General features: G+C 30.5%; 7 protein-coding genes and 1 pseudogene across 16 annotated transcripts; 2 read left to right on the forward strand and 6 right to left on the reverse strand.

The window, feature by feature from the left end:
• Positions 1 to 11,269: 11,269 nt before the first annotated feature.
• On the reverse strand, positions 11,270 to 16,625 carry LOC111304388 (GTPase LSG1-2-like; annotated as a pseudogene). Its single transcript, XR_016326856.1, has 7 exons — positions 16,311 to 16,625; positions 14,908 to 15,013; positions 14,744 to 14,847; positions 14,136 to 14,229; positions 13,297 to 13,353; positions 12,580 to 12,663; positions 11,270 to 12,491 (listed from the first exon to the last, which is right to left on the reverse strand). The product of XR_016326856.1 is annotated as a GTPase LSG1-2-like (transcript).
• A 4,230-nt stretch (positions 16,626 to 20,855) lies between these two features.
• LOC111302690 (NAC domain-containing protein JA2L-like) lies at positions 20,856 to 21,673 on the forward strand. Its single transcript, XM_022898480.2, has one exon. It carries the CDS (start codon positions 20,870 to 20,872, stop codon positions 21,671 to 21,673), a length of 804 nt encoding a protein of 267 aa, XP_022754215.2. The 5' UTR covers positions 20,856 to 20,869.
• A 769-nt stretch (positions 21,674 to 22,442) lies between these two features.
• LOC149515247 (uncharacterized) lies at positions 22,443 to 23,584 on the reverse strand. The gene is made up of 3 exons (XM_089742399.1): positions 23,578 to 23,584; positions 22,792 to 22,952; positions 22,443 to 22,668 (listed from the first exon to the last, which is right to left on the reverse strand). Exons 1-3 carry the CDS (start codon positions 23,582 to 23,584, stop codon positions 22,561 to 22,563), a joined length of 276 nt encoding a protein of 91 aa, XP_089598525.1. The 3' UTR covers positions 22,443 to 22,560.
• An 834-nt stretch (positions 23,585 to 24,418) lies between these two features.
• On the reverse strand, positions 24,419 to 27,938 carry LOC111304389 (glycosyltransferase BC10-like). 5 transcript variants are annotated; one of them, XR_016327049.1, is made up of 3 exons: positions 26,457 to 27,938; positions 26,078 to 26,217; positions 24,419 to 24,718 (listed from the first exon to the last, which is right to left on the reverse strand). XR_016327049.1 is itself a non-coding variant. In XM_022900941.2 (2 exons), exon 1 carries the CDS (start codon positions 27,551 to 27,553, stop codon positions 26,468 to 26,470), a length of 1,086 nt encoding a protein of 361 aa, XP_022756676.2. In that variant the 5' UTR covers positions 27,554 to 27,892; the 3' UTR covers positions 24,419 to 24,718; positions 26,457 to 26,467. The 5 variants fall into 5 exon arrangements, 2 of the variants coding, with proteins under 2 accessions (XP_022756676.2, XP_089598828.1); XR_016327050.1 differs by having other exon boundaries at positions 24,578 to 24,718; positions 26,078 to 26,156; positions 26,457 to 27,696; XM_022900941.2 differs by lacking the exon at positions 26,078 to 26,217 and having other exon boundaries at positions 26,457 to 27,892.
• A 393-nt stretch (positions 27,939 to 28,331) lies between these two features.
• Positions 28,332 to 36,271, reverse strand: LOC111303840 (protein IQ-DOMAIN 5-like). Of its 5 annotated transcripts, none has more exons than XM_022900309.2 (9): positions 35,869 to 36,271; positions 35,312 to 35,431; positions 34,069 to 34,109; positions 33,821 to 33,939; positions 32,709 to 32,948; positions 31,867 to 32,094; positions 30,515 to 30,628; positions 29,275 to 29,764; positions 28,332 to 28,895 (listed from the first exon to the last, which is right to left on the reverse strand). In XM_022900309.2, exons 4-9 carry the CDS (start codon positions 33,902 to 33,904, stop codon positions 28,798 to 28,800), a joined length of 1,254 nt encoding a protein of 417 aa, XP_022756044.2. In that variant the 5' UTR covers positions 33,905 to 33,939; positions 34,069 to 34,109; positions 35,312 to 35,431; positions 35,869 to 36,271; the 3' UTR covers positions 28,332 to 28,797. The 5 variants fall into 5 exon arrangements, with proteins under 5 accessions (XP_022756044.2, XP_089598827.1, XP_089598826.1 ...); XM_089742701.1 differs by having other exon boundaries at positions 34,069 to 34,152; positions 35,869 to 36,103; XM_089742700.1 differs by lacking the exon at positions 35,869 to 36,271 and adding an exon at positions 35,531 to 35,864.
• A 2,908-nt stretch (positions 36,272 to 39,179) lies between these two features.
• LOC111303841 (dnaJ protein homolog) lies at positions 39,180 to 41,639 on the forward strand. Its single transcript, XM_022900312.2, has 6 exons — positions 39,180 to 39,424; positions 39,559 to 39,724; positions 40,104 to 40,242; positions 40,322 to 40,598; positions 40,696 to 40,894; positions 40,983 to 41,639. The coding sequence occupies exons 1-6, from the start codon at positions 39,275 to 39,277 to the stop codon at positions 41,300 to 41,302; spliced, it is 1,251 nt and encodes a 416-aa protein (XP_022756047.2). The 5' UTR covers positions 39,180 to 39,274; the 3' UTR covers positions 41,303 to 41,639.
• Positions 41,640 to 46,369: 4,730 nt separating this feature from the next.
• LOC149515248 (NAC domain-containing protein JA2L-like) lies at positions 46,370 to 47,173 on the reverse strand. The gene has a single exon (XM_089742400.1). The coding sequence runs from the start codon at positions 47,171 to 47,173 to the stop codon at positions 46,370 to 46,372; it is 804 nt and encodes a 267-aa protein (XP_089598526.1).
• Positions 47,174 to 66,451: 19,278 nt separating this feature from the next.
• On the reverse strand, positions 66,452 to 67,267 carry LOC111302692 (NAC domain-containing protein 58-like). The gene has a single exon (XM_022898482.1). The coding sequence runs from the start codon at positions 67,265 to 67,267 to the stop codon at positions 66,452 to 66,454; it is 816 nt and encodes a 271-aa protein (XP_022754217.1).
• Positions 67,268 to 72,089: the final 4,822 nt, after the last annotated feature.

The following is a 72,089-nucleotide window of genomic DNA, read 5'->3' on the forward strand; positions in this document are numbered from 1 at the left end:
GAATTAATGTCACGAGTTAATTGAATAATAATTCAGTTAGTGAATTTGCAAAAAAAAAATTATTAAGGATATATTAATTATTTACTTTTTTAAAATTATAATTTAAAACCACTTTTTTTTTTCTAACTTACTAGAATTGTGCCAATTATTTCTCTATATTTCAAAATTTTATGCTAAATTATTTGTGCTAGTTTTTTTTTTTTTTTTAATGTATATGCCAAGGACTAATTATAATAAATATATCTACATAAAAAAAAACATGTGTTCATTGATTAAATAAGGAATATAAATAGTTTATGGTTCAATTTATGGTGTCAATTTATGCTATCAACAAGTCTAAATAAAATCTTAAAAAATAAAAAAAAATAATGCGATTTTCTTTTTTATATGATTTGGGCTATATCCCTAGGTTATTTGGCTTTTTTTTTTTTACCATGTATATTCAAAATTTTACCTTTGGAGTGCCTCCACAAGATCGAATCCTCAATGATAAAAAAATGAAGCTCTCCTTTTTACTAATTGGATTAATTTTTGTGGGTAAGAATAATGTTATTTAATTCGGTAAAATATATAAATAGACACTTTATTTTATGGGTCATTTTTAAATAATTATTTAAGTATTAATTCTTTTAATTTATTCACTTAAATTTGATTAAATGATTTTTTTGTCATTAAACTGTTGTTGTTGTTAACATCATCCGTTGTCAATTGTCATGTAACAATGTCACGTCATCTAATAAGTTATATTGCATTGCTGGCATGGCATTATAAATTTTAAATAAAATATAAATTTCAATCACTTAACTTTTTAAGAATTTTTATTCTAATCACTCAACTTTAAAAATTTATAATTTAGTCACTAATAAATAAGTTCTGAAATTTTATAAGAAAATAGAAATAAGCATTTCATATTTTTATTGCACCAAATTAAATTATAAATTTTTTATTTTATAGTAATGATATGTTTTAAATTAGAAAAATAGATTAATATGATCCAATTGTCAAAATTACTAAAATAGCATTATTTAAAATCTTTGCAATTTAGACCATCCAAATAACTTAAAGTAATTATTTTATATTTCATAATATCAATATCCTAATTACAATAAAAAAATCATAAATTTAATTTCATATAATAAAATATTAAAAGAAATATAAATAACATAAATTTATTATAATTAGAATCTTGACATTATGATATATGAAATTTATTAATATTTTAATTGCTAATGTTCGTGAAATTAATTAGTGTTGTGGTTTTTATTGACAATGACTCATTGCCACTTTTAATTTATAATGAGTTGATCGTCAATGTTTAATCTTGACATTATGATATATGAAATTTATTAATATTTTAATTACTAATGTTTGTGAAATTAATTAGTGTTTTGGTTTCCATTGACAATGACTCATTGCCACTTTTAATTTATAATGAGTTGATCATCAATGTTTATGAATTTTAATATGATAAATTATTTTATTATTTATTTTACCTATTGGAATATATTGGGATAATTTTCAAATAAATCCTTAAATTTTATAAAAAATAAAATAAATATTCAATAATTTTATTGTTTAAATTTGATTTATGAACTTTTATTTTATTATAATTATACCATTTAAATTTGAAAAATAGATGAACACTAACAAATTACCAAAACTACTAAAATATTATTACTTTAAATATTTGTTATTTAGTTAATTCAAATAAATTTAAGCAATCATTTTAAATTTTTACATTTTGATTACCAATGTTTGTGAAATTATTAATAATTAGATGTCACTTTCAATGTAACTTTATAACGATTTAATCACCAACGATTTGTAAATTTTAATATAATAAATTATTTTATCTTATTTTGTTATCTATATTTCCTTTAATATTTTATCACATGAAATTAAAAATAAATCTTGACATCATAAAATATGAAGTCCTTACTTGAGTTTATTTAAATAAATTGAATGATAAAGACTTGAAATAATATTATTTTAGTAATTTTTGCAAATGGATAATATTCATTCATTTTTTAAATTTAAGTGGTATAAACAATAAAATTTATAATTTATAATTTAATTATATGCAATAAAAATATCAATTATTTATTTTTATTTATTTTTGTAAAATTTGAAGACTTATTTGTTAGTGATCAAATTATAAATTTTTAAAAGTAAGTGTTCAGAATAAAAATTATTTAAATTAAATGATAAATTTTTAAAAAATTTATAATGTCACGTTAATAATATTACATAATTTGTCAAATGACGTGACAGTGCCACGTGGCAACTAAAAATTGATCTGGCAACAAACTATTAGACATTAACAGCTAAGTAGAAAAAATCACTTATTCAAACTTAAATGATTAAATTAAAAAAATTAATATTTAAATAATTATTTTATAACAACACTTAAAATTGAATGACTATTTGTTTATTTTACCTTATTTAATTTTACATTTTTGTCTCTCTTGATAGGACAAAATTTCATTGGATAATTTAAGGATGAGAGCTATCACTCTATGATGAGTAAACTTACTCATCAATACAATACTTAAAATTAAACCAATAATTATCTTTAGATTAAGAAGGAAAAATAGAGATAAAGGTGTATACTCAATAAATAAAGGAAAATCTTGAATGTTTAACATTGATGTGAGAAAATTTATTTTTAAAATTATTTTGGAATTAAATTTATGTAAAATATCAAGATATTTGTGCTCATAGTACCCAAAAAAAAAAAAAAAACAACGCTTAAAATTAAGTCAATAAATTTTTGTCATGGATAAATAAGAGAGATAAAAGTGTATAATAATAATAATAAAAAAAGAAAGTCGCCAAATATGAAGTAATATTGAAATCTTAAACTACAAAAGAGAAAGTTAGCTTAAAAGTGGAGAGAAATTTAGAAAAAGGCCCATTTCAAGACTGGAGGCATGCCAACGTCCTTTAAAGATGACGCATTTCACTTGTCCAAATTCTCCACCAAATTTGATTGTGATTCTATTTCAATTAAATAAAATATTTTATATAAATATATAAAAGTAAAAAATTTTGATAAAAAAATTCAAGGTGAATGGTCTATTATTTTAACATATGGACAACTTTAAACAATCAACATATGTTTTGCATTTAATTAATTTTATTTAATTTCATATAAATTTTAAAATATTTCAAATCATTGATTATATTTGAATTATTTTTAAAACATTAAATTAATTACATTTTTTTATTATTATTTACCTTAAATCACTTTTAATTAAATTCATATTAAAGGTAGTAAAATCTTAATTGCCATCATTATAGGATAATTTAGTATTCTCTTTTATCAATTATAATATTCAACTCTTAAATTACATTTGTGTAAAAAAAATTCACTTTCTAATTTTGAAATCTATGATCTATTTATTTACTCTACCTTTTAAGCTATGTATACATGTTTAATATGTATATATATATATATATAAATATATATTTAAAATAATTAATAGATGATCAAATCAATTAAAATTAATTTTGGAATACATCAAATAAAATAAATTTCATTACCATTATTACACTTATTTCAAAATCCTTATTTTTTTCATTTTTCTCAAACAAGTTAAAAGCATATTATGTTTGATTATTCTAATTGTCAAGTATGAATTACTCTAAATTTAAAATACTATTGTTGATCTTGATTTGGTTTTTAAATTCATTTTAGTCAATAAAACATTCAAAAGTTACAAATTATTCCATAATTATTTTCAAGACTCATCCTATAAATAAGGGTGTTTTAGGATGCATAAGAAATAAATTGCATCCCTACAATATTTTTTTCCATTATCGTGATTGTTAGTGTGGTGTTATTCATATCTAATAAATATCTAATTTTTTATAGTCTTATATTCATGTTAGGCCTCTCAATTTACTATCAATTAGTTTTAAGTTGAATGCTTAACATGATATCGGAGCTAGGATTTTTTCTATTGTCATTTCCAAATCTGTCTCGTAGTAGATTTTTTCTATCACCGCTTACACATGATGGAGGCCTGTAGTATACTGTTATCTCACATTTAATAAATTTTTAATTTTTTGTAATTTTATATTCAAGTTGAGTATCTCTTTTTACTGTCAATTAATTTTAAATTAAATGATTAATAGTGACATTCTTTTACCATGCAATAAACCTAGCTTAGGTTCTTTTTCTTTTTTATTTATGATATTAGATATAGTTGGATTAGATGCACAGATTATTTTATGTTATTATTTTAGGTACTTGTTTGTCTTTGTTGTGTTAAGGTTTTTTAAATTAATTCTTAATCATATTTGTATAATAATTTTTTTAAAAAATTATTTTGAAAATAAATTTTAAATTAAGTAAAATTTCTTGAAATTTTAAAATTTTGAATTTTTTTTTTAAATTTTGGCTATTGATATTAGTTCTATTATAATTTAAACTATACATATATTGTATATATCTTTATACATTATTTCTTTTTAGTTTTTGTTATGATATCAATTTACATACCAAATTCATATTATACTTTATCATGAAATAAAAGAGCAAGTTCAATTATAAATTAAAGAAAAGTGATTACTTATCACATATATGTAGATATCTAATTTGTCTGAATTAATTCAAGTGTATTCAATTTTATGCTTGATTCAAACATTTCGATTTAGATCGACTAAAGTGTTTTAATTGAATTGAACTTGATTGAAATTTGTTTCGAAATAATTATTTTTGGATTTTTTTTGTATAGACCTAAGTCTAATTCAATTTTGTTATTGGGTCAATTTTAATTAAGATTTGATAACCCAATTAAAAGGCCCAAAGTTTGAATTGTGAAGCCAAATTTAATTTTAAAAACCCAATTTCATTTTATTTGAAATTAATCACTTAAAAAAATTAAATTACAAGAAAAATCATGAAAAGACAAAAAGTTCTTTCCGTTGTAAGCATTTTTCCCAGAGTTTCCTTTCTAAAAATTGCCTCTTTCATTTCTGCTCTTCATTTTTCACTTATTGTTTTACCACCATTTACTTTAAGCATAAATTCTTCAAGAGCTACCAAACCTTAAACAGCTATAATGAAAGGTTAAAATTCTATAGTTTACTTTTGGGGGGAAAATATCACTTCACTTTACAACAAGTTTTTTAAAAGCTTGCTTGTATTCTTAATAAAAAGGGAAAAAGCTAACCAAAAAAAATTCCAAAAATGGCGAGACCAAAAACACCAACCTATAGCCCCCTTCACCATTGACTTCACCACTTGGCACCCATCACCCTAAAAAAAATCCCACCTTCATCACGACCAGAGAAACCATTTGGCTAAAAAAAAAAAACCATTACCTATTTAGCTAAAAACCAAAAAAAAAAAAACACTCGACTAATAATGAAGATACACAGAACAAACATCACCACTTTTGCAACACCTAAAACTTATACCAACCAAAATCTACCAATAGACAAAAAGCCAGTAAATACTCCACTTCCATACCCAACACCAGCCTACTAGCATTGGACCTTGCATGCTCTTAGGCCAATCTCCACCATAATATTTTCACTAACAAATCGAGCCCATGTATCAAGCTTCTGCTCTCAGTAGCCCCTACACGTCATCATTCCTCACTAACGTCCCCCCATCATTGCCAGCAACACCAAAATAAATACCTCAATCGAAAACTCTTTGAAACCCAGCAAATAACCAAAAACCAAAAAATAGCAATAGAGATTCATCCAAATCCCTTGGAATTGGAAATAAGTAGTGTCATGTAAGCATAAAAAAAAAAGAGAAATGAAACAAAAAACAATAAGTGCAAAAAAAAAAAAAAACCACCAGAGACGATAAAATAAGAGATGATAGTGGAAAGGTGTTTCAGGTTTTATGGTTTCTACAAGGTTTTGGGTTTTGAAATTTAAGAGTAGAGAAGGTTGAAGGAAGACAAAGAACATAGTGAAAGTCCAGGCCGTTTAGTGGTAGAGGAAATGTGTTTTTGGATTTTGAAACCGCCCACTTTTAACTAAGATCTAGAATGAATCAAAGGTCTTTAGGATAAACGGATGTTAGATTTGGGAAGAAGAGGAAAAGAGGAGTTGGGGGCTGGATTTTGGCCACAAACTAGCACCAGTGACCTACGGTAAGTGGCAACGTGCAACAGGTTAATGTTGAAAGTTGAGAGATTGTCCGATTCTAAAAAATGAGAGAAATCTAAGTTTTTTTTTTTTTTTTTAAGGGGGTGAATGAGGCTATAAAAGAAGTTTGTTATTTATAGTATAAAAAAATGAGAGGGTCAATAGACCTGAAGTTTGATCTGCGCCTAACTCGGTGGACCCAAACTAGTTGGCTCGACCGTTTTGCTTGCTCCCTTGACCTAGACCCAATTTGTGACTTGCTTTTTGAAGTTGGACTGCCAGGCTTGAGCCTTTTCATTGTTGTTTTGGGATCAATTTTAAAAGCTTCATTTAAGGTATATTTTTTTTCCTTTTTTGTTTATTTATTTTTATAAGCCCTTAGTCATTGTCTATGCTTGTCAACATTATTTTAGCACATGTGAAATAATAATAATAATGATTGTAGTAAATAATAAAAATGCAAATACATTTTTGCAAATTAATTTGCTTATGGATGATTAGTAAAATAAAAATGAATATTGAGTAAAAAGTGAAAGATAGTAATTTTATGAGTTAAAAATAATTTTTTTAGACAAAAATTTTTTATAAAAATAAAGATAAAATGATATCTTAAGGTAAAAAAATGATCTTGAAAACCCTGCCTAAATGTTGGAGGGAATTCAAATCGTGTTTTAAAATTTAATTCCACTTAAATGTTGGAGAATTAAAGAATCAAAAATAAAAAATTTAATTACATTATATTAAATTAAAATTTAAAATATAAAGTAAAAATTTTCACAAGTAAATTACATAACAAATAAAATATATTTTACTTTTAATTTTTATAAAGGAAATGCTAATAAGTAAATAGGAATAAAATGTGTATAAAATTGATTAGATCGATTGTTCTAATTTTTAGCTTTCATTTGCATAATTTATTTGCTTAATGTTGCATCAATATAAAACTGTTAAGGAAGAAAGAGGAATTATAAAATCGAACTCATTTTGAAAGTTCACCTAGACGTTGGAGACAATTGAGGAAGTTCGGGTTATTGACAATTCTCATTTTTTTCATAGGAAAAATTTCGAAACCCTAAAACACTTAAAGCCTTCATACCTCAAAACCTTAAAACTCGAAACTTCAAAACTCAAAACCTTAAAACACTAATCCCTAAAATTCTAAAATACTCGAAACCCTAAAATCTTAAAACTTGAATCTTAAACCTCGAAACCCTAAGATCCAAAAATGGGACCCTAAAAACCATGACCAATGCCAACACCCAGAACCATCCTAAAATTTAAAGGATTTGTACGTAAGTCTCTCATGAAGTAAATTGTTCTCGAATGTTGCTTAGAGGATGGGGTATTTGAAAAATTTTATTTCATTAAGTTCTTTTTGTATAATTCCTTAATCTAAAAATAACGATAAGATTAAATAAAAAATATAACTAAAAAAGGGATCTCAAATATAAATAATCACACATAAATTCTGCCTAGAGGTTATGAAGTTTGGGTGGTCTCATTATATCTAAGCATCCGATTTCAAAATTGTATTTCATCATCAAAGATAGCATCAATTCATATATATTTATTTTTAGATTATGATTTAAATTCATTCCATATGCTTTTTTTTTAATTGTTACTATTGTTTTTTGGTTAATTGTAGCATCATCGATTTTTTTTTTTTTGCATAAAATGTTTTTTTTTTTATAGAAAGTATCATTCAAAAAATAAAATTTTGAACTAAAACTAAAGTAGTATTTCAAAGGAAATAATTTTTGGTACTCTGCCTAGATATTGGAGAGAAACCAATAATTATTATCCGTAAAGAATGTTATTTTCATTTTCAAAGAGTGTCGTGATGAATCTTAAGTAAAAAGAGTTATCTTTAAAATTATGCCTAGATGTTAGAGAATTTTAAGGTAAATCTTTAACTTAATGATTTATGTAATATTTCCAAACAAATACCTTTAATAAAATTGATTTTTTTTTCAAAAAATAATGGGAATTATTATTAAATTTTAAATTTAAACCATTTTATCAAACACAAAAAATAATGCATGATTGATCTGTACCAATTTTTACAAATGCTATTGGAGTGCTAATATTTTTTCATGCATAATTGATGACACTATCCTATCATATATATCAAGTATGCATTTTATTTTTTATTTTTTATATGAAGTGAATTGATTTATTTCATTTGTTAGTGATATAAATTTTTTTGTTTATCATCCTGATATTATGTTTGTTGCTTTGATACTATCACTTTCATGATTTAACTTAAATTGGAGCTAATTACTATCCAAGTAAATGAAAATTGATATAAGTAACTCTTTACTTTCAATTTTTTGATACATATAACAAGTATTATAAGGTTTATGGTAAATAATAGTTATTTTCACAAAATAATTCAAAAAGGTAATTTTTTATTCAACATTTTACTATGCAAATTTTTTTTTTTACAAAATTTTTTAAGGATGAGAAATTTTTTTAAAAACATTTAGAATAAGTAAAATTTCTTATAATTTTAAAAAACACATAGTATTATTTAGATTTAAGAAGAGTTAAATCCAAATGTGAACTTTTATTATTTTTAATATATTGGAATATTCAGTTGGCAAAAAAGAATTGAGTGTGCATCATAAATTATTAGTATTATTATGTATATTGAGGATGATAGCTTTAATTTTTTATGAGAAAACTAACAACATATTTTATCATTAAAAATAAAATTTTATCAAAATTATAGATATAACGTTTCTTAAAATAAAACATACTAATGCGTTTTTAACAAATAATACTAATTTTTAAATAGTAATATCTATAATAAAAATTATCCAATTTTGTGGTTGATTTATCTTTTTTACATGTGATAGTCTAATTTTATATCACATGTCTTTTAATTATCAAATGTCAAAATTGATTTACTTGATAACATTTGACTTTCAATGATAATATAAATTTCAACTTGAATTTGGTAAAAGTTTTTTAATATTCGTAAAATTCAATTACAAATTTAAATAAAAAAAACTTGCTACTCATATATTCAAAATGTTTGTAAGCATAATCATCTCTTAATTAAAATTTTAATTGATTCTATTTTTATTGCCTTTTATTTTAAGATGTTTTTAAATTAAATGAACATTATTACTAATTTAAGTTTTTTTGATGTAATTATTTTTAATCTATTATTAATCAACTATTAATATTTAAATATTTTATTTTATTTAAAAATTATTATAAAATAAAATTATTATCCATGCATTGCACAAGCTTAAATTTAGTTTATAATAAATGTTCAATTTATTCAATATTTATCAATCCTAATAAAGTGGTCAAAACTTACAATTAAAATTCAATCTATTACTAGAGAGACTTTTTTTTCTTGCTCTAAGGCTTCGAGATTCAAATTTTGGAATTTTTTTGTATTTAAAATTATATAAATTTTAATTATTAAAATTAAGAGTTTAATATTTATTATTATTGATAAAATTTTTGGATAACTTATAATTAAACTAAATATAAGAGAAGGGAATGTATAGTTGGCAATAGAGTAATTGTTTGTATAAATAAATTTAATTTTGATTGAATAACTAAAAGATGAGAGTTGTATAGATCAATGGTTGTTGGAATCTCTTAGCTATAGTCATTTATCAAATGCTATTTATGATATTACTTTATAAGATATTAAAAGCCAAATGCCAAATCAAAAGACAGTATATTGTTTCTTCTTTTTTTGGTAGGTACCAAAAAAATTTAACTTATCTCTCCAATCTAACTATAGAGTTTGATTTATTTAATTTATTAATGTAAGCTTAAAGCTATTAAATATGTATAGTTAGACAAAAGAATAAATTAATTATTTTCAGTACATTAAAGAGGCTCAAGTCCTTTTTAAAAATATTAATCCAATCTATATAGTTATTTAAATGGATAGGTTATTAATGGATCTAACCAACTAACTTATTTATATATATTAATGTAATTAGTTTATATATATATATATATCATATGTTGATATATCTAATTAAATCATCACCTAGTTAACATTTCATATCTCCTCTCACATTTATATATTTAGGCTAACTTTACTTATATTTTCCCTTTCTATTTACTTAGTCTCACACAAATTTTTTTTTTCATTGAAAATGAAAGGAGAGGTTGCAAGCATTATGATTCGAATTTTAATCCTGCTAAAAGTTTATCATCTATTTTTAGTGAGTAAACTATTAAAATTAAATCCTAAAATTTTTTCTCGTATAATCTTATGTATAACGAGTATGAAAATCATTAGAGTACATTTCATTGACATTAAATTCAAATGCATGACTTTGTGAGATGCAATATATCTTATTTTAAAATGAGAATTATGAAACATATTTTTTTCTCAATTTTTTTATGAAATTATAAATATAAGAGAATTTACAATGACAATTGAACATTACTTCAATTTATAAGAAATCACTGAATAATTAAACAAATTAAAATATAATTAGATAAATCAAATATAAAGTTAAACTAAACTGATATATAGATTCAAATATAAGATTTTAGAATTCTAAATTCTCCTCATTATCATTAAAATAAAACTTATTTGAGATTTATTCTTTGATTTTAAGCATAAAATAAAAAAAGAACGAGGTAAAGATTCGATATAGATAACATTTTTTTTTCTTTTTCAAAAATAAATATTTCAGTAATATCAAACTACTCATGAGTTATTTCAATTTAGATCGGATGAATTCTGGAATTCTGTTATTTATTTTTGACTTGAACTGCTTGGGTAACAAGACGAATTGAATTCGGATTCATTTATGCTATATCATCAGTCAAAGTGTGCTTCATTTTTCATGTCATTGTATCACATAAATGCCAGCTGTCCCAAATAACTACGGTTAATCTCCAATTAAGCAAATTGAACTTTTTATGTAAAATAAAAAATTATAAGTTTATTTGTATGCAATAAAAATTTAAAGGGTTAATTTCATTTTGTAATAAAAGTTAGGACATATTTGGGTATTAAATCAAAGGAAAAATGAAAGAGAACTACAATAAGAACATAAAGATTTACGACAATGGATCTACTGGTGGTTAAGCCCCCATAAAAGGGACTTTATAAAGCTACAAAACCGCATTTCAACCACATATTCATCTCTCCCCCTTTTTTCATCTTCCCAGAGACGTGGGGTTATCTAAACCAGCAGCCAACAGATAAATTTCCTTCCATGGAGTATAAATGGGAGAAGCATACAATGAAGCAAGAAAATACTTAAGACATCGGTTTATCCTAATACTTCTTCAGTTGATGCTTCATTAACCCGAATTCTCTGGCTTCTGGAAGACTCGGACTACCGGCATTTCATCATCATCATCATCATTCCCAAGTCTCCATGACCGATCGATCCTTCTTTCTCTGGGGCTTTTTGTGGTGCTTTTGTGATGCATTTGACTTCTTTAACTGTTGCCTTCTTGGAAGCAAGTCCATTGGCCAGGTCAGAGGAGCTAAGATCATCCGATACATGCTTTGACACAGGTGTAGTTTCATTTCCATTTTCCAAAGAATCTTAAACATCAGATGCATCTGAATCGTGAACTTCAGAGAAGCTTGGTTTCCCATCATCTTCCACACCACCTTCATCGGACACACGAGGCGGTATTTCAAATTGGCGGGCTGCTCTAGTTTCACTGGGTAGTCCACTGGAGGCAACATACCCACGCAAAGCACAATAAGCTCTCAAAAATTCTGAGGCCTGAGGAGGCCGAGACCATGGTTCATATGGCTTGGGTTTTGGTAAATTAATTTTGTATACATCCTCGACAATGTGCCTTTGGACTCAATTAGCTACAACTTGCACAGCCTCCCTGTGCTCTGTCATCCGGTCAGTTGGCAACACCCTGAAGCAATCATCTCATATCTTGAGCTTGAGAAGGATGGAAGCACCAACCCAGGACAATCACATAAAATCAGCTCATCGGAAATTGTTAATGTCAGGAAATGCTTTGTCTTCCCTGGAGTGGAGGTGACACCTGTACGTTCTGGCCAACCAAAGCATTTATAGTTGAGCTTTTCCCAGCATTAGGATACCCACAAATCCCACCACTAACACTTTTTTGGTTCTGAAGTTCCTTCAGCATTGCCACTAGGAGATTGAATATTGGATGACCTGGAGGGTCCAGAGCCTGATTTCCTCGTTTTGACTATTTCTTCTGCCTCAGATTGCAAACGGGCCAAGAACTCATCCCTCCCATCTATTTTTGTGTCAGGATCATCTCTTTTGCATTTTTTGTGTCTTCCATTGGTCAGTAAGCATTTTTCCTTCTAATGAAGCAGAAGCAGCTTTAGCAGACCAGAATACAGAGAAAATTTTATGATAGTGAAAATATTTTACCCACTTTCCCTACATAGAACAGAAGCAATAAACCTTGTAAGAGGTTAAAAAAAACTGACATCAAACCACAGCAGATGAGAAATGGTACAGTTGAAACTAACCTGATAGAAACTGGCAGAAGATCTGCCTTTTTTACAAGAAGCAATGTTCTCTTATTCTTGTCAATCTCTATTGCATATGCCTACATTTAAAAAAATTTTGTTTGAAACAAATTTGTCAGCAACCCATGTAACTAATCACCATCCAATTAAGTAGTAGGAAAATACATAAATAAATAAAAAAGGAGAAGAAGGAAAACTATGAGAGTAGGAGAATACACAATGTGATCAACATCCTACAACTTTTTTTTGACAAATGATAACTATTCTACATTCATATTTCAAGTAGAATTAAATTGGGTATCATTTCTATTGAGCCTTAATTTCTTTGCTCATCTGACGTAGGAGATGTGCAAAACCTAGAATGCTACCACTGAAGATGGTTTTTCTAGAATTTGCTTGATAATATACAATGGAGATAATGCAAGATACTCTCCAATACTGGAAACCTACTTTTGCACATGCAGATAAACAATAGTCTTCATATTAATAAATTTTTTCATTCAAAATTTGAATTCTAGCATCAAGAAGCAACATACCATAACCTATTAATAAATTCCCTCCCACCTCCTCTTTTTAACAAATAATTACATTTGTCTCAGAATGTTCGTTAATTTATCCCAAGGCATCAAATTTGTCAAAGCTCCACCTATCTCAAGCTACTTTAGCACTATCTGAAGAGCAACATATTCTGGATAAGGAAAATGCTATATTACCTCAAGATCAGGGCAGTGGTAAAACAGAGGGTCCCTTGTATCAACAACCATAGCAAGCTGAAAGAATATAATGTGACCAGTATGTCAGTAAGGTGGATATCATAGCATGAAAAAAGCGCAAGGAAAAATAAGAAAGAAAAGACATCACCAAATTAGGAAGAATGATGAGAGAAAAAACCCTCAGAATCACATGCTTTTTGATTCATATCTTTTCTTCAAACAAGCATAAATCTTTTATCATTCAATAAATAAATCTAAAATAAAGTAGTAAGTCCAGACAGGTATCCCAGCCCCCTCCTTCCTTCCTTCCATGCTTGCCTTGCTCCCTTCCCCCTTTCTTTCTTCCTTTCACCTCTCACTCCATTCCCTTTTTTGAGGGACATACACCTAATTTGGATGCAAATATTTTTTCGAGGGTCCTTGGCTTAAGTTTTAGTTTGTTTCTTAATTTTCACACTTGTCCTTTCACGATAATTAAATAAGAGTAATATTTGTCCAAGTGTGACTTCTTGTTGGATATAAGAACTAGGGTGAGAGTATCTGATAATTGATAATGCTTGATTTTTTTTTTTTAACAAGCATTAATGTGTATTTATTAGTAGTTTTCTCATTACTGCCTTGCTTCACTTGGGTAAGGTTTTTCCCCTTTTTTTTTTTTTTTTGCATCTAGCATGTCTGGCCTGGAATATTGATTCTGCCTCATGCCTTAGACAACACTGCTTTAGAAAGTCTATCTAACACAACTTCATCATACATGAAACAAGTATAATATAGAAAGTTATTTACTTTTCATCTTCAAAAACAAGAAATTTCTACATTATAAGAGACAAATATCTTACCAAATCACTGTGCTCAAGAACCCGCCAAAGCTGCCTCCAGATATCCAAGTTCTTCTCAAATGGAGCGAGAACAAGCTTCTCATTCTCCTCAAGTCTGCGGCAAATGCAAGGGCATGAGACTACAATTAATCCAAGTCACTACATGTTTACATTTCCAAATAAAAAGTATAAAGCATGATGGGTCAATCCAATAATAAAATGTCTGTACATGTGAACAGGCTTATTTAAAGTACGCTCTCTTCAGACATGACTCGAACACTATCATCAGCAGAAAAGGTACAGGGGCAAGGACCTTCAAGCCAGTGCTAAAAAATGCCCATAATTGGACAACTAACTTTCCATAATCAACACTGAATCATTTAGAGATGATGAAAAATTGGTTTCAAGTTGTTGCTGGGTTTGTTATAGCTGGCAGAGTTACTATTTACTTTGTCTGACCTGGGTGAAGGAAGAATTTGGACATACCCAAGGATATATCCTTGACAATATTGATCAATCGTCCTGGTGCAGTTAAATATTTATTTTGACAGTCTTGATCACCTAATTTGTCATTTGACTCTTTTTACGTGTTTCAAAAGATATAATGTTCATATTAGTCAAAGCTTAACCTTGCTAAGCTCCTGTGCCAAACTAAGAAAGCTTGTTTCTCATTGGCATCTAGTACTTCAACAGACATTGCAGCATTCCATGGTGGCCTATATGAAAAGAAAAACTCTTTAGATTCTAATCATATATATAAAACTTGGTTTAAATTTTGGTAAAACGATAAGACAATCGTGCGTGGGACTCGGAGACTACTAGCATGCACTGCCTCCTATTTCTTCTGTTGCTCTCTCCTTTCTTCAGGTGTAATATCACTAGTGCTTGAACTCGTGTCCCTATTCACAAACAACAGGCATCAGATAAACCATTGATATATAAAGTATAGGCTTGAATGTAATAAAAGGTTTGAAGAAAAAAGGATCGATAATCACTCACTATAAACAAAATGCACTAAAAATAAGATCAACCCATTCAAAATTAGCAATAAGCTAGATACTTTTCTGGAACCATCTCCTTACGCTAACACATTAAGTTTAATCCTATTAATGGAAAAAGGGTGGTGTGAGTGGCGTACAAATGGAACTAAATAAAACCCTCAAAAGACAAAGTAACATAAGTTCTAACTCAGAAAGAAAGCACAATGTTCTGTTAATCTTAGTGCAAAAATTATACTAGCCTACAAAGCCATAGCCCTTTGGACAACAAATCAAGTCCTTGCAAAAGACAAACTATTAGCCATGAATCTCATTCAAAATGCTATTACAATCAAAGTGAAAGCTGTAAGACAAATAACCAACAAAAACAAAGAATTTCACAAAAATGACAAAAAGGGTCAAAAAATAAAACGCCAAAACACAATCAACCAATTATTCAAAAGACCAAAATTTTTACACCGTTTGTTTCATGGAAAATCATTCCGCATTTTCTGTTTGATAAAAAATTGTTTAATCGAAAAATGATTTACTGATTAATGAAAAATAAAATTATTTTATGAATTTAAAAAAGAAAAACATTTTTCGAAAAAAAAAGTCTATTATTAAAAATATTTACTTATGAATAATATTATATTAATAAATAATATTATAATATAATACATTAATAAATAATATTATAATATTATAAACAATATTTTAATACATATTATTATAAATAAAAATAAAAATAATATATTAATAAATACTATAAAAATAATAATAATTTTATTTTAAGTATTTTTATATTAACATAATATTTTAATATTAAATATAATTATTCAAATATAATTATTTTTAATATTAATAATTTTAATAATAAATTATTTAAATATATTTTAATAATAAATTATTTTAATATATTTTAATAATAAATAATTTTTAATATTTTAATAATTATATTAATATTATTTTAAAAAACAAAAATTTCAAAAAATAATTAAATAATAAAAATATTTTTTATTAATTTATTTCAATAATAAAAACTTTCTTTCAAATCGAAAAATATAAATATTTTTCAAAAATTATTTTTTGAAAATCATTTTCTACCAAGAGCCTAAAAAACTCAAACTTTTACTAACCCAACAAAACGGGGTCACTTTTTTACAACTACGCAATTAAACCAAAAACCAAAATGGAAAAAGACTCGGGTAAAGCTTACAAATTGATGAGTAGATTAGGGGTGGGTTGCTGGATAGAGAAGAGTTGATCAGTTTCTTCAGACTGCTGGATGACTGCATCAATGTCACTAACTTCGGTTACAGATTCCAGAACCTTCTTATGCTGGCTCTTCTAATGCGTCCCTTCTCTTTAGATTGTTGTATCATTGAATTGTAATGCTTCACCAGGGCTCTCCCTAGCCCTGTCTCCTTATTCTTCCCCATCTTTCTTTAATTCAAATTCAGATAAAAATTTTCCCACAAAAAAAAAAAAACCCCTCTTCTGTTCAGCCTGTAGGCTTCGTTTACTGCATGGCTTGATCTGCTATCATAGTAAAATAGCAGGTGAGAAAACCTTTACATATTCATTATATTGTACAAAAATAAATTTTTTATTAAATAATACGTCACTCACATTGTATACAAAATCGAGGTTTTTGGACAGCACTTGGGCTTAAAAAATGTAACTTTAAGCCCAACCCTGATGTTTTTTATGGAGTGTTAAGCCCAAATCTAATCCAAATGAGCATGTGAAGTGATTTTAATCTCATTGCCTAGAATGAGCTTAGCCTTGTAGATAATAGAGGAGAGAAAATGTGAAGATAAGGGGAAATTAGACAGTTTAAGCTAGGGTAAAAAAGTGCAACCAAAAAGTAAGAAGAATGATTTTTTTTTAATTAATAATTTAATTTAATTAATTCATATAATTATTTTTAAAATATAATATTTAATAATTTTAAATTTTAAATTTTTTACATCTGTCACTATTTTTTTTTTTATTTTTATATGACGATTTCTTTTATAAAAAAATTATTATTATTATTTTTATTGTTACTAAAGTCAATCAGTCATATCAGATATAATAAAAGGAATGAAATTCTTGTTTCCACTTTGTTTTAATTCTTTCTATTAACAAAAATAGGCAAATGCATATTTTCCATAACCATTCGCACTCTATTCTTTTTTGGTAAGGCATAAACCAATTGCAAACTTAGGTCACAAAAATAATTAAGGGTGGGCGAAGGTCTTGCATTAAAATGGGTACATTATATTTCAAGAAATATAAAATATGAAAAAAATTATTATACAACCAAACTAATTATATTACACCACATCAACTTCTTTTCCATTTCAAAATTGGGATTTTAAAAAAAAATGGCAATAACTCTAAAAAAAAAAATAAAAAAAAGGGGGAAAAAGCATAGTAGGAGGGGGAGATCTTTCAGCTAAAGAAGAACTTCTAGTAAACTAAGAGCTAAATTAATTGGTTGCTTCATTGTTAAGTTTGGAATATAATATAGAAAAAAAAATAATTTGGCTTAGGTTCTAACTTTTTCTTCTTTATTCTTTTTTTTTTATCTTCTATAGTAAAAAATTATTTCTCCTCTAATAATAAATATCTCAATTTTCTCCTTACTGGTTTCATTAATATGATGTTATGGCCATAAATTAATATAATTTGTGATTAAAGGTGTTTGAGAGAACATTAAAGATTTGGTTTCAAATTAAATTTTTTTCATTTTCTTTACTTGTATTAGGATTTTATTTTTTTTATGTAACAAAATAAAAGTTAAAATTTTAATTTTAATAATTACAGTTAAAATCTTATAACCTCAAGTATAAAACAAAAAAAAAAGTCCATTTTCTTTGCAGGATGATGATCCATTACATAGGAGATTTAGTGAACAGAAATATAAAATCTGAATCAACTATCAACAACAAAATGTATTTGACTGAAGCCCTGCCGGGCAGATGGCTGAAGTGGTTGTGGTATCATTCTCTATGTCATGTCAAAAAAAGGATGTAATAACTTGAAAAACAGAACTCAAATTTTCTACTGTAATACCAATAAGAGAATATATGATCAAGCTTTTCATTAGAGTTCTTATAGATAGAGCATCATATAAAGTTAAGAATAGACATAGAGGTCCATTGCAGATCGAAACATATACCCCAAACAAAAGAGACAACAAGTCCCAGTTGAGCAACAGAACCAGAAATGCCTTCGGTATTCCATCCCAAATCAGTGCATGGAAAAGAGGATTTGCATCTGAGAGATCATTTGATCAATAAAGGAAGCAGAAATTACGTGTAGAAACTGAGATGGTGATGGTAGCTGGCCTGCCTACCAACATTGGATCAAGGCATACCTCGAAATTTTGGACATTATCAATGTAGTGCCTTGACCCTTGAGTCATCTGCATTATAATGCTGATGAAAACACTATAAAAAACGACTTACCACAGTATGTTACATTTTCAGCCTGATTATAAGCTAAAAGCAAAAAGACAGTGAAAAAAAAGCAAAAGGATGATCTTGAACTGAGCCCATATCGCCTTGGATTGCCTAGCCTAGGTTTCTATTTTAGGCAGAGGAAATGAAAGTAAGATTGTTAAAGAAGATTTGTTTTAAGATGATTGTAAAAGAAGATTTGTTTTAAGATGATTGTAAAAGAAGATTTGTTTTAAGATGAAAAAAAAATCAAGGTTTTCAAGTTTCAAGAAAGTGAAGGTTGTGTCATTGTTTGAGGCACTGGTGTAGCATATGTGTCACCTTACACCAGTTCACTGCATTCAGTTGTTACAATATACATGTTGTCTTTGTGATGAATTCACGAGAAAATTGTCATCATCAGCTTGTTATCACTTGGTCCCACAGCTGAGGATATATTCTAATTTGTATATTCAGATTCTTGCCCATACAAGAAAGTCTATGCTCTCTAACGTACTAACTAGTAAGTACTAACTAGTTACAAAGGCTTTTCTACTTCTATAACCTTTCACTAAGCCTTTTAAATTAGATTTATATTTGATATATTTACGGTGTATACATTCTATATATTATCAATTAACTAAATACTATCACTTCATTAATGGAATAAATTGAGAGGGAAAGAGATGAAGAGATGGCAAGTTTGTGATCAAGATTGAAGAGATTTTTTGTGTTGTTGGCTAGTTTTGAAAATTTGAATTTGGGGATCAAAAAATCTTTGATGCTTTCTATTTGGGTAGGGTACAACAAAGGTTTAGAGCTTTTGCTCCTCCATTAATGATTGTTGAAGGTCGAATGTGGTGGTCCTCCATCAAAGGTTGTTGACGGCTGAATGTGGTGGTCAAAGTCGTAGTTAGTTGTGGTTGATATAGATCACCATGATAGTTAGGGTTTATTTTTGGGTTAAATTGTTTAAATCAAAGTCAAGTTTATAATGATTTTCAAGATAATCTATGGTTGTTTAAACCCTTTCATATATTTTATTAAGTATTAAGGAAATATAATTCTAGCCTCAAAATACATTTCTTTTAATGAATAAGTGAAAATATTATTTTATCGATTTATGACAATATTATTTTTACATATGATCTTAATTAGGAAGCATTTGTATAAATTTATTATCTAAATATTCTTTCTATTTTTTGGGCTATTGATTTGTCTAATATTTTTAATTGTAATTATGACTAAATATTATTTTTATTTAATAGTAATATCTACTTTTACAAAATTTGAACTCTTAAGTTTAAAGAGTTTATCGAAGTTTTGAGTCAAATTAATTTAAAAATTCTAAGTTATGATTAAGTTTTTGTAGAAAGTAGAAAAATAAATTACTTTTTTCAAACTAAACAATTAAAATTTATAGATATTTATCCTTAAGGGCTTCTAAATTTTTAAAATTTTTTATTAATAAAATAATAACATCTAATTGATCGACAGTTTATAAAATATATATATTATTAATACATCAAATATAAATGCTTTTTAATTAATATTATTAGTAAACATATTCAATTATTTTTTTGTTTAGGTTTGTTTATAAATTTGATAAATAATCATGAATAATATTTAATGGATAATTAATTAAACAAATAAATTATAAAAATAATAAATTTCGTTACACCTTTATAAAAACTTTCACCAAATAATTTACTCATTTGTTTTCAAGTCCTATTCGTCTCAAAGTAAATTTATCAACCAGTGATTGAAAATTAGGTTTCCCAAATTTTTCATGTTTGATTAAAAAATAAATTATTTGAATATATGTCAAACCGATTCGTTATTATAACTTTAAAATAAGCATATTTAGAAGGCTTATAGGTTTCATATGAACGAATTAATTTGTTATTTTTTAAATTCACAATAATTTTAATTTTTTATGAGACTGTAAACGAAAATATTATAATAGTTAGATTTTGAAAAGCAAATATTAAAGCAAGTCTCATCTCATGAACAAAAAGCCATGTCTTTGTCTAGTCAGTATAGCATTCGGATATTATAGCTGGGCAAAGAGAAGTCCGCTGAGAAAATAAGTGAACATCTCCTACAACGATTTGTATTTGGCAGCAAAATATGGACTTCGGATAGGAATTAGATTTATACCAGTAAAAGGATTACCAAATTACCAAATTTAGACATCTGTAACACGGATTTGTATATGGGTGGTATGTCATAAATTTTTGTGAAGGGGGCAAAATATAGGAATTTTATTATACAATGAAAAACTATATATATAATGGCGTTTGGAAACGTAATGGGTACCTGAACTAGTTAGACTCAGAGCATCCATAACATGTTGATCGTTTCTCCTCTTCCGTTCCCATTGGCCCCTGGCTTCCGCTTTCGTCCCACCAAAAAAGAGATTTTGTGCTTTTACCTTCCACGAGCCATTAGTGGAGAGCCTTTGATTTTGCCTTCTGATACTTTGATTGAACGTGAGATTTATGGTGATAATAGGGAGCCCTGGAATATTTTTGACAAAGATCACAATGCTTCTTTTTGGGTTTTCACCAAGTTGAAGAAGAAGAGTAAATCAAGAATTGATAGGATTGCTGGTTCTGGAACTTGGCTTGCTCGAAGCACCAAAGAAGTTAAGGATGAACATGGTCAGCTTTTAGGGTTTGAAAAATATTTCACTTTTATTTGCAAGAAAGATCAGTCAAGCCGAGGCATCAATGGCAATTGGATTATGCATGAGTTTTCCTTAAGCGACCAGGGTTTGAGCGATTATGTTATTTGCGAAATCAAAAATAAAGATGCTGTGGCCGTATCTGTTGGTTCAGATCATGGTCAAGATAACTCCGCAGCAGAAGCAGAAGCCGTCAACCAGAAGCGGAAAGCTTTAGAGCTGGTTAATGATGAAGAGATGTCGGTTCCAACTTTGAAGAAAATTTGTGTTGACGATCAGAGTAAGCTAAACCAAGGCAATGCTGAATGGATTGGAAGTACTCTAACACATAATCAATTGATTTTCGGGGAAGTTAATGATCAAGAAGATCAGGATCCAAACGAACTGCCCACGATCAGTTCCAAATCTCCGAAGGCATGTGAATGGAATGATATAGATTTGGCTTTGCTAATGAATCAGCTTAGCTGAATTGGGTTTGACGAGGGACCTGCATGGAATTGAACAGAGATGATTCTATTTATGCTATACTTTAATTTCAATCTTAATGTGTAGTATTTGTATTCTAATACTTAGTAGAAATCTGAAATGTCAGAAATCATTAGGTTTATGATTTATGATTCTATTTGGCTTCGTTAATGAATGAGTTTAACTGAATTGGGTTTGACGATGGACATGACATAAAATTAGAAATTAGAAATTTCCTTGGGAATTCATTGTATAGGTTTATGATTTATGTTAGTTTGATGTATTTGGATATTTTGTGAATGCCTCAGCTACGCTGGGAGGGTTATATTATTGTATTTTAAATGCTGGTCGATTTGTTTTTCTTAATAAAAAGCTTAGTTTTATCTATGGTGTAATTAGAGACTACGTAATTAAATTGTGTTAGGCAGATGGCACAGTCTTGTTCTAACTCTCTTTAATATCACCATTCATGCAACAAGATCAACTGCAGACAGATTGGTCAATGAGTCAGTTGGATCATTGTGATTAATATTTAAGAGTTTGAGACATGCTTCTGAATCAACAGCTGATCTTCAGAATAGTGGATATTTTCAATTCTGAAGGTGCTGTGGTTGCAAACAGGAAGCAAATTATAAATGCAAAACAAACGTAAGGCATGCATGCCATCAGAAATCAAAAACCATTCATGGAGGCATGCAATAGTTACATTCTTATTCTGATAACTCAACTGTTCTAATTAAGCTATCAGGTTGCATACAAAATGCTTACAGAACAGGAAAGCTAATCTCTCTGAAATAAAACAATTCTCCTAAATCCTGTAAGAAGGCAACTGGAACACAGAGACCATGGGTCTGATACAAGTACTCAGTATACTACTCCAAAGTCCAAACTCAACTATCGGACGCCAAAGAAGCAATTCCAATAATGAATTTTATACGGATGCATGTCAATTCCAAATTGTTTTCATCATGTAATGCCATCTGAAGAGTGCAAGAGCCCTGTAAGTATGCAGCGCTGTCAGCTAAACATGCTTTTTTCATCCCTTAAGCAGATACTTATAGTACTAGTAAATCCAGGAATTATCACAGAAAATCGTTAATATTCCGGGAGACAAGACTTACTGGTGGAGTGAAGACAGGTAAAGTTTGGGAGTGTGAAAGCACAAAGTTGCCTGCAGCGACAGGGCAGGATACTTCCTCACAGAGATCTCGAGTTTCTGTATGGACATGCAATCCCAGAAAAGAGACATCGATCACCGCTTTACCATCAGAGATTGGCTGACCTGAATGAAGTTATATGCCAAGTGCCAACTTTATTAATATATGGAATGCTAAGAATAAAAGCAATCATACACAGTTAAATGTAGCTTCTATAGTCAACAGCATGCTCAAGCTACAGAAATTAAGCACCTGAAGGACAAAACAGATAGAGAATGTGAACATAGGTGGTTTAGACAAAAAATAATGTCTAAAGACTAAACCTTTGCTTCCTAAAAATAAACTGACTGTTAGAGAAAGAAAAAGCCTTTTTTTCCAACCTTTTTGTACTTGGGTATAGACATTTTTTTATAATAGTGGCCAATTTTGGGTGATTTTCAATCGAAAAGATCCAATCATTTTTTTTTTTTCAAATGAGATGTGGAAAGAGTGGTCAGTTACAACCATCCCAATTTAATTTATAATCACAGTTAGGATTCATTTGACATTATGACAGGGGGGACTCTTGTTGCATCATAATTATGTTTTATGATTAAATTTTTAAAAATTTAATCATAAAATAACATCAAATAAAAATCTTTTTTACCATGCCATCAAATGAATCTATAGTGAAATATCGGGTAATTAAAAGTAATCATAAGCGATCAAAGCCAAAGATCTGAGACACCTACCAGTGTCAATGATACAAACCTTCCATGTTTTGAGATCTAAAAATCAATCAAATAATTATAGATCCATAGTTCACACGGACAATTAACTATTGCCTACTTATAACCCATGATTACTTAAGCTAAATCTAAGTTTTACATTTAAGAAGTGATGCTCATATAGTTTTGTTTCTAACAAATCGACCCAATCTCAATTGATCATTTAAAACCTTTATAATAATATATGTATGGTGCATCTGTGACATAAATTTAACAATTCAATATATTATGTACATATTACGTTTGCAATTATGTAAGTTTAAATACTTCCATATAGATGGGAAACTACATGCCAATAACAAGGGTAGAAAAGTACTTACAAGAATGCAGTATTGTGAATGAAATATCAAATGTTACAGTATGAGGGTGGCAGGAAAGCAGGTACATTTAATTGAGCATGCAAATCAAAAGCCTGGCTGTTGTCAGGCAGCAGCAACAGGTTTAACTTTTTCATGTGATGCAAGAATCTGATAACGTACTCTATCGATTGTCGGCAAACCAGCTCGTAGTCATGAAATTTCTTCCATAATTCAGCCAAAAAATTAAACGTGAGACAAGCTGACAACTTGGTCCCTTCCGATATTTCTCCACTGTCGGAGTTCAAACTTTTTTAAAAATATTTCAGAAAATTATGTTGTCGTTGATGGTGTTATCTTTTAATAAGAGCATAAGAATAAAGGAGGAAAAAAATTGGCAGTAAAAAAATGACATAAAGATGAGCAAAAAAAGAAAGGGTTGCTTCTTTCATCTCTTCAAACCAATCCCATCACTTTCTTCTTTCCCCTAAATTGCTGTATCTTTTTACCACTTTTTTCATGGCATCGTCAAAAAGGCACACACAGATGGAATTTTGATTGTATTTCATACAAAATATGTACAAATCGCACAACAAAATGACAAGAATTTAGTGCTGCTATTGGCAACTGTTACACCATCAAATTACACCTTTACCAAAAGCACCGGCCTCTTGCTGCTTTTTTTAGTATCATATTTTTTATCCCGCCCTGTTTCTAAAGATTTTAAAGTTGGAAGCTTTTGGGGTTGTGGCAACTTTACGCCTCTTCAAAGCCATATTCCCCTGCAAATTCTGCTCCAAGCCAGTTCCTCAAAAAAACTCTTTTCACCTGTGAAAATAGAGCACCAGTCAGCCCATGCTAGAAAGCACAGAATCTGTATAAGAGTGCTTGTATTTCTAGACAGAAATATTGTACTTTAAAGTTGGTTTTTTTTTTTGGACACAACATGAGAAAGAAACCATAAAACTAGGAATCTAATACCAATAGACCCTGCAAATCCAAAGAAAAAACAAAATCATGCAACAAATAGACCTCTCCCAGCCCTCCTCTCCCCTTTTTCTTTTATTTTGTTTTTTCTTTGCCTTCCTTGGTAACAGATTACAACACGATTTCCTTCCCTAAAGATGTGGCAGAAACTCACTATCAGATTGAAATCCTTGTACAGTGGCAAAAGTTAAATTAAAACATCCACATCCCAAGGACCTGGAGAACCATCAACATGAGTAACCCCGGGACTCACACACAAATAAAAATATCAAGCACTTCTCCCACCAAAGTATAAAACAAGGCAATGTACAAGTTTTGCTTGATAAATATGCCCAAATTCATCTTTGCAAAAAAAGCCCATATTTCAAAGGCTGCATTAGTATTAACTCTGAGATATGAGGGGAAGGAAAGGGCTGGTTTCCTTACTTGTAATGTGTATCCCAAAAGAACTCATCTCACTGAAATGGTGGATATCTAAATCTCAACCTACCATTAAAAAGCTTCTTACAATCTTGAATCTTTCCGGTCATTCTAAGACCTAATATTGTACAGATCCTAATTCACTGCCGTTCTAAAGCTAAAATTCCACTAAAAAATAACTATCAAAATCATGCATGAATTACTCCTTCAGTATGAACTGATAAAAAATTTAACTTAAAATTTGGACAGAACAATTCTTTAATATTATTGTCTTGTTCAAAATACTAATCCGGTTAAAAGTTAGGTTATCAGGTAAAAGTACATCAATGGCAAACATTAAAAAATGTCTTATTACAGAATTTGCATGAAATGGCGAATAGGACTACAATGCCTAGAGAATTAGGTTCATCTTCTTTGACCTTACACCTTACTCTTTACAAAGTTTAAAAGCAGTTCCTCACCATACTCTAAGGTAAGATATTTTTGGATTTGACTGATTTCAAAAGTAGGGAATTTTTCTTCTTTTAGCTTGAACTACGTTTCGAAGGCAAATGATGGTTAAACAAATGCAAGATAAGCTTCTCAGTCCTTAATTGACAACTAATAGGAACCAGAATAGCAATGCTGAACTCATGAAAAATAAATAAAAGAACAAACAACGGGACCATCCTGTCCTCAAAACTTAATGCATACAAGATATAGCCCAAAAACAATGGTTCATTACCTTCCAGTGTGATTTAAATCAAACACTTGCATTTGATCGAATGGACTTTCACTTACGTGTTGAACGTGTTGGACTCTGACAAGGCTCTCCAGACCAAATCCATGAAAGGAACGAACAAAGAAGTACGAACGGGTCCTAAAAGAACGGTCTGGTTGAAAAATCTACCTTAAAAGATTCTAATTTCTAAATTCAAAATCTGCAGAAAAGTAAACCATTCAAATAAGATTTCAAATTGACTAAGACTTCTTCAACTAACTCAGAGTAACTAAAAATTCCAACTTTCCAGATTTAGCTAAAACTAATACCCAACCCAACCCAACCACTCCACCCATCTCCATAACCCAACTCGCTGAGTAAATCACCCACCACCTAGTCAACTCAAAAAAAAAAAAAAAACTAATTAAATCATCAAAAAGGAAGGATTTTTTTTCTTACCAGGAACAATCTCAGTCTGTAAAAATGACCGAATCAGCAATACCCATTAAGGGTCTCAAACAATCGGGCGAGAATTTCCTAGCAAACAAGTAAGAACTCGAGTAATTCGACTTCCTCAACTCATAAATCAACTTAGCCGACACTTCTTTCGGCTTATACATATAGGGGTGACCCGCCACTGTTCCGGTCCAATTAACCCGAGTTAAAGTATAGTGAGTCACCGCATTTGGATCTTGCATTGACAACAAAGTCGGAAAATAATGCTCTTCTGGGTAACACTCGTCGGCTCGATAACACGGTAACTTAAATTTCCTCCAGAGCGTCCGATCTTTTACCACCAACAACGCGTGATTCCGAGTCAACACAAAGAACTGCGAACCAACTCGGAACTTCTCGAACGGCACTTCCGGCATCATCACGAAACGTCCACGCACTACGTACCGTTTCCATAGTCTGGGTTCCTTAGAAATGATCTCGATGAACGATTTGTACTTGACTCGGACACCATACTGAGTCAAGTCGGACGATTCCGCGTCCGATTTGGAGGTGAGATCGAAGTTCTTGGATGTGAGGAGGGAGCGGTAGATGTAATTGAAGGAATGGAGAGGGATGCAGTATTGGGAGAGGACGGCGAAATAAGCATTGGCGGGATCATCTAGGATGGCGGTGGCCAGGAGGCGTCGAGTGGCGGAGATTAGCGTCGCGGAAGCCCGAAAAGTGCGTTTGGCGTTTGCGATAAAACTGTCATGAAAAACGGTGTCGTTAGGGCGAGTTATGTTGACGGTGGGGTCAGCATGGACGTAGATGTTGTATAGGGAAGTTTTTGCGGTTAGGAAGAAACGGTTCCAAAGAGGGAGGAAATGAAGGTCGGTGTTGGTCAAGAAAAGGAAAGCGATTTTGGGTGAGGAGGAAGAGGAGAGGTGGGAGGAAGCGGAGGAAGGGGTGGTGGCGCGGTGGAAGAGACGGAGGTCGTCGAGTTCGTCAGGGAGGGAGATGGAAGGGAGAGGTTGGGGATGGAGAGTTGGGGCTAGGAGAAAGAAAAGGATGGGGAGGGAAAGGAGGAGAGAAAAGGAGAGAATGAAAGGAGTGGAGAACATTGAAGAGGGGAGGAAACGAATGGAATTGGGAGGGAAAGGTGGGTGTCTTATACAACTTTGGAGTGAGAGCGGAATTGTGAAAAGATGGGAAGAAGAAGAAGAAGAAGAAGAAGAAGAAGAAGAAGAAATGTTGAAAAGATGCAGCTTTGAAGAAGCTATGGTGGAATAAATAATGTAAGCAATCTTCAAATTTTTTGAAGAAAAAAAAAAAAGGAATGTTTTGGTTTACTTTTGAGGGAATTTTGGGCTTGGGTCTTTTAGGGTTTGGATTTTGAATTTGTTAAGGTTTAAAACTCCCAAGAAATTTTTTTTTTTTTTTTTTTTGGAGTGAAGCGGGGTAGTGACAGAGAGGGGTGGTGGATGGGATGAGGAGGAGGGAAGACACTGGGAGAGGTGAAGACGGGGGAAATTTTGAGGAAAAAGGGCGGAGGATGAAAGTGTAATTTTGTTGACCTTTATGGGTATTTAAGGGATTTCAAGTGAAGAGGGACCAAACGGCCATTTAAGTAACGGAGGCGAGGGATTTTTTGCTTTGGTCGAATCTACAGCTAAGATTGAAAACATTTCCGGAGAACGTCGCTATTTAATTTTTTTTAGAGGTTACTATTTCAAACATAATAACAATTCATTAATAAAAAAGTAACAATTTTTAAAATAAATGATATTAATTAAAAATTTTATTTATTAATGAAATATTATTATTTAATTTAATTTATTAATAAATTTTTATTTAATTTAATAATAATATATAAAATCTATATATTAATACTATACCAAATATAAAATCTATCTTTTAATACAAATTAAATGGAAGAATGAATATTATTATGCAGAAAACAATTCTTACTCAATAACAGAACAAAGAGGGGGGGGAGATACAATAGACATCTGCTCTGGAAATCATACACTTGGAAATAAATACAATGGTGATCGAGGCAACATTAATCACAGCTGATAACATCAACACATCAAATCTACTAATCTTATTCCCGTAACAAGCCAAGCCAAATCAATCTCAACTCTGCCAGGGATCAACTACTACTCCCACCACGGCAAAACCACTGCTCAGCTCTATGACAGGGAAATAAACAATGTCATTACATCTCCGTAATTCGATATATACATACTAAAACAACAAGGCCTGAGTGGGTGGTAGCCCCATCGGGTTTGTCTTCAATGAAATGCTTCCTTACAGAACAACACCCTATGCCACAGCTTTTGTGGGATTTGAGTCCCCTTGTCCGTTAAACTTGGGACCTATCCTTTATCGGCTTGTGAGAGCCTGGGGTCACTTTGGCAGCAGTTCTGCTAGGCTTGGTTGTTTGAGACCCGGTACCTCCCCCTACTCGAATCAGACCATTGAAACAAAAATTAGCAAAACATACAATACATGCAAGAGGGAACCTATCCTTGTGCATTGTCTAACCTGGTTAACCTAAAATTAGCAGCATACATAGAAGACTAAAGAATAGAGATGATCATTGAGCTTCAGGAAATAATATGTCACAGCAACGTTGCTACATCATGCAATTCTTGTGACAACAACCAGCTTAAACCAGAAAAGTTTACGTACAGGGATCAGAAGCCTGAAAATTAATGAGTATTGCATAGGAGACACACTAGCATGACCCAATTTCCAATCCACTACATTCTCCAGGAGAAGGGTTAACACCAAGGTGAAAATACATGTATAATTTTGGACCAGCAGAGAGAGAACTTACCACTGTTAGGTAGAGACAATCGCTTCTTTGCCTGTTTATCGGATTGTATGGACCTCTCTTTGGGATTGCTGTGAGATCTTGAACTAATAATGGGTCTTGAGCCAGCTGCTTCACCCAAATCTTCAAGATTTGTTTTGGATTTTGGCTTGGAAGACAATACATTGACTGCTTCTGGCACACTTGATGACTTACCAGGTGGAGAATCACTCCCATTGGAATGGGATGGACCTGTTTTTTGACTTGATAGGTTAGCATGAAGACTCAAAGCAGCTGCTTTCTTGATAGCAGGTTTTATCTGAGAATTGGCACCATTCTGTCCCTCTGCAGGACTATCCTCACATATCAGTACTCCATCTCGAAGATTAATGTCAAGAAAACGGTTCTCCCATGGACGTACAGCCATCCATCTCTCCAACCAGTTCCAACCCCAGCTGCCTTTATCTGGTTCAAACCCAGCAGGCACAGACTGCTGTTTTGATCCTGCTTGCCACTGCACAAACAGAAGCTAACTCTTAAACATAAAACCTACCTAGAATGAGACCAGTCATTGAAATGATTCTAAGACACAGTAACTAGACAACCACAGAGTCAGGTAATTAGTATGACTTCAACAGTTTTGTTGCAAGATTTTGGCATCCAACATCAACCATCACACGAGATTGACGCTAATAACAAGGGCTCTGAGAGAGGAGAAATTAACCAGGTAACAAAATTTACCAAGAGCTAACTGAACCATTAACGACAGACAATCAGATTTACCACTAAAATCCACAGAATTGAAGAGAAAAATGACTGCTATCATGGAATAAAGAAACCATAGCTATATATTGGTGATAGGAGATGTTTTGATCATCAAATTTTGAAACAGTCGAAGGAAGCCACTTCAATAGTAGGAAATATAATCCATAGTTGTTAATTAGAAGGTTTCAGGACTTATCCTAAAGCTCTAATCTCCAACTTCCATAAAAGCAAGCTTGAGTAGGTTATAGCTATCCCTTTTACCATTTCTAATTCAACTGATACGGTAAAATTCAAATTAATTGAAATACATTATGGCATTGAAAACTCTCTCTCTCTCTCTCTCACAAACACACACACACAAGCACGTGTGTGGGCATGCGCTCACACTCAATCCAATCACTGATTTGAGGGCAGAACATTCATTCCATAAAATAACATAAACTTCGCTAGACTATAAATTTGCCACTTTATAAATTACAATAGTGTTATCATTTCTTACCTGATGAGCCAGAGCATATGCCATGGCTCTCTCACGTTTAGCTGCAGCCTCCTGCCTCTTTAGTAACTTGGCTTGAATTTCTTCAACAGATCCTATACTATCGCACCACCCTTCCTGAATTTACTCAGAAGTCATATGTAGCACTTAGCAAGCCTACCAAAATCTATGCTTCAATTATATGAGAAAAGGATGGATAAACAGATTCAAATTTATATGAACATCAGTGTTACCAAAAAATTATGCAATTCAGTAAACAAAAAGTTATGGCTAAGGGGCCAGAAATACCCTTGAATTATAATTAAATAATCATTTAAGTCCTTAACATTTTATTGCAATCAATCAAGCCCTTAATCTTCTATTTCGCCTTAATTAAACCCTTAATTGGATGAAATCTAGTCACGTGAAAAAATTGAATCAAGCAATCCTAGAACTACAGTCAATTAAACCCATAGAGGGATCTTAGAGAGAAAGTGGGAGAGAAAATAAAGAAGAAAAAGGAAAAGAAAAAAAGGAAGAAAATTTTATTTTATTTTATTTTCATATATATTAATTGCGCGATGTGACAAACTTTCATCTACTTTATTGATGTTACATGGAATTTTATCTTAGTTGGAAAAAAAATTAATGGCGTTAACTTTTTCATCCAAGTGAGGGCTTAATTGGATGTAAATAAATATCAAAGGGGTTGATTGGTTACAATTAAAAGATAAGGGCTTGGATAATTTTTTAATTATAGTTTAGGGGCTTTTTATACCCTTTAGCCAAAAATAATCAACATACAATTAACACTATCCAGCAAGGATTATCCAATGTTGTGCATACATCTGAATCCATGTACCATACTTAGGGCAGTACAATAGAGAGTTGCATCATCACCAACCACACTATAAAGTCTCGAGTATGTAACCCAATCTAGCATCCCTGCTTTGAAATTTTATCATTACTGTTGAGATATTTTAATAGTTTCAGATCATTGTCTGTAGTCAATTACATTCCAAAGGCGATTTGACTCATGCAAGTAAAGTAATTCATCAGCTTTACACAATGGAAGAATATGATGCCACATAACAATCCTAATATTTCAATCTTAAAATAAAGGGAAAGTTATACCTACCTAACCAGTTAAGTGTATGTATGAGATAAGACATATATAATCCTAATATTTCAATCTTAAAAGAAAGGGAGATTAATACCTACCTAACCAAATGTAAGAGTACAGAATACACAAATAGACACACACAACAAGCATGCCTGATTCATGCATGAACTCAACTCTATTTCACGTGTTGTGTGTGTATGCATGTGCATATTTGTGTCAATTTATATGAATTGAAGAATTTAATGTTTCTCACCTCTATTTCCTTAACATGAGCCTCATTTTCAAGTCGTTGCTGAAGTTTCTGTTGTGCAGTTTGACTTTCTAATGCCAGTCGAACGCGCCTTGCTCTTACACGAGCCTGAACTCTCACCAAAGCTTGCATGCAGCGAAGAGTTATTGCAGCTTGTTTTCTTACAGCATGACCCCGGACAAGGGCTTGTAGTCTTACCAATCCTTTTAATGCACGCAGCGCTCTTCTAGCCTGATGTTTAAATAAAATATTTTTCGTTTCCATGAGTCAAAGAATTACAAAGTTAATTTAGATGGAGGACAAATCATTGCAAGCTGGGCATCTCTTGTTATGAAATAAACTGTATTCTATGCAGCTGGAAGGTAGACTGTATCTTCAGTTTATGATTTGATAAAAAACATGAAGAAATTAGACATAAGGTGTGAAATAAGTTAGACATTGGTGATTACTGCCTTCTACATACATGCATAGACAAAACACACACAGACAAACATAAACATCTACAAAATGCATAAAATAGACATGTAATTTTGTTAACATGCATCCATTTGTAGATCCTCAATAAAGCCACTCTCTCCAACTCATTTTTTCCTCCCTTATTACTTTTTGATGAGTCCAGGGTTATCCATTTTCCAAAACAAAACAATAAATACCTTCAACCTTTCAAAGACATTCTTTTAACTTATTCCTAGAAGGTCTAGTATTTCAAAAAAAGAAGAAGGTTAAATCGAAACTATAACTATTGCCATTTAAAAGAGTCAAACCATCCCAAACAACCTAGGACAGAAAGAGTATTTTAAATTCCCGTTTGACATGGATAAACGATAAAATAGAGGAATTAGTACCAGAAATCCTCGGAAAGCTGTTTGTATCCTTGTGGCAGCCCATTCTTCCCTTGTACGTTCCTTAAGAGCATCAAGCACTTCAAGGGAAGCAGAGGAAGAGCCAGCAGCATCTGCAGTTGCATGAGTATTAGCATCTTCAGTGGGTGAAGCAGCATTCTCATCCAACTCTTCTTGAAGTTTATCTGTGTCAAACTCAACAGAATGCTCTCTTCGGTGATGAAATTTGCTTGCAGCTGCCCTCTGTCACAACCAAAGACCAAGATATTGAACTAAAAACATGCTTAAATGGTATTATTCTTTGGAAGTCAATCTGATTTGAGCTTAATAACTTATTAATGGGCCAAAATAAAAGTAATAAAATAAAACTAAGATCAAACAAAACATAAAGGATATTCTAAAATACACAAGTGTTGAGGACTTCACCACCATGGACATATAAGCAGAATTGCTATTTTCATGAAATTGAAAAAATGAATGTTTTATTATGCAATGGATAGAGTAATTTCTTCTCAAATGTTGCTGAACTTTTTTTGGCAATGGATCTTTGATATTGAAAGTATACAAGCAAAGTAAAAAAGAACCCACATTTTAATCTCTATCAATAGAACTACAGTGCTTTACAGTAAAAAGTCCAGCTGTGAGCCAGCTATCAACTCACATTTGCTTTGTACAAGCATGCAAGCTAACTGGTTAAATAAAAACAAGCATCATCAGTGCAGTTATTCTGATAAGGATATGAAAAATAGCATTATCAACTAGTATGGATGAGGAGAGTAGAAAAGATATCTTGGTTTTGGCTAACAAGCATAGCTACTGAATGTAAGTTATCACATAACAATCTTTCTCCTTCATACCAGGTTAGTCAACGACTTAACTATGCCCTAAGTCCAGTAAAAACGCACTATTCCACCACATGAACACCTTACTTTAAGTACACATGATACGAAGATACTTTGTGACAATGGGTCATCACTTCAGCATTTTGAAGAGGCACATATGACATGACGCATGCACATACCCAAATCTAAACCTCCAGAAGGGCAAAACGTTAAAAAAAAAAAAAAAAAAAAAAAACAACAACAACAACAACAAGAAGCAATATTCATACTGACATTTTCTTCTTTCTCTGAAGATTGTGACTTTTCTGATTTCTTCATACCAACCAGTGCTTTGAACCATTTTCCAGAGACACCCATGACACCAACTACAACTCAACTAGAAATGGGCAGACCTGCAAGAGAAAATGCTTGACAAATCATTCTTAAAGTTGCACTCATTGATATGATGCTTCTCAAACTCTAGAGAAAAATAAGACATAAAATAAAAAAAAAAATACTAAGCAAGAGGACAAACAATTGGCCTGATATTTCTTCCTATCCGATCCAATGTGAAAGTACCTAGCTGAATTGATACACATCCAAGAATCAATGCAACAAGTATCAAGCTATTTATAAAAAAAAGAATACCATTTCATAATATGACCACCAGTACGATCTACAATAGTAGTCAAATACCATTTCATAATATGACCACCAGTACGATCTATAATAGTAGTCAAAATTGATATTACTTTGAAGGAAACTACATTATCACCACCATAGGAAGGATATCATTGAATGAAATTAGAGCATAAGCAGCATTAGAGGAAAATGAATAATCCTTTCATGAGCTATTAAAGGTGAAATTCTTCAAACATTGATGATTGAATACCATATCTATAAAAAATAATGAGTTCTCACTTCTAAAGTAAATGTCAATCGGACAATATGCATTTTCTACATATCAAAAGAAACCATATCATCAATAATAAGCAAATTATTAAATACATAAATCAGAAAAGCAGCAAATAACACATAGCTAGTCCATGTTATAGCTTAGTTGGCTGCATAGTTGATGGCTACCCACAATCTTCAATCAGGTATAACCACTGAGCATAGGATCCTAATATGAATTACTTCCACTAAGTTTGGTACGAAGGAAGAAAAATGGAATGAATGAAAAAATGTGCGGAAAGAAAAAAGGAGAGGAACGAGAGTTATTTTTCCTTCATTGTGTTTGGTATGAATGATGGAAAATAGAGGGAAAGAAAAATATTAGGGGTAAAGCTGTAAATAAAATTATTAATTTAAGTTTGATGAGAATTTCCTCCCAGATTTGGAAGGACTGGATTTGGAGGGAAAGTAAAAGGGTTGCATCAGCTCATTTTCTCTCCCTCCACTTATTTCCCTACTACCAAACCAAAGAAAGGATGGAAAGAAAGTAATTTTTCATTCCTCTTTCCCTCCTACCAAACACAGTGTTAATGAGCATGAAATTTGACCCAGATTAACTCTGAACATCTGAACATCATAAAAACTTATAAGATGACTACACTTCCAAAATGTATTTGCCTCATTCTATACTGCCCACACAAATGGCATGACTAAATTCCATGTCAACAGTAAACTCAAACCCTAATTTCCGTATCCCTCAAATTGAAGGCAAATAGATGTAGCAAAAAATGGGTCTCAGAGAAGTAATTCTTAAACGAAGAACTCAAAATGGGGGGGAAAATACTACCATTTTCAGCTCATTAATAATAACCAAAGACATTAATAACCAACCTCTCAATCTTGGGTTCGAAAATCAAGGACCTTGCCACATTAAAAGAGGTGGTACCACTTTGTAAATGCCAAGTGAAGCAACCATAAATTCCCCATCAACCTTTCGATTTCTCACGCTTTCTGTAGATAACATAAATCATCATCTCATCGATAAGATAGCAACAAAAAAAAAAAAAAAAAACAGAATTCACATTTTCCAAGTAAAAAAATAAAAACAACCTTTAAAGAAAAGAAAAAGCTAGAATTAATTTCCGTTGTTCATTAATTGATTAAGTGATTAACCAATAATTCCTCCCAATTTAATAAACTGTCCACATTAAAGTCCGCTGATTATAAAATTGCCATAATGACTGCCCAGTTAAGCCTCATTCAGTACAGATCTTGCAAATTTCACAGCCGAACTTGAAAGCTACCAAAAATTTTCCATTGTTATTTAAAAATAAAACCGAAAATTTAACATCTAAAAGAAGTGAAGAGAAAGAGAGACCAAGAGCTCAGTTGAATCAACGTTAGATTAGAAAAAGAAAAAGAAAAAGTTGAAAAAGAAGTAGCAATACCTTTTTCAGCCGTTGGATTGATGGTGATTTATCAATCAATCAGTCAACAAAGTCAAACATCAGTCAAACTAAAAAAAAAATCACTTTCAAAAAGGAATCGGAATAAGAAGAAATTTATTCTGAGAGTCTTCTCCACTATATTTAAGACCTCTTCCACTTTCCCTCTCAAGAATTTTTTAATATATAATTTTCTCTCTCTCCAGAATTTGTGAGGACCGGAATCGGCACGCCGGGCAGGGAGGGACTAGTGATTGGGATTGGGTTAAACTGTGAAGGAACGGTGTCGTCTAGTGCTTTAGTCAAGTCGTTTTCAAGCGTGCGAACGAAGAGAGGTAATCACGGGACGTGTCTCCCCTTTCACCGGATCGGTTACTATTTTAGCATCTACTTTCTTTTTTTTTTTCTTCATTTATTTATGTTTTTTTGGGAATTAAATTTATATTTTGTTCTAAAATATAAATAATAATAATAATAAGTTAATAAGTAAACCTATGATTTACAAGTTTTATTTTGGTAAGATGATTTAGTAGTTCTATGTACACTCATTAAGTGAATGGAATAATAAATAAAAATTACTAAAGAAAAAAAATTACAGTTATCTAAATACCAATGACAAAAAAAAAAAAACATATATAATTATTTAAAGATTAAAAAAATAAGAAAATTAATACATTTAAAAACATTTAAATTCAATTCTTCCTTTAAAAAAAAAAAGGTTTTGCAGTAGCTAAAGTACTTTTTAAAGTTAGTTAAGATATTATTTATAATAATATTTTTGTATTAAATATAGTATTAATAATTAATGTTATAATTATTTTATATTTTATTCTTGAATTATAATTATTAAATTAAAAAATCAGTACTCCATTAACAAAACGCATAATTGTTGGCAAATGTGAAAATTTTAATACATCAAAAAAATATATTTACTTAATATTCCAAGTTTAAAAAGTACTCTTAAAGCACCGGTTAGCAAAATCATTTAAAAAAAAGTAAAATAATTAAATACCCTTTAAAAATACATATTTTATATTTTATCTTTTAATTTTTTAGTAAATTTTAATTAAATTGATATTACTTTTCTCATGACTCCAAATTGAATTATAATTTTTGTATTAACATAAATAACTCTTAAAGTATAGAGCTTTTATAAATAGTATAGATATTTTATATTAAATTTATGGGTGTTTTGGTAAAAAAAAAAAAAGGGGGCAATTTCTTTTCTACCTTTATTTATACAAAATTTGGATTTTAATTAGGTAAAAAAAAAAACTTTTAATCCACTTATTTTTCTTAGTTGTAATAGTAGTAAATTATTTACTAACCACCATGAAATAGATATGTACCTATCAAAATTGAATTTTAATTGGCTATATGTATTTTACCTTATATTTATTTCTTACTTCTAATATTATTATCACTTTTAAAATTTAAAATTTTATTTAAAAATTAAAAAGGTTAATATTGCAAAGATTCATGTATGACGCAAATAATCATGAATGTTAGTGTGAGAAAAAATACGAATAATTACATTGAAAGTTATCATGATTCTTAATATTGAAGATCATTATTGTTACATATTTTTTTAAAAAAAATCATTATTTGATACATCAATGATATTTTGTAAATTCTGAAAGTGAAGTGAAAATATGGACATATGTCCATTTAATAGTTATATTATTTTTTAAATATATTAATGATATATGTGATATTTTTTAATTTTCCTTATAAAATTGAAAAAGTTTATTGACAATGTGTAAGATTCCATTGCTTAAAAAGCATTGGAAATGATAAATATTGTAATTTCAGTTAGATTTATGATTGATATTTAATGAATTTAAATTTAAGTTTTTAAATAAAAAATTAATTAAAAATATTAAAATATTAAAACAAATATTGATCATAAAATTTTATTTTATACATTATTCATTTTAAATAAAGTAGGGGAAACTTTCCATAGTAGAAAAGATCCTTTCACCTAAAATATATTTTAAAAAAGTATATTATTTATTGATTTTTTTATGAACATGCAAGTATAAAAATAAATTATAATCATAATGAATTAATATATACATATAAAAAAATTACTTAATTAAACTAGACAAATATATTAATGAACAAAATAATATAATACCTAAATAAATCCAATATAAAATTCGATCAAATCTTACATGATAAATTTTAAACTTAAAATAATTTTAAAACTTTTTTTTTTTTATCATTGAGCTAAAGCTTTATTCACATTTAATAACTAATTTAGTTACAACCTTTCCATATTTTAACATATAGCTTTTAAAGTTAGGGGTTAGTTTACTTTTTATTTTGGAAATGCAACAACTAGATTTGATTTTTTTTTTTTTTGATTTTGAGATAAAATCAATTAGTATAATTGATCAAATTTATCATTTTTTTTAATTTGATGAAATTTTATTATTATATTTTAAAGTTATTTTAAAATTATAAAAAATTAATAAAATTAAAGTATAATAACACTATTCAATATAGACTAGTATAAATCTCAAAATTTTTAATTTACAATAAAATGATAATTATTGGCTAGTGTATCATAAAATGAATTCATTAATATTAATCAATATGAAGTCAATGTATAAGCATGAACAATTTAAAGGAAAGCAAAGTATTGGTGCTTGCACATAAATTCCTTTTATTTTTCTTTGCATTGTACCCAAACTCTATAATGATATTTATTTAATTTTATCTTTATATTTTTTATATTTGAAATTAATAAAAATTAAATTTTAATTATTTAAATTAAAAATTCAACATTATATCAATAATTATACATTTATGTTTATGTATTTAACAACCTTATATGCAATTAATTAAAAAATAATTTTATATATTAATTTTTTGTTTTTAAATTTTACAAACAAATTATAAGACTATATGTTATAATATCAAACTATATTCATTAAAATTAATAAATTAAAGTACATATAATTAAATAATAAATATGTAATAATATTATAATTCAACATATAAAATTAAAAAATTTTAAATTCTAAAAATTAAATACAAAAAATAAAAATAAAAAAACACAAAAATTGAAAAAGGTGAACAATAAAGTGAGCTACGCAGGATATGGGGTGGTTTTACGCGGGAATCGCCCAGCAGTTGAAGCCAAAGAAGCATCTAGAATTCCAAGAACTTCGTATTTTCTCTCTCTTTCATTTCTCCTTCGTCGCGTAAAGGGAAAAAAGAGGGTAGACAAATTGGAATTCCAAATCTCAACCGTCCGTTTAACAATCTCTCCTATAAGTCCTCTCCCCCACGCCATTCTTTTATTCTTCAGCGGTGTCCAAAACAAACAATAGCAAAACCCCATAAAAAAAGAATGAAGAACAAAAAAAAGCAGTGTGATTGATTGAACTGAGAAAGATCAGAGATGTTTGGAAGATCAGCGAAGAAGAGTAATAACACGAGGTACTATGAGATTCTGGGTGTTTCGAAGAACGTATCCCAGGATGATTTGAAGAAAGCTTATAAAAAAGCCGCCATGAAAAACCATCCTGACAAAGGCGGTGATCCTGAAAAGGTATAATATTTACTCTAATTCTTTCTTTTTTCTTGAAGATTTTATATGGGTATCTTTTCATTAATGGTGGGTGTAAAGATTTTATTGCTAATTTTGTCTTATGGTTTTTTTTTTTTGGTCCTGTTGGTTGGCAGTTTAAAGAGTTAGCTCAAGCTTATGAGGTTTTGAGTGAACCTGAGAAACGTGAGATATATGATCAGTATGGTGAAGATGCTCTCAAGGAAGGAATGGCTGGTGGTGCTGGCTCTCATGATCCGTTCGATATCTTTTCATCCTTCTTTGGTGGTAGCCCGTTTGGAGGTAAGTGAATTACTTAAACAGATAGTTATTTTAAGTGTTATTTTCATTCTAATTCTGACATAGTTATCATGATTTTTAAAGACGTAAGCTTGATTTGATCTAGAGGATCCTGATTGAAGAATATGTTAAGGAATTTGAAAGCTTGTTATTTTGTTTAGTGTTGTTGAATTGATTTTTAGGAGCATCATCGCTTTTATTCTAAATTTGACATGTTATTTCAGTTATTTTGATGATTGAGTGAAACCTGAAGACAGTGTTTTACTATAAATGGTCTTGTAGATTGATGAATTTGGGAATTTTTGTTATTTTCTTTGATGTTGTTGGACTAATTTTAGGAAAGTTAGGATGATTGATTTATGGTGTTGTTGCTGATGACAAGGTGGTAGCAGTCGCGGAAGAAGACAGAGACGGGGAGAGGATGCCGTTCATCCTCTGAAGGTGTCTCTAGAGGACCTTTACCTTGGGACCTCAAAGAAGCTTTCTCTTTCCCGCGATGTGATATGCTCGAAGTGCAATGGGTGAGTTAATATTTTCATCGTTTCCCTGTGTTTGAACTTTTGGTGGCATTTGATTAATGTCATGTGTTGTTTATGACAGCAAAGGCTCGAAATCAGGAGCTTCAATGCAGTGCCCTGGTTGCCAGGGTTCTGGTATGAAGGTCTCAATCAGGCAACTTGGTCCTTCCATGATTCAACAAATGCAACATCCTTGCAATGAGTGTAAGGGTACCGGCGAGACAATCAATGACAAGGACCGCTGCCCTGAGTGCAAAGGGGAGAAGGTTGTTCAGGAGAAGAAAGTGCTGGACGTCATTGTAGAGAAGGGTATGCAGAATGGACAGAAGATTACATTTCCAGGCGAAGCCGATGAAGCAGTATGTTTCATAATTTAATAGTAATGCAGTCTAACGTATGCACTCGGTTTTACAATATCATGGAGCCTAATTGGTTAGTTTTTGGTGTCTTTTGCAGCCTGATACCATTACTGGGGACACAGTCTTTGTCCTTCAGCAGAAGGAACATCCAAAATTCAAGCGAAAGGGAGAAGACCTGTTTGTGGAACACACATTGTCTCTGACTGAGGCTTTGTGTGGCTTCCAATTTGGACTTACCCATCTAGATGGCCGACAACTTCTAATCAAGTCAAACCATGGGGAGGTTGTGAAGCCTGGTAAGTACTAGGGAATGTTTGCACTCGTCTCTTAAGGCTCTCTTCTATCGATTGCTTTGCTATTAACTTGTATAACTTCTTATTCCAGATTCCTTCAAGGCAATCAATGATGAGGGGATGCCCCTGTACCAGAGGCCATTCATTAAAGGCAAATTGTACATTCACTTCACTGTTGAATTCCCTGAATCTCTGAGCCCTGATCAGGTTAAGGCACTTGAGGCTATTCTGCCACCAAAACCAACCTCTCAGTTGACTGATATGGAGCTAGATGAGTATGAGGAGACCACGTTATATGATGTGAACATTGAAGAGGAGATGAGGAGGAAGCAGCAGGCAGCACAGGAAGCTTATGATGAAGATGAGGAGACGCATGGTAGTGCCCAGAGGGTGCAATGTGCCCAGCAGTGATGAAGAAAAAAACTTGGAAGCTGATTTGAGTAGTATTCATAAATTTAGGATTATGGAAGCTGATCTCCCTAGTAGTTACGTAGAACTGGGAGTGTATGGTTTGTTGCTACACATGTCTTGCCTGGGTGGTGGCTAAGTGATGCTGTTCTTGTTTTCCAGACATTAACAGAAGATGTGGGATACTCTACAGCCTTTTTTTTTTTAATGTTTTCTTGGCAAAGATTGCTATTCTCATGTATTGTTTCTAGCTGTCTTATACATTCTTAGATATGAAAGATACTTTGTTAACTGCAGCTAGAAAACCATAATAACATCATTTGGTTAACACTTAACACAAGGCCAATAGCCCAATTCATGCTGCATCTTTTTTACCCCTTTTCTATAATGTTCTTTAAATTGGAAACAGCTTCTCTTAACTCTTTCTCGGCTTTCTCTTAGCCTAGTTGGATACCCATTGGCCATTTCTTGAATAGTAAATTAGTGTTTCATCATATCGTGGCTTCTAGTTCCATAACCATCCAAACGAGAATGGAAATTAGACAATGTTTAACCGTATCAATAAACAAGACAGAAAAGAAAATGAACCAATTTTTTAACAACAAATGTAAACCATTTTTATTCTAAACTTAGGGCTCTGAGTCTCTGCCACTGGTCAACAATATAGATTAACCAAGAATCTTCAAAGTTGACAGTCAAATTCTGCAAGACTTCACCTTTTCCTAAATCCTAAATCAAGCTCATCACTGACTTCAGTCTTTCAAACCACCAAACCCAAAAAAAAAAACTCTCTACATGAACTTATTCACTACAAATAACAGATCTTCAAATCAGCAAGTTCAAGCTAGAATCCGCCAATTTCCATCAAATTTAAGACATTTTATTCTTCTCTAGGATCATGATTCATGATCAATTACAAAAAATCCCAATTACCATTACTATAATCCAACCTCAAAAGCTACAACTTTTTTTGGGAAAAAAAAACAAAACATTTAACAAAGTTAATCTAAAGAAGATAACAGTCTTAATAGACAAAGACAAAGAATTGCAGTCCCACAGTTTTTGTTTTTCAGTTAACAGTTAAAGAAACGAGAGTACCGGGACGAGATCGGTGAAGCCATGCAAGAAGACGAAACCTGAGTTTCCGGTTCATATGATCCATTCCAAAACAACTCTCTGCTACTTTCTGAAACACCACTTTTTTTTTTTTTCCTTCAGTTAACATGTATGACCCTGATGCTGCAGCAGAAACAGTCTTACTAATTTCTATTTCTTTGTTTTTCGGCATTTTAAAACGGCTTTGGTTTGCTAGTAGCATAGGTCAGCTTCAGCAGCACATGATTACTAGTGGCATTGCTTGCCTTTATCCTAACCACAAATATTGTAGCTTGAATCTTATGGTTATTCAATTCTAGAATTTAATCAGTCCATTAATACAGTAAAGAATTTTCCAACTAAATTTTTTTAGAAAAAAGAAAAAGCCCAATAAGTTTAACAATATCTTTTTCAGATCGGAATCCATTGGATGCTCTTTCAAATTAAAGCTTGGTGTCACGAACTTGTCCCATGAGAAATGTAAATTCCAACAAGTCACTGGTAATTAGCAAACAAAGAAAAAGGAGAAAAGAAGAAAAGAAGAAAAAGAAAACAGGAAAAAGGAGCAACATTATGAGTTATGGCAACTTTGTACTAGTTCACTCTCGGGGGACCAGGCATGGCACACATGGCATAGTTTGGACTTATTAACTGTGGAAGTTTCTTTTTCTTTGGCTGATTAAGATAATGACAGTCTATTTGATTCGTTCATTCGTTTCTGTGGATTTTTTTTTTCTAATGTCAAATTTCTTGTGAATTCATCACAGAAAGACAACATGGTAACAACTGAATGAACTATAGTAAAGTGACACATGCTATACCAGTGTCTCAAACAATGACACAGCCATCACTTTCTTGAAACTTGAAAACCTTGATTTTTTCATCTTAAAACAGATCTTCTTTTACAATCTTACTTTCATTTTCTCTGCCTGCAATAGAAGCCTAGGCTAGGCTAGGCAATCCATGGAGATATTGGCTCAGTTCAATATCATCCTTGTGCTTTTTTTCACTGTCTTTTTGCTTTCAGCTTGTAATCAGGCTGAAAATGTAACATACTGTAGTAAGTCTCTTTTTACAGTGTTTTCATTAGCATTATAATTTTGGAACTGTATTTTTGTTTCCCCTTTCGGATTTCCTTATTGAAATATTAATGCAGACGACTCAAGGCACTACATTGTTAATGTCCTCAGTTTTGAGGTATCCCCTGATCCAATGTTGGTAGGCAGGCCAGCTACCATCATCATCTCGGCTTCTACAAATAATCTCTGCTTCCTTTATTGATCGAATGAAAATACTCTTTTTCATGCACTGATTTGGGTTTTTAGTATTTGACTTAGATGGTTGCTATTTGCACCCCAACATTTATTTAACACATCCCACTACTTTTAATGTCATATTTTTTACTCATCACGTCCCACACTCAAAATTAAAATTTACTAAAACACCTAAACACCTCGTGTGATTAGAACTTCCGGTCCGGAAGTAGAAACTCTTAAAGGTTTCTGAAAATAAATGTCTGAAAATATTTAAGAGCTTTTGGAAATAAAGATTTTCAAAAATGAATTTCTGAAAACTCATAAAGGTTTTCGAAAATGGATGTCTGGAAGCCTAAACAACTGCAGCAATGAAGATTTGAAAATGACAATCAAGTAAGTTGATTTTCGAAAATAGATGTCCGGAAGCCTTTAAGAGCTTCCGGAAAGCCTTTAAGAGCTTCTGTAAATGTGGGAAGCTCTTAAAGGCTTTCCGGAAGCTCTTAAAGGCTTCCGGACATCTATTTTCGAAAATCAACTTACTTGATTGTCATTTTCAAATCTTCATTGCTGCAGTTGTTTCTCTCAATTTCACTTTCTATTTTGGCAGTATATAAGATGTTACAAATTTTGATTATGAATTTTAACAACAATATGACTTGTTTATGGGAAGAAGAAGAGAAGAAAGTTACTATTAGTCTGGAAAGGAGAAGAAGAGAAGAGGAGAAGAAGAAGGGGGTTTGAAGGACAAAAAAATAATTGACTAATGGATATTTAAATAATTTTATTAAAAATTAAATTTGCAATAAAATTTTTGGGTTATATTGAGTAGTTCTTGGGATGCAAATAGAACCCCTTTTGACTTATTAGAAAATGTGGATGGAAAACCAAGGCATTTCTGGTTCTGTTGCCAAATTGGGACCTGTCGTCTCTTTTGTTTGGTATGTTTTAATCTGCAATGGACCTTTATTTCTATTCTTAACTTTATATGATGTTCTATCTATAAGAACTCTAATGAAAAGCTTGATCATACATTCTCTTATTGGTATTACAGTAGAAAATTTGAGTTCTGTTTTTAAAGTTATTATATCCTTTTTTTGACATGATATAGAGAAGGATACCTACCACTTCAGCCATCTGTCCGGCAGGGCTGCAGTCAAATACATTTTGTGATTGATAGTTGATTCAGGTTTTACAATCCTGTTCACTAAGTACAAAAGGTTGGAAAAAAAGGCTTTTTCTTTCTCTAACAGTCAGTTTATTTTTAGGAAGCAAAGGTTTAGTCTTTAGACTTTATTTTTTGTCTTAACCACCTATGTTCACATTCTCTATCTGTTTTGTCCTTCAGGTGCTTAACTTCTGTAGCTTGAGCATGTTGTTGGCTCTAGGAGCTACATTTAATTGTGTATGATTGCCTTTATTCTTTAGCATATTAATAAAGTTGGCACTTGGCATATAACTTCATTTAGGTCAGCCAATCTCTGATGGTAAAGCGGTGATCGATGTCTCTTTTCTGGGATTGCATGTCCATACAGAAACTCGTGATCTCTGTGAGGAAGTATCCTGCCCTGTCGCTGCAGGCAACTTTGTGCTCTCACACTCCCAAACTTTACCTGTCTTCCGGAATATTAACGATTTTCTGTGATAATTCCTGGATTTACTGGTACTATAAGTATCTGCTTAAGGGATGAAAAAAGCATGACAGTGCTGCATACTTGCAGGGTTCTTACACTCTTCAGATGACATTACATGACGAAAACAATTTGGAATTGACATGCATTCGTATAAAATTCATTATTGGAAATGCTTCTTTTGCGTCCAATAGTTGAGTTTGGACTTTCTAGTAGCATATTGAGTACTTGTAGAGTTGTATCGGACCCATGGTCTCTATGTTCCAGTTGCCTTCTTACAGGATTTTGGAGAATTGTTTTATTTCAGAGAGATTAGCTTTCCTGTTCTGTAAGCATTTTATATGCAAACTGGTAGCTTAATTAGAACAGTTGAATTATCAGAATAAGAATGTAACTATTGCATGCCTCCATAAATGGTTTTTGGTTTCTTATGGCATCCCTTACGTTTGTTGTACATTTATAATTTGCTTCCTGTTTGCAACCACAGCACATTCAGAATTGAAAATGTCCACAATTCTAAAGATCAGCTGATGATTCACTCATTGGGGAAAGCATGTCTCAAACTCTTAAATATTCATCACAATAATCCAACTGACGCACTGACCAATCTGTTTGCATTTGATCTTGTTGCATGAATGGTGATATTAAAGAGAGTTAAAACAAGACTGTGCCATCTGCATAACACAATTTAAGTAGTCTCTAATTACACCATAAATAAACCTAAACTTTTTTTTAAGAAAAACATATCAACCAGCATTTACAATACAACAATACAACCCTCCCAGCATAGCTGAGGCTTTCACAAAATATCCAAATACATCAAACATAAACCATAAACACATATAATGAATTTCCAAGGAAATTTCGGATTTCTAATTTTATATCATTTCCCTCGTCAACCCAATTCGGTTAAGCTCATTCATTAACGAAGCCAAATAGAATCATAAATCATAAACCTAATGATTTCTGACATTTCAGATTTCTACTAAGTATCAGAAAACAAATACTACACATTAAGATTGAAGTTAAAGTATAGCATAAATAGAATTATCTTCTGTTCAATTCCATGCAGGTTCCTCGTCAAACTCAATTCAGTTAAGCTGATTCATTAACAAAGCCAAATCCATGTCATTCCATTCACATGCCTCTGGAGATTTGGAACTGATCATGGGCAGTTTGTTTGGATCCTGATTTTCTTGATCATTAACTTCCCCGAAAATCAATTGATTATATGTTAGAGTACTTCCAATCCATTCAGCATTGCCTTGGTTTAGGTTACTCTGATCATCAACACAAATTTTCTTCAAAGTTGGAACCGACATCTCTTCATCATTAACCAGCTCTAAAGCTTTCCGATTCTGGTTGACGGCTTCTGCTTCTGCTGTGGAGTTATCTTGACCATGATCTGAACCAACAGCCACAGCCACAGCATCTTTATTTTTGATTTCGCAAATAACATAATCGCTCAAACCCTGGTCGCTTAAGGAAAACTCATGCATAATCCAATTACCAATGATGCCTCGGCTTGATTGATCTTTCTTGCATATAAAAGAGAAATATTTTTCAAACCCTAAATGCTGACCACGTTCATCCTTAACTTCTTTGGTGCTTCGAGCAAGCCAAGTTCCAGAGCCAGCAGTCCTATCAATTCTTGATTTACTTTTCTTCTTCAACTTGGTGAAAACCCAAAAAGAAATATTTTCATCTTTGTCAAAAATGTTCCATGGCTCCCTATTATCACCATAAATCTCACGCTCAATCAAAGTATTTGAAGGCAAAATCAAAGGCTCTCCACTAATGGCTTGTGGAAGGTAAAAGCACAAAATCTCTTTTTTGGTGGGACGAAAGCGGAAGCCATGGGCCAATGGGAGCGGAAGAGGAGAAACGATCAACATGTTACGGATGCTCTGAGTCTAACCAGTTCAGGTACCCATTAAGTTGCCAAAAGCCATTATATATATAGTTTTTCATTGTATAATAAAATTTGCCCCCTTCACAAAAATTTATTACATGACACTCATATACAAATCCGTGTCAGAGATGTCTAAATTTGGAAATTTACTAATCCTTTTACTGGTACAAATCTAATTCCTATCCGAAGTTTGTATTTTGGCGCCATTTACAAATCGTTTTCTCAGCGGACTTTTCTTTGCCCAGCTGTAATACCCGAATGCTATATTGACTAGGGTTCATTATGTATCCAAAAAACAAAGACATGGATTTTTGTTCTTAAGATGAGACTTGCTTTAATATTTGCTTCTCAAAATCTAACTATTATCATGTTTTTTTCGTTTACTGTCTCATAAAAAAATAAATAAAATTGAAATTCTTGTGATTTTTTTTAAAAAATCCAAATGAACTCATTCATAAAAAAAAAAAAAAAGCCTACTAGCTTTGTAAGTATGCTTATTTTAAGGTCGGAGTAACGAATCAAGAAAAAAATTTACTAACACAACATTAGCTATTCTTTGTCCACTTTTTTCTGTTTTCAATTGCTTAGTTTTTGTTCAAGTATATGCCTGAGTTCCTGGATTGAAATCAATGCAGGCAATGAAGGTAATTATGTTGTAAAAGTCGATGGAGTCGATATATCACCTAATACGTGGTTAGAGGCAAGCCAGCCACCATCACGATCTCTGCTTCTACTGGTAACGTTACGTTCTTGCAATTTTCGGATAATTCTTGCCCTGAGTTTGATATTTTAGGAATTTTTTAGTGTACAGGATCATAGATTAAGATAAGAAAAATTTTTCCTAGGTTTGTTGTGGTAAGATTAAAAGTAGGATAAAATTTGATGGCAGAACAATATGTACAGTAACATGAATAACTGGCTGGAAGGGTTAATTATCTAGTTTTTGATGTATTAGGCCAAGCATTAGAGATTTCTAGAGGTAATTTTTGAGTGTTGGGATTGTCTGTTCTGGAATTGCAGTTTTTTAACAAAAGAGATATTGGTAGTTTGCTGGTTTGGATCTTAAGTCTGTGGGAACCTTCTTGGTAAAACTCTATAAATAAGCATCTAACTTCTTTCCATTAATAATAATAAAAAAAGTTGACTAGAATTTTAGCACATATGATGTCTGCTTTAGAATGGTGTGGAACTATCCTAAACTTAGGTGTGAAGTCTTGGGTCATTAAGCTTGAAGCCTAAAGAAATCTTTGTTTGAATTAAGTCCTTCCTTCATGTTCCTTATTTACAGTTTTCTTTCATTTAATAATCAACCTTCAATCCTCCATACAAACCGTTATTTAATTCACAGTCAAACTAAACCCTAAAACCCCTAAACCTATATTATGAATGGTTTTGATACCATCATCCCGTTATAATCCATCAATGTTAATTTTTCTATCATGAAAGCCAATTATTCCTAGTGTTGCTTCTGATTTACAATACCCTACATCAGTATCCAAGTTCTTAGATAAATACATTTCAAGTCTTGATCGATTTTGACTTGCTTATAAATTTAATTCCAAATTGCTGGAATGGTGCTGTGTTGTGATGGCAAAACCACTTCTTCAAAGTCTTTGGCTTTTAAAGAAAAATACTTATTTTGGTTTTAATAGCTTAAAAAGAAATTTCTTGGTCCATGTCACCAGATGCCTTTATTTATGTGGTACACATTGCTATATGTATCTGAGGATTGCTTTTCGTTTTTATGTCCAAGGTTCACAGAGATAGCCTTTTTAGCATTTTATTATGAGCGTGTATGTTTTGCAAGTCAAGCAATCTCTGGAGGCAAAGTGGTGATTGATGTTTCCTACTTTGGGGTACATATCCATCAAGAAACTCATCAATTTTGTGAGGAAACATCCTGCCCTATTGCAGTTGGAAACTTTGTACTCTCTCACAATCAAGTACTTTTACCTGGATTTACTCTACCAGTAAGTTCACTAACCAATTATATGACAGTTGACATGAGGGCAATTAGCTGATTTTTTATGCGTGGCTTTTGCAGGATTCCTACACACTTAAGGTGACCTTATCAGGTGAGGGAATTCCACAGTTAACTTGCATTACCTTCAATTTCAAAATCGGGTTAGGTGCTTCTGGAACTTTGGCATCTGATGATAGCCGAGCCTTCAAGTACATTCTTATATAACTCTTGGCATACGTTGTAGTGGGGTATTTTCTTATTTAATGTGGACAGATCTCAAGTTCTACAATCTTTGTACTTTTATTCTACTATAATAACTAGGCTATTATTTCATATCAACTAAATAAGATCATTCCTGCCTGTTCCGAATCATATTGAGCAGTCAGACATCCAACTGGTGTGCGATATTCCATGAGAACTCTTTTTACATAAAAGTCACAGAGATCTTTGTGCTTATATCCTTGTATTTTTATACCAATTTGCTGTTGAACTATCCATTCATCGACAAAACATGCCACTGTGACTGTTCGGACCCTGATTCAGACTACAATGTCTGGCCGAGTTAGCACTATAAACCTGTTATGCTACAAATACATGATGAAAACATCACGCTCTAGTAGTTAGTTATGATTGTATTATCTTTGCAGTAACAATATTTCTCATTGCCATATCTTTGTAAATAGAGCAGGCAAGAATCACTGTGATACTAACTATATATGTTAATGCTATTCTAAACTTTAGAATATATATAATTTTTTACAAAGAAGCCAAAGTATAGGGATAAGAAAGGGATTGCAGGCACAGGGACTAACTTTAGTATTTTCAGTGGTTAATTTGGCATACCTTGAGCTCATTTGATGCCTCCTTTCAATGCAAGTAGTAATTTAATTTACTTAATGTGGATTTGGCTCTCCTTCGGACTCTCCTCATCAGCTTAGGCTTGATTTGGATTTAAATAGAGCTATGGTGAGGTGCGGTTAAAGATGTATATCGCTCAATTCTCGTGTTTGGATGACACCAGTGCGGTGTCTTACCTTGATATAGTTTTAATTGCTCACCGACACCTCATTGGTCTAGTGAAAATTTCTCAACTTCAGTCGGAGCATTAATCCATTTTTAACCTTCATTTGTTTTATTTTTTTCAACTTTGTTTATTTTTAATTTTTTATTTAAAAGTTTTCAAAATGATTTATTCTTTTATAAGATAAAATTATTAATTATTACTATTTACTAACAAAACTATTATTTAACATAAAAATAATTTAATAATTTATTACTCTTATAAATATTTAATAATTTAAAATTTTTATTGTATATAAATTTTAATATGATATCTTTTATAGTCATTTTCATTCATAATACAATTTATCTTACTGTTATCATTATGTTTACATTTAAACACATATTTATATTATTGATTTTAATTTCACTTTATCAGTAATTAATCTCATTTTTTTCATTGTGTTTAATTTTATCGGAATCAATCTCATCATCCATCAAAATAGACCCTTATCGCGAGATCATTTAGAGTTGATTTTGTTCTATTTTTCTTAATCCATAGCTTGTAAAAGTTCTTTTAAGTATGATATTTAGGCTGAAACATGCAAGATTTGCTTAATAAAATTTTCAATCATAAGATGAATAATGCTAGATAAATACAGGAAATAGTATAAATCTAACTGAAGTTTGCTCCTATATGTCCTTGAGTTTCTTTGGTTATGGCAGGAAAATAGAAGATTTATAATTGAATCTCTCAACATCAGAAATTCTCAAGAGCTGATGATTCAGTACTCATTGGGGGAAGCATGTCTTAAACTCTTAAATCTTAATCACACTGATCCAACTGATCACAAATTGACCAATCTGTCTGCTGTTCGTCTTGCCGCATTAATAAAGACGGTTAAAACAAGATTATGCACACCATCTGAATAACACAATTTAAGTCTCTAATTACACCGTACATTAAACTAAAATTTATGATTATTTTTCATAGCCTCAATCAGGGATCATTTTGCCAAACAACAAATAAAAAAGGACATATGATTTTTTCTGGTCATGTTGGATGGACTAATTATTTTTCTAGATAACACCTACAAAGGATAAATGTATCTGTTTTACAATTTGTTCAATTCAATCAAATTTGACTTTAATTTTCATTCTTAATTTCCTTTTAATATTTGTTAGAACTAAAAAAGAGAAGATAAATAGTAAAGGCAACAGCCAAACAATGCCAAAAAAGAAGTCCCTGAATTGAGGCCAGTGAGGAGACCCCAAGGGAGTCGAGGATGACTATTATGCAATGTTGGATTATAAGATTGGTTGTCGTTTGTGATCACCTTCCATACTGAAAAATGTCCATATAATGAAATAAAAAATAATATTTTTTTATCATTTCTACCAGAACTCAATAATACATGCAAAGCATTTAATTAACTCCATTAAGGTTCAAACTCTTTCTACCTTCTATAAATGGATCCCAAAAAGGAGTTCCTGCAAAGCAGGCAGTTGGCATCCTCAGTCTGCACAGTACTGTGGTCAGGTATTTCTTCTTTCTTTCTTCTATATATTGCCGTATTCTTTTACTTTTCCTGAAACATGTAGCCTAAGTGGTGAATTATTGTTGGTTAACAATCTTAGATATATGTTATCTTCTGGATATTCTTTATCCTCTTTTTCTGTATTGAAATGCTTAGTTTATCTTCTGGTATATGTTGATTCCTTGATTGAAATAGTTTAGACATTCAGCAAGAATATTCACTTATAGTATTATTTTCGTTAAAAACAAACCCAGCTTAATTCAAAATGATTAAGATGTTATCTTAAAATTTGTAGAGTCCTGATCATTCATTCATTCATTCATCTTAGCAGGCAGGTTGAGGCAGAAACTCCCACTAGCTGCCTTTGGAGTGTCTGCTTCCTTAAAGTCTATGGTGCTCTCATTATAGAGGTTTAGGTCTTTAGTGACGGTTTTTTTAAGGTTTAGCGACGTTTATAAATGTCACTAAAATATTTGTAGCGTTTGCCAAAAACACCACTAAGAACGTCGACAATACACGCGTCGAGGAAAATAATGGCGTTTTATGTGAAACGCTATCAATTTAGCTACATTTATAAGCACAATCGCCACTAATTTAGTGACATTTATATAAAAAAAAATCGTTAATTTAGAGGTGTTTATATCATAAAACGCCGCTAAGTTAGAGACGTTTTATATATAAATGCTGCTAATTCAGAAGTGTTTGTATAGAAAAACGTCGTTAAATTTAGTGACGTTTTATGCTACAAACGGCTCGAAATTTAGTGGCGTTTTATGCCACAAACGAAATTAAATTTTAAATTTATAGGCATTTTTGAACATAAATACCGTGAAATTAAGAAATTTACTTTTTAAAAAAAATTCTTTTTATATTTATTATTATCATTAAATAAAAATGTTAAAAGAAATAAAAACAAACTTAATTTCATAAACTGAATGTTATAAATACATAATTTGTTCAAAATGCATGTAATACAAAGTTTAATAATACATGCAATAACATTCAAATTAGTTTAGTACATAAACCAAAAAATTTAAAATGTATAAAATTGATGACTGCATAGATATGAAATACTGCCATTTCATTAAGGATTTTTTTCACCTTAGTATTAGCGTACTAAAAAACTTACTGAATAATATCATACAAGTTTTAACACTTAAATAATAAGCTATTTTTTGTATTAAAAAAATATAAATAGTTACTAAATATAATACTTGACTTGGTTGACCACCTAAATTAGTTCTTGAAAATTATTGTTGCATAAAATTCATAATACTATTAAATCGATCATGCAACTGTTGAAATTTTGCACGCTTTTAATCCATTCTAGCACGTTTTTCTTCAATTTTAGCATGCTCATATTCTCTTTTTGCTTCCATTTGCTGAAAACGTTGTTGCATAGTTTACAACTCCTCTTTCAATATGGAAATGTTTTGCTAAGATTGACTTGCTAATAATGTAAATTGCTGAGAGCTATGTCCATAATAGGTAGATGGTATTGGACCCAATCCAAGACTTCGGACTCGTCTATGTTTTTTTTTTCCAACAACTTCTGTGAAAATCTAATTTTTCAATTCTTGCATGTTGACAGAACCATCAGATGTTACTTCAATCTCGACAGTCATTTTCTCTTTCGCTTTTTCTTGTAAATTAATAAGATAAAACTATCAAGTTTAATGATAAATTCATAATATGTTTAAAATAGTAAATATTTACTTTTTGTATAAAACATATGTAATAAATTACCACAATTTATTATGTTTCGACATTCACGTAAGATCCGTCATTTTTTGTGTGGGTTAATCGAAAAAGTTCTACATGTCCAATTTTTTCACCCTACTCAATCTCCTATATAAAAATATATGTTATTGTTAAATACATATCAACTGTAACTTATTCATGCATATCAAGCCTGTTAATCAAGTTCAAAAATTTGCATAAGTTTAATATAATGTATTTAATCTATCACAGTTGTTAAAATAGAAATATAACTGTAAAATTATAATTTTACCCTTTAACAGCACAAAAGTCTTAAATAAACTTAAACAATAAAACCATTTGGGCCTTTCATACATATCAATAATGAAAACCAAGTTCAATCATTTGAAAATGTTGAATATTATGTATTGAAGCCATCCAAACTATTAAAATAGATTAATAATAGCAAATTTATATTTTTCCTTTTAACGGCAAAAATAATCCTAAATAGATATAAACGATAATTTTTGATACATATCAATCATATAAATAAAGTTCAATCATTCGAACAAGTTTAATATCATGTATTAAAGCTATCCATACTATTAAAATAGAACAATACTATCAAATTTGCATTTTGCCTTTTTTATAGCATAAAATGTCCTAAACAGACGTAAATGTTAGCTTTTTCACACATATCAACTGTGAAAATCAAGTTCAATTATTCTGACAAGTTTAATATCATGTATTGAAGCTATACAAATTGTTAAAATAGAACAATAACAACAAATTTGCATGTTTGCCTTTTAACAGCATAAAAGTCTTAAACAGATGTAGATGATAACTTTTTCACACATATTAACTGTGAAAATCAAGTTCAATCATTCGGACAAGTTTAATATCATATATTGGAGTTATCCAAACTGTTAAAAAAGAACAATTTGTCCAAATTTGTATTTTTACCTATTAACGACACAAAATGTCCTAAATAGACGTAAATAATAACTTTTTCATACATATCAACCGTGGAACCTAAGGTCAATAATTTGGATAAGTTTAATATCATGTATTGAAACTATCAAAACTATTAAAATAGAACAATAACTTTAAATTTACATTATTACCTTGTAACGACAAAAAAAATTGTAAACAGACATAAATTGCAAATTACGACACATATATTAACAATGGAAACCAAGTTCATTCATTCAAATAAGTTTAGTATCATAAACTTACTATTTCTTTTTGCTTACTCACAAAACTTTTTGATCCACTTGTGTGGTTATATTTTTGTTGCTTTTTGTTACCAATCCCAATTTGTTCTCTTTTTTGTCATAAAAAATAATTGCGTATATGGCAGAAATATAAATATTACCAACTTAAATCATAACACACCTTTATGATTAAAACTAATATTAAAAGTTATAAATTAGTACCTCTCATTTTCTTGAAAACCAAAATCTAACTAATTGTTCATCTTACCACCTAATCATATTATAGGATACATTTTTCATTATGGCCTTTACAGTAGTATTTCGATTGAAATACTTTTCTTTTAAAATTATGCTTATAGTCTTTTCATTTCTTTTCCAATGACTTAAGCACATAAGAAGTTGGTATTTCAAGTATAAATCTTGACTGTAATAATACAAAAAGAAAAATTTTAATCAATAAACCAAATTTAAAATAATTAATTTTGTTTATATGTAATTAATTATACTAATACCTCAATAAAGTTTAAAGCATCGGCTTTAACTTCAACTGAAACTTTATGCCATGTTTCATAATGAATAGGCAATTTCATTTCATTACAGGGAATCATGCCTAGAAATCTAGCCAACAATTGAGACTCTTCACTAATTGGTTGCCTATCAGAGTTTGCAAACACTATAATATACTCATTTAGAGGTAGTGCAAACAATGGTTTCAAATGTCTGACTTTTGGTCCTCTGTTGACCATTGTTATTAACTGTAAAAATAAAAAATCAATTTGTAAATTACTAATACTTTAATCATTATACTCGAAATCTAATTATAAGGTTTATGATACCTACATTTAAATTAAAAACACAATCAATTAATGAGATACTATCTAAATTTGTACCTCTCGTATTGCCAGATCCAATATCAGTTGAAGGGTTAGAAGTGAGTTAGAACCGACAGTACTTATATTCTCCTTCAAAAGATTCAGTCCATAGCCAAGATCAACTAGTGCCGTAGACGATTTTGAACTAATATCTCTTATATGTATTCCTTTCAATATTCTCTTCCTTATTGTAGCTTAGCTACATCATAAAAGCGATTATATAAAAAACATATGTAAAGAACATATATAAAGATATTGAGAAGTTAAGAAATCATAACCAATGATATATAAAAAACATATCAATTTAATTAAATTAAAAGATAATATATGACTTACAACGCAATAATTGAAATAAAAGCGAATGCGACATAAATTACATATAAACAATTATTGCATTATGTTTTAAATACTTGAATTACAAAATATGGATGATCCACCATAATTCATAAATGTCTTCATCAATATCTTCGCGGACTCGTTGAGCAAAGGTACTGGAGATATTTTCATCCAAGTTTTGTTCAGTAAAAAAAAACATTCAGTTTCATATTCAACATCATCTTTGGTATCTAACCCCATCAAATAAGTTTTTAGCTGTGTTTCAAAAAATAACAAACTAACCCAATTCTTTGGGGTTTTTAGAATAAAAAATTTGTTTACTTGAGAGGAAAAAATATAAGGTTCATTGATGAGTTGTTGTTTGGTGTGAATTAATCGAGAAAATTTCATAATTGTAAATCCAAATCGATCTTTCTTAATACCTCTCGCACTATTCATATTAGCTCAATCACATTGAAATAAGACAACCTTTCACTTGCCATAATAATCCAAGTCAATGTGTCATTAATCATGTCATAATAGTCAATATTTCTCTCTAAAATGTTTGTGTCCCTAGCACTAGCATAGCTAGTAGTTGATGAAGTAACAACAACTTCTGAATTTTGTGTACTTCTAAATCTCTCATGAGATTTAGTGTGAAATCTAAATCCATTAATGATGAAACCTTTGTATCATTTCACAATCTTGTTCGACCCTTATGAAAGATAAATTACTTCTTCACTAACAAGCCTTCCATTTCAAACCTATAAAAGTGGAATAAATATATATATATATATATGTTATTAATTTTATTTATACCCTAAGCATTCTACGTACAATTCTCATAATGAAAAGTATAGCATTACTTACAGTTGCTTCTAACCATTCATGAAAATTTTTGGTGAGCAACTTATCAAGCTCTTGAGGGTTTGTTTGTCGATATTGTGCACGAGCTCTCAAATTATTTCTATATTCACTACAAAGCATCATGATAAAGTATTAACAATATGAAAAATACAATAATCTATGCTTAATGGAATGAATAATTTTCTTGCAAGAAAATTTACGTGTGAAATGATTCAATTGAGTCATGATGGAAAAGTACATATCGATGTGCTTGTGCCTAAGATTTATCATCTATCTCCACCATTTTAGCTTTGCCTATTAGTTGTCCAAAACTTTCAAAAAGATAACTATAGATAAAGTCAGTATGTTGCATACCAATATTTTTCGATGGTCTATTAAATCTCATTTCAACATCTTCTAAATAACGAGAATAAAATATCATACACTATTCTACTAAATATCTTTTAGCAATAGAACCTTTCAAATAGTGTTTATTATGATAATAAGACTTTAACTTCTCCAAAACTTAAGGCATAAAACATTTTTCATATACCTTTTTAACTAGAGTGATATGATTAACATTAACAATCTAATCAAGCTATTAACAAATAATATATTTCAATAGGATACATCTATCAATAATAAATCGATCCACCAATTTTTGCTTCATATAGAAGTTGGATAACCAAATGTATCATAATAGTGAAAAAGTTTGGAGGAAAAATCTTCTCTAAATGGCATAAAGTAATCGCTATTTGATCTTGAAGTTTGTCAAGATCTTCTATATTTAGAACTTTCCTACAGACAGTTTTAAATATATTACTTAATTCAATTACCATTGAAGTAATTTTGCTTTGACATTAATGAATGTAAAGCAAAGAGAAGTAAGTCTTGGATCATAATGTGATAATCATGTAACTTCAATGAAGAAAGTTTTCACTCTTTTAGATTCATGCATCTCGATATATTTGAGGCATAGCCATCTAAAACTTTCATATTTTTTAAAATCTTACAAAACACATCTTTCTTTGCTTTAGAAATCCCAAAACAAGTAGGAGACAATTGATATTTGCCATTAGAAAGCAACTTCAGATGAATGTAAAGGCAAATCTCCATATCAACTAGGTCAAGCCGACTCTTTAAATCATCATTTGATCTTTTATTCACATTGAAAATTGTCTCGATAAAGTTTTCATAAATAGTTTTCTCTATGTGCATCACATCAAGGTTATGACATAATAAATTATATTTCTAATAAGGTAACTCAAAAAATATATATATTTTTTCACAACTCAGACTCATTAGAGTCATCTTCTTCATCTTTATCCTCATCACTTTGAATATCACAATCACCAATTTGAGTATCATTATCACCAACATGAGTAATAAGAAGCTAGACATTTTTAAAGATCTCCCTTACTATTTTTCTTGATTGAGTCTTTTTTTCATATGTGAAACTGATATATTTTAATTTTGATAAGATATTAGATCCACTAATTGGTAAATGTGATCTTTAAACTCTTCAGTTCCATCAAAGAGATATTTTTGAAATTTAAATTGATGATTATCATCTAACTATCGATGATGTCCCATATAACTAAACTTCATACTATTATATAATCACTTCGAACATGTTTATACAGCACAACATGGACAAGCATAACAATCTTTTATGCTTCAACCAGATAAATTTACATAAGTAAAAAAATCATTAATAGTCCATAATAAAGTAGCATGCATATTGAAGTTTTCTTATTTTTAATGCATTATAGGTCTCAACTTCTTCCTATAATTGCTTTAACTCTTTAATAGGAGGTTGCAAGTAAATGTCAATATCATTATCCAAACCTTTTTTCCTAGAAATTATTATAGACAAGATAAATGACTATTGCTTCATGGTAATCCATGATGGTAAATTATATAGAATCAATACAATTAGTTAAATACTATAAGAAGTACTCATCATTTTGAACTGGTTGAATCCATCAGATGCTAGTCCAAGCATAACATTTCGAGGATTAGAACCAAAGTCTGAAAACTTAAAATAAAATGATTTTCATGCCAAAAAATCTGTAAGATGCCTCAATAATCCATTATCTATAAGCTTGATATGATGTCACCTCATAAAATTTGTAATTTTGAAAGATATGAACAGTTGTTGAAATATTCGTATTAATGAAAAATATCATAAAACCTTTACATGCTTCTTTTTTACATTGACCTCATCATCATCCTCATTCAACCTTTCATTAAAATTTTTTTCCACCAAATGAGAATTACCACACAAATGATAAGATTCTTGATTTTTTCTATCACCCCAATACAACATGCAATCATTGGGACAACTATGAATTTTCTCATAACCAATACCCAAATCCTTGATCATATTTTTTGAATCTTTATCAGATTCAAAAATTTTTGCAAAAGGAAACATTTTTTTTATAAACTCCAATAATAAAGTCAAAGGGTTTCTCATCCATCCACATAAGTGTTTTAAGTGAAAAAGACACATAAAAAGATAATCTTGAATGTTTAGATCCCTCATAAAGTTCTTCATTTATAGCCTCAAGCAATCTATAAAATTTTGATGCTTCTTTACTAGGTTGTTGGTCACCTTCACTTATCCCATGTTCACCAAATTTATTCATTTCAACATCTGACTCATTAAATCCATCATTTTAAGAAGATGGATGATAGTAATATTGGTTATGAATGTTAAAAGCATCTTGCAACACGCATGCAATATTATCTTGTCTAATAGGATTATATTAGTGTTAGAGAGCCATTGATGTTAGAGGAACTCTAAGAGATAACTTTGACGGTATAGACTCTCCATGAAAATACCAATTAACATATCCTGAGACAATTCTAATACAAATTAAATGTTTTAAAACAACTTCATGTAATTGCCATTCGATATTAGCACACTTCAAACATGAGCATAATATCATATTATCTTCATTTGTATTCTCAAATGCAAAATTAAGATAATTTTTACTCCATCTCGATACTTTTAACTTAATCTAAGCTTTTACATCTAACTCTTATCTATTTAGTTCTTGCAACATCATCAGACCAAAATTATATAAATAAATTATATGAAAATGAACATGTTAAATACTTAATTATACTATGTATTCAACCAAAAATAATAACAAGTCCAGTACTTACAAAAGATCAGAACAACAAAGCAGTTATGCACACTATGATAATATCAGTCAAAAGATCTCTCTATAATACTTGAATGATTTTTTAATTTCTTCAACCATAGGTATGAAGCCCTATAAGAAGTTACCTCAGTAACTTTATTCAGCTTATCCCTGATAATTTGTAATAGATGGGAAAGGTCACCATCCCATTTGTAAAATTCAAACTTTTTGTTGTCAAATATTTTCTCAGCTACCTGATATAATGGGTTTCAAATGAGTACTTGAGAAAGATGGGTTTTTAAGAAAAAATTTATACCTTAATTATAACGAAAATTGCAAAAGCTGAAGGAATAGTAGAATAAAGTAAACGTTAGAGTAAATAATAAAAGAATAGTAAAAATAAGGTTCCAAAAGACAAAGCTTGAATAGTAAAAGCTGAAGGAAAAAAAATAAATTGTAGTTGGTATGAAAAGAGAAATAGTAGATTAATGAAGCTGACGCTTGAAGTTAGGGATTCGATACACTAAGTGTGGGATAATTTTAGTGGAGTTTATAAGATAAATGCCCAAATATCTGACAAATAGAGGCGTTTTCAACAAACAAATGCCACTAACTTTTAATGTTTTAAGTTTGAGAGAGTTTTAAAATATTACATTTAACATTATTTAAAATTACAAAATGATTTAGGGGGCGTATTATTCCAATTTCTATGAGGAACAAAGTGTTCAATTAATAATCTTCTTCAATATTTTTTAGGGGATTATTGAAGGCGTTTCAAGTAGAAAACACCTTAAATAATCCCTTTACATTTTAATGAAGAGATTATTGAAGGTATTTTTTAATATTTTTTAGGGGATTATTGAAGGCGTTTCATGTAGAAAACACCTTAAATAATCCCTTTACATTTTAATGAAGAGATTATTGAAGATATTTTTTACAAAAAATACCTTCAACAACTTTTTATCAAGGGATTATTGAAAGTATTTTTAGTCAAAAATGCCTTCAATAATCCCTTGAAATTTTTCAAAAGAAATTATTGAAGGCGTATTTTGAAGAAAATGCCTTCAATAATCCCTTTCAAATTTTTAAAGAAAATTACTGAAGGCTTTTTTTGTAAAAACCTCTTCAATATTCCTTTGAAAAATTTTAGATAAAATTATTGAAGGTTTTTTTTTTTTTTGTAGAAAACGCCTTCAATAATCCTCTCTAATGATTATTGAAGGCGTTTTTAGTGAAAAACACATTCAATAATGTACTAAAAAATTTTAAAAGAAATTATTGAATGTATTTTTTTTTTGTAGAAAATGCCTTTAATAATAATTATTGAAAGCGTTTTTAATGAAAAATGCCTTCAATAATAAAAAATTTTAGAACTTATTAAAGGCATATTTTTGCAGAAAATGCTTTCAATAATCATTTCTAATTTTTTCGGGATTATTGAAGGCGTTTTTAGTTTAAAATGCATTCAATTATCCACTTAAAAATTTTTTTAAAAAATTATTCAATGTTTTTTTTTGTAAAAATTGCCTTCAATAATCTCCTATAATATTTTATCAGGTGATTATTGAAGGTGTTTTTACTCATAAACACCTTCAATAATTCACTGAAAATTTTAAAAAGAAATTATTGAAGGTATATTTTTTTGTAGAAAATACCTTCAATAATTTAATCATTTTTTTATATTCATTCCCATCTTGAACTTTGAAATCTTAAACTGCTATTACAGATAATGTTAAAATTTGCATTAATATTGCAACCAAACCAAAACCTAAAAAAAAAAAAAATATCAATTTGCCTTAAGGTTTCTTTATCTCTCTCGTCTCCACCGATGACCTTCAACAACTCAACGCTGCTACCTCTTTGTTTATTGGTATGTCTTATTTTATTTATTTTTTGTATTATTTATATTCTTCGATATAAGTATTTTTTTTCGTTCTCACTATATATATTTATTCATTCCACCGTCACTTGGGTGTAAAAAGCACATTTCATTGCATATATGGTGTTTTTGTGTAGTTTGGCTTAAATATTATGGTTTGCTAAATGGTATTGTGGAATTTGTCTATATTTTTTACTCATCATTTGTTTTGCATGAAACTCTTATTTAAGGTTGGAATCACAGTATGGCTTGTACTCATAAAATATTATGAGTTTGAGGATGATTTACGTATATTGGTGTAGTAACTATAGTATGATATTGGTTGTATTTTATTACGTATAATTTAGATAGACAGTTTGGTGTATTTTGTATAATATTGATCAAAATCGTAGGTATTATGGAATCTGAATAACATACTTCTCTCACTACTCAATATGAAAAAGACATATCTGTAGACCAAAAAAGAAAAGGAAGGGGAGAAAATAAACAAATTGAAGTGACTAACACCAAAATTCATGTCCACTTTAATCAAAGTGGGCAACCTATGTCTGATGGAGCTGTCAAGTTGGCTACTCATATTGGAGCGACCGTCTGTCGTAACATTTCAATTACATGCCCTAATTGACGACAAGTTCCTGACGATCTAAAGGATCATATATGAGAGTCTGTTGTGGTATATTTATTCAATTATTTCATAAAATTTGTTAAATGATCGTTTAATTGAAATTCAATGTGTTCATACTAATTGTGTTAAATTTTTTATGAATGGTTCGACATTCTAGTTGAGTCTAAAAAGCTTGTGTTGCAATCGGCTGAAAAATCATTTAGAGACTTTAAAAGTAGATTGATAATCCAATATATTTTACCACTCGTTGATCATGGTGATGTATTAGTTGTTCCACCTACGTCATATGCAGATGTTATAAGTTGTGATGATTGGATTACTTTTGTTCAAGATCGATTATCAAAAGATTTCTCAGTACACATACCCATTACAAAAAATTGTTTATAAGATTTTCTTAATATGTGATATATGTGATATATGTAATTTCTTTCTTTTTTAGAAAATCAAAGAAAAACAAAAGAACATTCAGGCCAAACAAGTATATTACCATTAGACAGCGAGAAAAGGGTTATACAAATGTCAAGTATTCACTTGTAAGTATTCACACACTTATTTTATACTCATAAATGAATATTTATGAATATTTGTTTAATAGATTTTGATTCTTATATTATGGTAATTTATTAGAAATCAGCTAGCTCTGGCACTAAAGTTTTCAAATGGGATGTGTGAAAATAAGGACATCTGTGAAGAGATGAATCATTCATAGATGAAGCAACCAAAGAAATGACTAAAAAGATTGTATGTATAATTGCTAATTATATAACATATGATTGATTTTATGCTTGTATGCATGACTGTATACTAGTTTGTATAGATTTATTGTTACTAAAATCTTATTATTATCTTTCAGGATGATTATGCTAATAAAGTTAAATATGGTGAACTAGCAACCCAATATGATGAAAATCCCTTGTTTTTGGCATTAGGTGCCAAAGAGAGATATGGTCAAGTTCATGGTATTGGTAAATTTGTGTTGCCATCAAAGTTTTTTAGTAATCAATAGAAAACGTCTCAAATGACAAATATACAATATGAAGCAATCATTAAACAACAACAACAACAAAGACTTGATGAGCAAGAGTAACGTCTGAATGACCAACAACAATGACTTACGGCTTTGGAGGCAATGTTGGTAGCAATGTAGCCTAGCATGCCTGTAAGCCAGTCAGATAGCATCATCGACCTAGGATAAGCTTTCGTTGTAAGTTAGGCAATAAACCTAACCCTTAGTACCAATCATGAAGAATGATTTTGTTTATTCACTTAATATTTTTTTATTTATTATAATTATTGATTTGGTATTAATACTTATATTTCATTATATATTGTAACAAGATGTTTGGACTTAGAGTATGACCCATGCTAGGGCTGCCATTAATGAATTATCTAATTATTCGCCTTGATTATTTATTTGAAGGAAACTTCATTACAATTGAGTCTAAAGATGGGTTATTTGATCAACCATCACTTTCTTACATTGGTAAGGATAAGGTTCAGGAATTTTGTAACCTAGATGAAATATCAGCTGCTGATATTGTTGCTTATATGAGGTTAGCTTATAAATTTAAATATGCAAATTCAATATTTATTAATTTATATTACGGTGTATTACTAATTAGTATTGTTGATTGTTATTATGTAGCTTCCTATATAGAGAGATAAAGGTGAGAGAAATGACCCATCGATTCAGATTCGTTGACCTCAATTTCATTAGTGAGTAGACTGATACATTTATTTTTCATGCTCATCATGTGATTGAATGCATGAAAAAATGGGCTGATTATTATTTGCTCTCGTATAATGCTGCATAAGTTATATTCATACAAATAATTATCCATCCTTAATTGAATATAAGATGATGCTTAATCTGAGTATATCATTGTTATTATTTTGCAGTCATCATTGGCAGCTTATTGTGATTGATGACAATTTCTTAACGCCGTGCTTATTTAATTTGGCTCAACCAAAAGTGATGCCTGACCCCAATATTAAAAATTTTATAAAGAGGTATTACATGTTATTATATTATCTTCTGTTTCTTCATAATTACTTTTATTTTTGTATTAACTTTTTTTTTCAATTTAAGGTATTGTCTGCAGTTGGTAACAAAGCAAAGATAAATTAGGTGTCATTATCAGGAAATATAAAATTTATTCTTTTATGTTGAGTTTGTTTAGATACATGTTTTTTGAACTCACTAAATTTATTTTTAGGTACCTCGTCAACCGGGATATACTGAATGTGGATATTATATCCTTTATTTTATGAGGGAGATAATATTGTATGATTTTATAACCACACCATTCAAGGTTATTAATTTCATAAAATCGTTATATCTTCCAAAAAAAAGATAAATTATGTTCTCATTTATTAACATTTACTTGTGATTTTTTTTAGTGGGAGAGTAAAGTAAGCTTCACAATAGATGAACTTGATGAAGTTCATAAAGAGTGGTGTGAGTATGTATTATCATTTGCTAAACCTTGAGCTTGGACATTATTGGTTGGGTGTAAATATATGCATTTCATTTGTTATAATGTATTTAACATGCTATGTTGAATGGATAATTTAAGTTTGTAGATTAGGGTATTGGTTTAATATTATTGGCTTATATTTGTTTTATATCAATTGGCTGTAGCTTTTATTAATACATATATATCACGTACACATATATTTGAAAAAAGTATATTTATATGGCAATATTATCAGTTTTAAATTCGAATGTGTGATCAATTTATTAAAATACTACAATGTTTGTAATGTAAATTTCAAAATGTAATTTGTAGTATAACATATATAAACCAAATATTTTTTTGGCATAAACCTACAACTGACTTCACATATATAATTAAACCAAATGTTTTTTTTATGGGATTACTGAATGCATTTTTAGCCAAAAATACCTTGAATAATCCCTTACAAAATGTTGAATGAGGTTATTGAAGGCGTTTCTGGCTCAAAACATGTTTCTGGCTAAAAATGCATTCAATAATCCCCTTCAAAATTTTTTCTATGGATTATTGAAGGCGTTTTTCGTCAAAAATACTTTCATTAATCCCTTCCAAATTTTTTCTATGGATTATTGAAGGCGTTTTTTGACGAAAACACCTTCAATATTCTCTCTCCAAATTTTTTTGAATGGATTATTAAAGGTATTTCTAGCCAAAAAATATCTTGAATAATTTCTTACAAATAATTTCTTCAAAAACCTAAAAAACGTTAAAATGAGGGATCGAACCTACGATCTTATTGTTAATAATCATATGATCTAACTGATAGAGTTACTCTAGTTTTATTTAAGAGGTAATTTCAAGGCCACCACCTTAAATTTTGACAGGATATTTATTGAAGGTAACTTTTTTTAAAAAAATATTTTTAATAATCCTCTCCAATTTTTAAAGGTAATTATTGAAGGCATTTCTGACAGAAAATACCTTCAATAATCACCTCCATTTTTTATGAGAGGATTATTCAAGACATTTTCTATCAAAAAAGCTTTCAATAATCCCCTATCTATATTTATGAGAGGATTATTCAATGTATTTTTTATCAAAAGTACCTTCAATTATCGCTTTAATTTTTTAGAAAAGATTATTCAAAGTGTTTTAGTCGATAAACACTTTTAATTTTGGTCTTTAGTTACGTTTATAAGTACAAATATCGCTATTTGAATATTTAGTAATATTTTCATAAAAAATATCTTAAATTTTATAAAACACCGAAACTAGTGGCATTTTTAAGTGAAAAATCGTTATAAAACTATCACTAATATTTCATTTTCTTGTAGTGTATCTCTGCTCTGAAGTTGGTTACTACTTTCTATTTTCTTATTCCATATTTATGGAGAGATCTAAACAGATTAATTATGTCTGTAGTGAGGCACATCTTAACTTTTTATTAAGGAAAGCACATCAACATCTACAAATTACAATACAATAATATAACCCTCTCAGAATTGCTGCGGCATTTACTTGTACTTGCATTGGAAAATGGGTCACAATACATCTAACATAAATCATAAACCTAATGATTTCTGACATTTAAGATTTCTACAAAGTATCAGAAAACAAATAATACACAGTAAGATTGAAATTAAAGTATATAGCATTAATAGAATCATCTTGTGTTCAATTCCCGGCAGGTTCTTCGTCAAACCCAATTCAGTTAAGCTCATTCATGAACAAAGCCAAATCCATGTCATTCCATTCACATTCCTCAGGAGAGTTGGAACCAATCATGGGCAGTTTGTTTGGATCCTGATTTTCTTGATCATCAACTTCCCCGAAAATAACTTGATTATTTGTTAGAGTACTTCCATTCCATTCAGCTTTGCCTTGGTTTAGGTTACTCTGATCATCAATACAAATTTTCTTCGAAGTTGGAACCGACATCTCTTCATCATTAACCAGCACTAAAGCTTTCCGCTTCTGGTAGACGGCTTCTGCTTTTGCTGTGGAGTTGTTTTGACCATGATCTGAACCAACAGCCACAGCCACAGCCACAGCCATAGCATCTTTATTTTTTATTTCGCAAATAACATAATCGCTCAAACCCTGGTCGCTTAAGGAAAACTCATGCATAATCCAATTGCCATTGATGCCTCGGCTTGACTGATCTTTCTTGCGTATAAAAGTGAAATATTTTTCAAACCCTAAAAGCTGACCACTTTCATCCTTAACTTCTTTGGTGCTTCGAGCAAGCCAAGTTCCAGAACCAGCAGTCCTATCAATTCTTGATTTACTCTTCTTCTTCAACTTGCTGAAAACCCAAAAAGAATCATTGTGATCTTTGTCAAAAATATTCCAGGGCTCCCTATTATCACCATAAATCTCACGCTCAATCAAAGTATTACAAGGCAAAACCAAAGGCTCTCCACTAATGGCTTGTGGAAGGTAAAAGCACAAAATCTCTTTTTTGGTGGGACGAAAGCGGAAGCCAGGGGCCAATGGGAACGGAAGAGGAGAAACGATCAACATGTTCTGGATGCTTTGAGTCAAACTAGTTCAGGTACCCATTGCGTTGCCAAACTCCATTATATATATAGTTTTTCATTGTATAATAAAATATCTATTTTACCCCCCTTTCACAAAATTTATTACATGCCACCCACATACAAATCCGTGTTAGAGATGTCTAAATTTGATAATTTGCTAATTATAAATCTAATTCCTATATAACCGAGGAAGTTTGTATTTGACCGCCATATAGAAATCGTTGTTGGAGAAGGATACGGAGTTTCCTAGCCGATATTTCTTTGTCCAGCTATACCCGAAAAAACATAGCTTTAATAGCCATATAGGGTTCATTATGTATCCAAAAAACATAGCTTTAATATTTGCTTCTCAAAATCTAACTATAATCATGTTTTTGTTTAAAAACTCATAAAAAAATTGAAATTATTGTTAATTTTAAAAAAATCCAAATGAATTCATTCTTAAAAAGCCTACAAGCTGAATTTGTTAATATGTTTATTATAAAGTTAAAGTAACGAATCGAAATACAATCAAACAATTTAATTTTTAATCAGACGTGAAAAAAATTGAGAAACTCATTTTTCTATCCTTTTATTGCCTTAGCAAATTTCAGCATGATCGACAGATAGAGATTTAAAGCTGTTGAAGTTTGTATAAATTCTGTTGCCCTTGGAGCTATTTTCCTTGAGATTTATGCAATCTGCTGCTTTCATCGGACTGGACAATTCTTTGGCTGAGCAAACAAGAGAAATGTCCAGTGAATCAGGTTTATAAAGCCTTATCTACATTCAAATTTATAACTAGCATGAACAGATGGTCAAATTATATGGAACAATCCAGTCTTATTGGTTCTTGCTTCAAAGTTGAGCCTGATGATTTTAACATTAATTTTCCATTGCATTTGTAAGAATAGCAGTGCCCTTGATTTTTAATGGCATTGTGGAGCAACAGCATAGGTCAGCAGCAGCAGCACACGATTACTAGTAGCATTGCTAGCCTTTATCCTAATCATAATCTTCCGTTTTAAGATATTGTAGCTTGAATCTTATGATTATCCAATTTATTCAGTCCATTAATACAGTAAAGAATTTTCCAACTGAATTGTTTTGGAAAAAAGGAAAAAGCACAACAGGTTGAACAATGTTTTTTTTAGATCGGAATCCTTTGGATTCTCTTTCAAAATAAAGCTTGGTGTCACGAACTTGTTCCAAGAGCAATGTAAATTCCAACAAGTCACTAGTAATTACGCAAAAAAGAAAAAGGAGAAAAGAAGAAAAAGAAAACAGGAAAAAGGAGCAGCATTATGACAACTCTTTTCTAGTTCACTCCCGGGGGACCAGACATAGCATAGTTTAGACTTATTAACTGTGGAAGTTATTTTTGCTTTGGCTGATTAAGATAATGACAGTCTATATGATTGGTTCTTTTGTTTCTGTGGATTTTTTTTTTATGTCAAATTTCTTGTGAATTCATCACAGAAAGACAACATAGTAACAACTGAATGAACTGTAGTAAAGTGACAAATATGCTACACTAGTGTGTCAAACAATGACACAACCATCACTTTCTTGAAACTTGAAACCTTGATTTTTTTTTCATCTTAAAACAGATCTTTTACAATCTTACTTTCATTTCCTCCTCCTGCAATAGAAACCTAGGCTAGGGTAGGCAATCCATGGAGATATTGGCTCAGTTCAAGATCATTCTTGTTCTTTTTTTCACTGTCTTTTTGCTCTCAGCTTGTAATCAGGCTGAAAATGTAACATACCGTGGTAAATCTCTTTTTACAGTGTTTTCATTAGCATTATAATTTTGTCACTGTATTATTGTTTCCCCGTTTAGATTTCCTTATTGAAATATTAATGCAGATGACTTAAGGAACTACATTTGTTAATGTCCACAGTTTTGAGGTATCCCCTAATCCAATGTTGGTAGGCAGGCCAGCTACCGTCATCATCTCAGCTTCTACAAGTAATCTCTGCTTCCTTTATTGATAAAATGATCTGTCAGATGCAAATAATCTTATTCATGCACTGATTTGAGTTTTTAGTAATTGACTTACATGGTTGCTATTTGCATCCAAACACTTACTTTACACACTCCATTACTTTTAACACCTTATTTTTTACTCATCACATCTACACTCAAAATTAAAATTTACCAAAACACTCAAACACCCAAACACCTCATCTTGGTGTGATTAGAAGCTTTTCATCTAGAAATAGATTTATGGAAGCTCTTTATGGTTTCCGAAAATAGATATCTGAAAGTATTTAAAAGCTCTCAGAAATAAAGATTTTTCAAAAATGAATTTTCAAAAACTCTTAAAGATTTTCGAAAATAGATGTCCGACCGAAAACCTTTAAAAGCTTCCGCTGGAAGCACTTAAAGGTCTTCGGACATCCATTTTCAAAAATCAACTTACCTGTTCATCATCTCCAAATCTTCATTGCTAAAGTTGTTTCTTTCAAGTTCACTTTCCATTTTGGCAGTATACAAGATATTACAAATTTTGATTGTGAATTTTGACAATAATATGACTTGTTACAAAGAAGAAGAAGAGAAGAAAGTTACTTGGGGAGGAGAAAAAGAGAACGGAAGAAAAAGAAGGGGGTGTGAAGGACAAAAAATAATTGATTAAAGGATATTTAAATAATTTTATTAAAGATTAAATTTATAATAAAATTTTTGGAGTGTACTGAGTAGTTCTTGATATGCAAATAGAACCTTTCTTGACTAATTAGGAAATGTGGATGGAATTCTAAGGCATTTCTGGTTCTGTTGCTAAATTGGGACCTGTCATCTCTTTTGTTTAGGATGTTTTGATCTGCAATGGACCTTTATTTCTGTTCTTAAGTTTATATTATGCTCAATAGATAACAACTCTAATGAAAAGCTTGACCATACATTCTCTTATTGGTATTACAGTAGAAAATTTGAGTTTTGTTTTTCAAGTTATTATATTCCTTTTTTGAGATGATATAGAGGATACCAACCACTTCAGCCATCTGGCAGGGCTGCAACCAAATACATTTTATGGTTGATAGTTGATTCAGATTTTACAATCTTGTTCACAAGTACAAAAGGTTGGAAAAAATGCTTTTTTTTTTTTCTCAAACAGTCAGTTTATTTTTAGAAAGTAAAGGTTTAGTCTTTAGACATATTATTTTTTTTTGTCTTAACCACCTATGTTCACATTCTCTATCTGTTTTATCTTTTAGGTGCTTAATTTCTGTAGCTTTAGCTTGCTGATGACTATAGGAGCTACATTTAATTGTGTTTGATTACTTTTGTTCTTTAGCATTCTATATATTAATAAAGTAGGCACTTGGCATATAACTGTTAGGCTAAAAGGCCCCAATCCAATCATGCTAGTAGAAGCGAAATCAAATGATCAATCAAACACATAAGAAACAATAATTTAATGTGGTTCGATCCAACCGATCTACGTCCACGGATGAGAAAAAAGATTCACTAGTTGTAGAGAATTACAAACATATAAATCAAATCATCAACCTTACTCAACAATCAATACTCATAAGACACTCTCAATCTCCTTTAGTCATATGAAATATTCTCAACCCAAACAAACACATACCCATGTACAGCTTTTCAACACAAATAACACATACCCATAGTACTCATTCATCATACCTATATGAACCCTTTCAGTCTCCTCTAGTCCACTCACAAATAAACATATACACATATAAGATATAAAGCCCCAGTACTCTTATGGGTTGTCTATCCCACAAAATTCTACAACTCTCTTACATCTTTTTTTCATACATAATCCTATAGAGACTTCACCTATTTATAATCATACAAACTTGCCTAGTAAGAATCCCTCTCCTTTTAGAATTCTTATTATACAAGTCAAACTTACCTATTAAGTATCATTTTTCTTTTAGAATTCTTCTTCTACAAGTCTTATTATTGATCAAGCAATATCTAATAAATTTCAAACAAATCTTCTATGAAATTTGAGTTATTATTCCTAACAATCTTCACCTTAACTCAAATTTCATCAATAATTTATTTTCATGCTAGACATGTTTAGCTTCACTTGTAATGAAAGTCTCATAATCATCTTTTTTTATGTGCCTTTATGCTTTATGCAAATCGATCTTCAAAATACAAACTCAAACTTCTTTCTTGAATCGAGTTCCTCTAAGCTTACCTCTTTCCATGTCTCGAACATTTAGCTTTGATACCACTTATTGAAAAATACCACAGCTCTAATATCACTTGTTAGGCCAAAATATCCCAATCCAATCCTACCAATGGAAGTGAAATCAAATGATCAATCAAACACATAAGAGATAATAATTTAACATGGTTCGATCCAATCGATTTACATCTACGGATGAGAAAAAAAAATTCACTAATTGTAGAAAATTACAAACATATAAATCAAATCATCAATCTTACTCAATAATCAATACTCATAAGACACTCTCAATTTCTTCTAGTCTTATGAAATATTCTCAATCCAAACAAACATATATCCATGTGTACCTTTTCACACAAACAAATATATATCTATAGTACCCATTCATCATACTTATATGGACCCTCTTAGTCTACTTTAGTTCACTCATAAATAAACATATACACCCATAAGATATAAAGCCTTAGTATTCCTATGAGGTGTCTATCCCATAAAATTTTACAACTTTCTTACATTTTTTTCTTATACCTAATCCTATAGAGACTTCACCTATTTATAATCATATAAACTTATCTATTAGGAATCTCTCTACTCTTAGAATTCTTCTTCTATAAGTTAAACTTACCTATTAAGAATCATTTTTCTTTTATAATT

This window comes from Durio zibethinus, chromosome 13, assembly GCF_047325235.1.
Source record: "Durio zibethinus cultivar Kanyao isolate XHJ-2024 chromosome 13, ASM4732523v1, whole genome shotgun sequence".
NCBI classification, from domain to species: Eukaryota; Viridiplantae; Streptophyta; class Magnoliopsida; order Malvales; family Malvaceae; genus Durio; species Durio zibethinus.

Excerpts from the sequence above, each read along its gene's own strand:
- LOC111302690 (XM_022898480.2), top strand. The coding sequence starts at position 20,870 with ATGTTGATCGTTTCTCCTCTTCCGTTCCCATTGGCCCCTGGCTTCCGC.
- LOC149515247 (XM_089742399.1), bottom strand. Across the intron at positions 22,669-22,791 it reads TACCTGTCTTCACTCCACCA|GGCTCTTGCACTCTTCAGAT; the intron begins GTAAGTCTTGTC and ends GCATACTTACAG.
- LOC111304389 (XM_022900941.2), bottom strand. The coding sequence starts at position 27,553 with ATGTTCTCCACTCCTTTCATTCTCTCCTTTTCTCTCCTCCTTTCCCTC.
- LOC111303840 (XM_022900309.2), bottom strand. The coding sequence starts at position 33,904 with ATGGGTGTCTCTGGAAAATGGTTCAAAGCACTGGTTGGTATGAAGAAA. Across the intron at positions 29,765-30,514 it reads CATATGCTCTGGCTCATCAG|TGGCAAGCAGGATCAAAACA; the intron begins GTAAGAAATGAT and ends CTGTTTGTGCAG. Across the intron at positions 28,896-29,274 it reads ATTGTCTCTACCTAACAGTG|GGGGAGGTACCGGGTCTCAA; the intron begins GTAAGTTCTCTC and ends TGATTCGAGTAG.
- LOC111303841 (XM_022900312.2), top strand. The coding sequence starts at position 39,275 with ATGTTTGGAAGATCAGCGAAGAAGAGTAATAACACGAGGTACTATGAG. Across the intron at positions 39,725-40,103 it reads TGGTGGTAGCCCGTTTGGAG|GTGGTAGCAGTCGCGGAAGA; the intron begins GTAAGTGAATTA and ends GCTGATGACAAG. Across the intron at positions 40,243-40,321 it reads ATATGCTCGAAGTGCAATGG|CAAAGGCTCGAAATCAGGAG; the intron begins GTGAGTTAATAT and ends TGTTTATGACAG.
- LOC149515248 (XM_089742400.1), bottom strand. The coding sequence starts at position 47,173 with ATGTTGATCGTTTCTCCTCTTCCGCTCCCATTGGCCCATGGCTTCCGC.
- LOC111302692 (XM_022898482.1), bottom strand. The coding sequence starts at position 67,267 with ATGTTGATCGTTTCTCCTCTTCCGTTCCCATTGGCCCCTGGCTTCCGC.